The 64,224-nt window shown below is 46.0% G+C and overlaps 3 protein-coding genes across 3 annotated transcripts; 2 read left to right on the top strand and 1 right to left on the bottom strand.

The window, feature by feature from the left end:
* The first annotated feature begins 19,885 nt into the window (after positions 1 to 19,885).
* LOC135914920 (uncharacterized) lies at positions 19,886 to 63,390 on the top strand. The gene is made up of 6 exons (XM_065447863.1): positions 19,886 to 19,967; positions 25,114 to 25,217; positions 33,358 to 33,420; positions 48,235 to 48,294; positions 59,907 to 59,963; positions 63,256 to 63,390. Exons 1-6 carry the CDS (start codon positions 19,886 to 19,888, stop codon positions 63,352 to 63,354), a joined length of 465 nt encoding a protein of 154 aa, XP_065303935.1. The 3' UTR covers positions 63,355 to 63,390.
* LOC135914907 (putative nuclease HARBI1) lies at positions 36,518 to 38,401 on the top strand. The gene is made up of 3 exons (XM_065447840.2): positions 36,518 to 37,244; positions 37,318 to 37,459; positions 37,911 to 38,401. Exons 1-3 carry the CDS (start codon positions 36,702 to 36,704, stop codon positions 38,399 to 38,401), a joined length of 1,176 nt encoding a protein of 391 aa, XP_065303912.1. The 5' UTR covers positions 36,518 to 36,701.
* On the bottom strand, positions 40,490 to 42,599 carry LOC135914908 (uncharacterized). Its single transcript, XM_065447841.2, has 5 exons — positions 42,381 to 42,599; positions 42,210 to 42,318; positions 41,761 to 41,866; positions 41,214 to 41,368; positions 40,490 to 40,749 (listed from the first exon to the last, which is right to left on the bottom strand). The coding sequence occupies exons 1-5, from the start codon at positions 42,587 to 42,589 to the stop codon at positions 40,600 to 40,602; spliced, it is 729 nt and encodes a 242-aa protein (XP_065303913.2). The 5' UTR covers positions 42,590 to 42,599; the 3' UTR covers positions 40,490 to 40,599.
* Positions 63,391 to 64,224: the final 834 nt, after the last annotated feature.

Here is a 64,224-nt window from a genome sequence, read left to right as displayed (position 1 = left end):
TGGCTGCGGTCATGACGACGACGAAGATTGCGCGGAATGTCTGCTACAGGGGTTGGCTCAGACTTGAAAACTATATATATATAACATTTATAATAGTTAAATTTATTTTCTTTTGTAGGTTAGCGTTAACATGGTGTGGGATACTGCGTCGTGCAAAGCCTGCAAAATAAACAGCTCTCGTTCTCTTTCCAATGTAGGAGAATTTCATTAGGAACACATGACTAATATACGAGCCCGTAGTTGTTTCAAGAGTTGATTTACAATGCGACCAATGATAAATTCTTAATAAAGGGCATGTACTACCGGGTTCAGCCTATCAGTTGCTTTAGTTCTTGCCTCCATGTATTACAAGAGAGAACAATAAACTTCATTAAATCCATCAACAAATGTTATGCAGCTCACACCGTGACGCCGAACGTTGACTCTCGCCGTCGTGTCAGACGGCGAGAGCCGACGACACGACGACTCTCGCCGAGTGCGAGAGTCGTCACCAGGTAAGCAGACCTTACCTGGTGGTCTCGCACACACATTAACACCAGACGTAGGGGGTGCCGCTGATAACGCCATCACTACGAGCAAGCACGGCACGTACTTCATGACAATGTGCCTTAACGAACCCGTTAAGAGAATGTTGCCGATCAGCGCCACTGCGAGACCAGCAGCCCATTCCAGCGCGGATTGCTACGAGTGTTTATTCATCTGCCAACAAGTTCTGAGCGAAATCGAGGAGCGCCTTCTCGCGTGCAACAATGACAAATGCACGAGGCTTCCCTGCGCAGCGTGGCTTTCGGTACATTTATCTTGATTTTCCCCCTACTATTTTTCTTTCAAGTAAATAATCAACGGCTGACTGCTTTTTCACAGCGGGCTTGCCAGTGCAGTATTGCCAGTGCAGCATGGTGCCGGACGGGGCAACGTTGTACTGTCGCGGTCTTGAAAAGCCTATGCTCGTGAGCTAGCAGTCGTCACTTTAGGCAGAAGCAACGAAGGAGAGGGTTCTGCCTTAGTTATCCGTATCCTCTGCGAACTATCATCTACCAACTTGACATACTTCCTACGCAGTGGCCTTGCGGTCGTCGGCTTGCTGGAAGTGGAGAACCGCTCAAGAAATCATAACTTGAGGGAACGCTGGAGAAGCCGGTTCTTGCCTGCTCCATTACCGGGATACGTACAGTATTCATTATCTTCTTTTGTGTATAACACGTTAGTACCTCAGTGAATCCAGATACTGATTCTGATAAAGATGTGTGAAAGGCGACACTGCAACACTTGTTGAACCTAGGTCCGCAACACATGAAACTACCAAAGTGAAGCTGTGAAGCACATATTCAACTGCATTCACAGGGTCTACTTGAGCACTCCTGATCCAAAGAAGAGCAGAAGCGTCTTCATCACTCAAAATGCACACGCGCATGGGGTCGGACATATCATGCAGGTGAAATTTCAAACCACGACACCGATTTATGGTAGCCTTCCGGAACAGTCTGGGATGTGTGTACCAAGTTTCGGCACTACAGAAAATGATGCAAGTCCTGCGGTCTCCATGTTCTCAGAGCATACACAACACTAAATGCAGAACTTTGTCGGTGTTGTTCAGCACCGCAGGCACTCCAGTACCACGAAGGAAATGTTCGTTCTTGTGAGTGCGTTAGTGTGCTAATCGAATCTTTAAAGACCTTAATAACGCAGTACGTTTAGCCAGCATTGCATTTTGTCTCTACCAAAAGCATTGAATTCTGACTACCAAATTTCAGATTCGAGTATCTCAACATGCATAAATTTATTTTTAAGCAAGATCAGAATTTGTCTCAACACAATTTTAATTGACCTAATCGCTCTGTGTGGTCCTGGCCCTCATGCGCATGATTTTAGGGGTGCTATGCTTACTACGATAATTTATTTTTGTTGTTAGAGGAACTGGATCACTCTAACAGAATATGCACACTGGAATAAAAATAGATGTCTTTAAAAAGTTTATACCATGACAGGTGTATGCGATGCTAAAAAATTTTCTGTGGTCAAAAAGATCAGAAAGAAGCCGGCAAGCGTTGGCAAAGCCTCCATTAGCAGTCATCGATTTTGGACGAAGTAAGCTATGGACGTCATGAGAGAAAAAAAATAGCATTGCTTCAAAAGAATTTATTCCTCAAACCCCATCCCCCATGGCCGACTAGAATAGGCTTCTATGGATGTCAACCTCTGTTCAGCTGCAGTTGGGTAAACAGTTGTGGCGGTCCAGGCTCGAGCACAAGTACCAACCTTAGAGCGCAGGCGACAGACAGCTCTGTTATCACGAGTCTGTCAGAAAATCGCCATGAATTACTGCTCACGTTGGTTTTTTACATTACGTCTACTCCGAATGTCTGCATGAAGCATCAAGGTAAATAAAGTTTTTCGACAACATTGCCACTGCGAGATTAGCATAATAGTAAGAGAATGTTCAGACGGTGCCGTCGTTAGAGAACGAGCATAGCGGGGATACGGTATTTGGTGCAAAGCGTCTTTGAAGAAGTTATATGAAAACTTATGTATAAACGAATGCAAACTAAACAAACACGCGTCGATATGTGTATTTCGCGTTCAGATTTATCTACTTTACCTTTATGAAATAATAATCCATCTGTTGCGGCCAAGTGTTTCTATATTCCGTGTGATCTGTTGAGCTGTATACACTTGTCTTAATACCCATAGGTGCCTAGTTAGAGGGCAAAAGAGGATGAGAGGCCTTGTCACATGAAATTACTTTCCATGCGTATATTATGTCTGGAGTATAAATTACAAAGTAAAAAGAGTATTGCGTCACCTAGCTCTGGCAAAACATTTCTCGCGTCTTATGGCCACTCTCTCGTCCTGATGGCCACTCGAAAACGCATTTACCAGGTCAGACTACATTTTGAGCGGATGCTCTGGTGTGCCTTGCGGAAGCGGTCTCGAACCCACTACTGTTGGAAATATTACATGGGTGAACACGTTGCAGAGCACAGATATCTCGCAAAAATATACCGCTATATCTCTCAGACAAGGGCGACGTTCTGGCAAGGGTGCTTACGAAAATTGAACGAAATAACAATGGACTAGCATGAGCAACGTACATCGTAGCCTCATTGTAACCTACATTATTGTTGTCATTCGGAGTCAGCTTCAGATGGTGGATGCTTTGTAGTGCTGCGAAGTGTATTATTGTACGAGCATTTTACGAGTAAAATACGAGCATTTTACATTACACAAGCAACCAATGTTGCGTGGACGCTATGAGAGCTGTTCAAAACTTATTTCGTTTACAGAGACTTAGACGCCTACGGTGACTGTGATGTGCCGTCGCGACGATTCAATGATTAATTTTCTTCTTCTAAATTTTTGGACACTTCAATATTATTTCTCATGTTGCGCCGCACTGTATGCATATCGGTCTTCTCAGTGTGCGATTTCCCGCTGCTGCCTTTTTTGCAATCCAGTATATTAATTCACAACACAAACATGACCATGTTCCACGCCTTTTTTAAATGTGCCTCCTACTGCTCCCTTTCCATTCCAGTGAACTTGCCATAATCTAGCATACAAGTTCATATACCAAATGAAGCATCATGACATTAGCCGGGCAGCGGGCGCGGGCGAGCGTCACAGTGCGCGTTTTCTGTTACTCACCGAACATTGCAGCCCCGACGCCAAAGCAGAAATCTTCCTTGCGTCTGTGCTTGCTGCATAGCCGAGTAGTAGCCAATGGCTGTTTGCTGGTTCTAAGTTTCGCGAGCCAAGCTTCACGCAGCTTCTTCTCCTGCGGCTGCGTGTAAATAAGGCTGACGCAAGGCTCCGTTGCGTACGTCCGGCACTGCCGGACCAAGTAGTAGCCAACCATGCAGCATGCCTCCAAAAGCAGCTACCACCTATTATAGTGCTTTCAAGTGCTGTCACGCAGACACCCAAGGTGGGAAAACCTCACCACTTAATAAGAACCGCAGCGCAGATGGGACTTAAACTTTCGTTTTCGCTTCGGCGTTTCCGAAGGAGCTGACGCGGCCGCTGTGTCCAGGTAATCCCTCAAGTCACGTCACGCCGGCATTGGCGCCAGCTTTTCCAGTGCTGGAGCTTGCCCCCAATATTCTGCTTTCACTCTCTCTCAGGTCTCTCTCCCCCATTTCGGCGAAGCTGCGGACGCAATGAGAAACCCAGCGTATTTTTAACAGATCCACTGTAAAAAAGCATCGCATGTCACAAGCCAGTCGGGGTACGGGATTGTGAGCGAACGGTGGTGATAGTAGGGAGACTCATCTCGGTTGTTAACAACGATTTAGCTATTGCAAATGGCGCAGCCATGGCTGGTCGCCTCGTTTCTTGCAAGTATGTTGGCTGTTTGTTTTTCTTTTGCACATTTGAGTCATGCTTCATTTGAAAAGAAGTCTCCGGGACAAGTACACTATGTAGTACATGGATGCCATGTGTCGAAGCAGGAATGTTGTTTATACGGCGCTGTGTATATTTAAGTGTGGTGCAGTGCAAATGCAGAGCGCTAACGACGTCTTGCCCTACGTATAGCGGATCGTCGAGGCCTGCAGCACAGTCATACAAGCTCTGTAGCTGTGAGCGGCATCAACATGGTCTTTTTGGCCAGCATACCGTCATTGTAGCTACAGAGGCTACATCGCAAGTGTTTGCAATGCTAAAGTGACACGGAGCCATCCAAGACGAGAGTGCGACTCGTAGTTCTTTAAAGCGAAGCTTCCTTTGTCTCTTCCTTCGACTTTCCCACTGCTGCTGCTGCTGTGGGCTTCTGTGGGCTGCTGTGGCTGCTGCTGTCGCGCACGCCGCGTCGGGGGGTGGTTCAGAGCGTGTATATATACGACAGGCACGAGTAAGAGAGGAAAGGCGACGGGAGAAACTCGTTTTCCCACCGCCGCGTCGAATGTGCGAAAGGTCCTCTGGAGCTCCCTCGCCGTTGCCACATTAGCCGCTTGACAGTTGTAATTATTCGGGACTCCCCTCAAAAGCGTTGCAGAAACTGTAGCGTTTCCCTTTCTACTAACGTGCGACGGCAGAGGGAATGCAGGTAGAACTGTAGAGATAATAAGAGGAGAATAAGGAGAGGCAGAAGAAGAGGCAGTTCCCACATAAGAGAGGCGGGGAGGTGACGTAAGAAGGCAAGCAAAGCCCATTAATATACGACAGCGGTTGCATGGAAACAGTATAAGCTTAAGTTCAAGGTACGGTACAGTACGTTGCTGCTATTTCTGAAAAATGAACGTCATGCAAATATGTGAAGCGGACAACTTACGCACGGTGTGCAGAAGTAAACCCGCATTAATTAAAGCTTACCGCAGGGTTCAGGAGACACTGCAGAAGCGGTCGACTATCAAATCAACACTTCTCTGATCACTGCGTTAGCTTTGCGGCTATGGCATTGGTAGAGGTCATAGATTTCATCCCAATCGCGGCAGCAGCATTTCGACGAGGGCGAAATGGAAAACGCACGTGCAGTTAGATTTTGGCACACGATAAAGGACATCACCATGTGAAAATTAATCCGGAGTCCTCCACAACAGCTTGCTTCGTTATCCGATTGTGGTTTTGGCACGTACAGCCCCATAATCCAATTCAAGTTTAATGCTTCTGCGACAACGCGATCTGCCATGTGAGGAAATGAGAACGCTCAACCCTCTCAGAGGTTATAAAATATGGCGCAAAACAATGCCTCAACCAAACACCTTTCCCTGTGTGTTCTGTGTACTACACAGACAAACAGCAGTGGTGCACGCAAGGTAACGTTTAACATCAACTCACCCCTCTGGTGTTAGACTAAACGCAGAAGAAATTAAGCTTTATCCGTCAACATCACCGCTAACTGTTGTCACTCGAAGCATCCAGGACGGAAAGCTTCGCTTACATCGATTGCTACAATGCCTGGGGTCTGCATAATTTTTTATGGGAGCTTGTTACCCTACGTACGTACGTAGGGTAACACGTAGGGTACATACCCTACGTGTTACGTAGGGTACGTACCCCTACGTATGTTGCACGTACTATAGTTCGTGTCTGTGATTGTTGTCCGTGATGCGTTTTTTTCTTTTTTTCTTTTTACAGCGACGCTATTATGGCTAGTGTTCCGTGCATGCTTGTTCTGCGTGTGCAAAAGCCGTGGGCCGATCCCGGAGATCGTGCATAGCGGCCCGCCTGTGGCGGAAATGAAGTAAGCTTCAAGCACTCCGCCAACTTGCAAAAATAAGTTTAATATAGAACGTGGCGAAGAGGGGTAGATGAAGAGGGGTAGAAGAAGAGGAGGACGACGAGCCGAGTAGCAGACAAGGCAACATTTCAGTGGTGACATCGTGGCGACCTCCCATCTATCCCGGTGTTCACCTGTAAATAAACATCGATCATCCGTAACAGTTACTGGTGGAGGTGCGGGGTACTCCCGACCTACACGCAACACGGACGACACGGTTCTCCAATCTCCTGATGTACGTCGAAGCTGCCGGGTTGCTGGATTGCCCCGATTACTTCCGGTGTTTGAGATGTCCTACACCGAAGGCAACACTCGTACCGCACCAGCGGCATCTTCGACCCAAACGATAGTTAGGCCGTGGCAGCCCCAGCACTTGGTAGAGCCTCGTACATTCGGAGGGAAGTCCGGTGAGGACGTCAAAGAATAGCTTTGCCACTACGAACGGATGAGCAAGCACTATCCTTAGGACAGCGTAAGGCGACTCTCAAACGTAGTCTTCCCTTTGATGGACACGGCGTTCATGGCGTTCGATAACGACGAGGAAACTCGGACAACATGGGATCGTTTCACGTCCGAAATCAAGGAGCGTTTCGGCGATTCTGTCGCAAAGACGAAGCACGCAGAGCAAACGCTCCTTCAAAGAGCTTAAATTCCGGGCCAGAAATACACGACCTACATCAAAAAGGCACTCATGCTATGCAGAACGGCTAGTCCTCGTATGTCAGAGGAGTACAAAGTCGGTCATTTCTTGAAGGGAATTGCAGAGGACGTTTAAAACTTCCTAATTGGTAAAGAACACCTTAGCTCGGTCACCTACGCAGTACGTCATTGCCGTACCTTTGCGGCTCTCAAACTGCGCAGCATGACGCTGAAGTTTGGCTGGCTAGCAAAGGTAACAACTGTTGCAAGCATTGAAGATGACATCCCGTCAGTCGATCTCGCGACGACCATAAGACATATTGTTAGAGAGAAGCTATGTCGTTGCACGGAATTGAACACCAAGTTCTGCGTTGGTCAACATCCGCACAATATTCCACCCGCTCCCCTTTCCATCACTGCACGACTGTCGAGGTGTACCGGTCGAGAAGTCCAATGAGAGCGCAACAGAACTACCACCGGGAAACCGGCAACGAGCTTGGTGAGGAATATGCCCGCTGTTCAGCAACGGCGTACTCGGAGCCACGGACATACCCATCCTACCCTAACGTTATCCGTCAGCCTCCCGTGTATTATAGCTGTGGTGTCACCGCACATATGTCACAGCTGGGCTGTCAGAGCACACAGCCAAAGTCCTATGGCACCGAACGTGGTGACTTCGACCATTCCTGGCCTCCACGCTCATTTCCTTCATCGATGACCTTCCCCATCAACAGTCCACGACGGAATCACCGCAGCGGCTTACCGGTTTCAGACCGCAATCTCACTCCACCCTCTTCTCATCAACGTCGTTCTCCTTCACCAAGGTGACGTCAATTCTCACCACCACCTTCGGGAAACTAGACTGCGCGGCCGATGGAGGTGAAGTAGCCAGACTCGACACGACACAGATTACGACCGGTTACAATGCTGAGAAGCAAAGTGGAAGTGATAATTGATGGTATATGCACAATGGCCTGGTTAACGCCGGGGCTTTGAGAACAGTTATGAGCCTTTCTTTCAAGAACAGTCTTCGACGCAAAGTGATGTTTTTTCTAGACACGCATGCTAAATTCCGTGAAGTAAGCAGTGAAATACTGCGTCCCCTTGGAGTTTGTGTTGTGAATGTGTTATTGGCGGACAAATGTGATTTAACCGAGTTTGTGATTTTAGAAGTCTACACTCACGATGGTATATTAGGAATAGACTTTCTGCATAACTTAGGGTTTCAGTCAATTGTGGTGCCGGCGAGCTTTAGATAAATAGGCGAAAACCTGGTGTCGATGCCTGTCTGGATTTCTTATCAGAACTCGTCGATCAACGGCCCGCTGTACAAACGTCATTTGCTGTTGCTGAGGGAGTGACACGGCCTCCATTGTCTTTAGCACCGGTATCCGTCATCGCATCTTGTACAGATGCTTCATTTGACGCCGTGGTGCAACCCTTTGGCGATACTTGTGGGAAGAAAAACCTACTGGTACCTAATAGTATCGTATCTGTTAACTATGCTAGCACGTTGTTGTGGGCGTTAAATTGTTGTGCCATCCCGGTACATGTTCCCGAACACATGAATATTGCTGTATTCGAAGACGTCACGTTCCGTTCATCGATGGTCGTCAGGGACGAGGATTCCACTGAAGGACGAGCCGACTGCCCTTACGAGCAGAAACCTCTACACATGGTCAGCAAGTCTTTATCTTCACGTGAACGGGACACCTTAGTGCAACTGCTATCCCAACATGCTTCTATGTTCGACTACTTTCTAGATGAGCACCGTACAACTATTGTATCCTCGCGTGCTCACCATCGCATTGACACAGGATCGGCACATCCTCTTCGGCAGAACCCTTACTGAGGGTCTTCATCACAGCGCAAGATTATTGCGAACCAGGTGCAAGAGATGCTGAGGAAATACGTCATTCAAAAATTATCAAGCCCGTGGGCCGCCCCTATCATCCTGGTGAAAAAAAAATGGCTGTGGCTTAGCTAAGGTTAAGCCCAGGATGCGAAGCATACTAGCCTTTATTTTAGTTGTTGAACCACTGTTTAGCCTGGTGAACTGCTGTTGCTTGGCTATATTTGGTTCGGCTAGACGAAGAAACAACTCATGCGTTACTCTGCTTCGCCTTCAAGAGTGGAATGCGACAGCGTTCCCGTCGAACCGCCATGGGGTGTAAGACAATGGGCTATGGCACAGCGACTACGCGCCCCGCATTGCACGCGGTGAGCGTCGAGCCACGCAGCGTTCGGCGCGGCAACGAAATGTGCGCCTGAGCAAGCGACGCACGCCTGAGCCTTAGAAACAGCTCGTTTCTAAGGCAACCGCATTCACTAGAGGCGCTTTTGTACCGCTTTGAAGCATCCTACTCGTGGCTCAGTTCTTTTTTTTTTTCATTGGTAGCGTCTCCGTCTCACACTCCGGAGACCCTGGTTCGATTCCCACCCAGCCCATCTTGCAAGAGTTGAGCCAAAGCCACCTAGAAACAAGCGCAGCTGCTTATATACCGCCGCGACTCCGCGAGCGACGGCGCGAGTTGGAGCCCCGTTTCTCCTCTGTCGTGACGTCACGGTGTCACGTGGTCAGTCTTGAAGGCGACGCCGCGAGCGACGGCGCGAGTTGGAGCCCCGTTTCTCCTCTGTCGTGACGTCACGGTGTCACATGGTATGGCATGGGACAAAGGTCATTGAAGGCGACACCGCCGCGCCTGAGGAGCTCGGTTGAGCTCTAGTAATATGCTTCGCATAAAAACTGGAGGACGCTTAAGCTTCGCCTTCAAGAGTGGAACGCGATAGCGTTCCCGTCGACCCGCCAAGGGATGTAAGACAATGGGCTTCGGCGCAGCGACTACGCGCCCCGCATTGGATGCGAGCAACGCAGCGTTCGGCGCGGCAACGAAATGTGCGCCTGAGCAAGCGACGCACGCCTGAGCCTTAGAAGAGCTCGTTTCTAAGGCAACACCGCATTCACTAGAGGCGCGTTTGTACCGCTTTGAAGCATGGAACTCGTGGCTTAGTGGTAGCGCCTCCGTCTCACACTCAGAAGACCCTGGTTCGATTCCCACCCAGCCCATCTTACAAGTTGTTTTTTATTCATGAAGGGCCTGCTGGGATTTATCGCTCACGGCCAACGCCGCCGACGCCGACGACACCGGCTTTTCTGCGACACGAGCTCCTTAACGCTGTCGCGTTAAAAAGTGATGGCTCGTGGAGATATTGTATGGATTATACGTGATTACCAAGGAGGGTGTGTGCCTGCTCCCGCGAATTGACGACGTAATAGACGCGCTCCACAACGCTTCGAAACGCTTTGCAACTCTTCCGCAACTGGGGAAGGTAGCTGTTTTTTTCCATATTTATTTCATTTTTTGTTCGCTGGGTGTTTCCGCTTAGACCTTTCTCTGAGCCCTACTTGGCGAGACATCTCTACGGCAGACAACGTGGAATAAGCGGCAAAGTTTTGCTGTAAAGCCGGAAATGTCGAGCTATAATCATAGCCTTGTGTCATGCTACTGACATCGCGAACCTGATCGTCAACTTTCGCCATCGTGTTAGCTGAATATTACCTGGTGCCGTCACAGGCACATTCACGGCAAACGTAAGGGGCGCAGCTGGCGATGCGATGACTAAGGGTACACGTGATGGCGCGTCCTCATAAACTCGTTAAACATGCTTGACCGATCAGCCTCGCAGTGACGCTGGCAGCACGCTCAAGGCCCGAGTGGCACGAATGTTGACTCAACTGTCGACGAGTACTGGCAAACATCGAAAAAATTCTTTGATCCATAGAGATATGACAGATGCGAAGTTCCCTGCCGAGCTTGCCTGTCGCAGTGTTTGTGCCCATTTCTTTTCATGTCTTCCTTTTTTCTCCTTTTCAGTGAAATATTCATCGGCTGTCAGCGTTATCGCAGCCAGTTGCTGGCTTCCTATTGAGCACTCTACAGTAAAATGGATTCAGAAAAGGCGCAATTCCGCAACAAAGGCGAAGCATCGATTGCGACAGGAGATTAGGGGACAGCTATATGAAGTAAGGCTAGTAGTTTTATCGGCCGTGTAAACTTATCGACATAGGTATACCAAATGAATTGACAAACATTGTCACGCGCGCACAAGAACACATGAACACTTCTCACTCTATGGCCGCGGAACCTCGCTGTAAAAATGCAGGAGTGAGGAAACGCGGCAGCAGCAGCGAGTGAACTTCGTGCTGCGTCTTGCATCAACGCTAACTAAGCCGCGAAAATAAAGCGTGCGGTGGACTGTGTCTCCGTCGCAGATAGCTTTCAAGATACAGTGGCCCTGGCGAGCGCGGCCACCCGCGCCGCCCACAGTAGAACGCACCCCCCTACCTGCCCTCGGAGCCTTGCGTGCAGCGGAAGACGGTGCGCTGCCTCCCGCTTTCCTCCCTTTCATGCGCAAGATTGAGCCGCGATCGCCTGCGCACTCTCGCAAGCTTTCACTCGCATATACAGCATACGACACACAGCGACTGCTTTAATGCCCTTAGATTTTATACGAACATCATGGCAACGCCGACATTGACACTGACGACAGAAATGCACTTTAAGTGTCCATATAATTGCCATCTCAACAAAAAATTCGTAGTTTGCAGGCGAAGCACCGATTGCGATAGCAAATTAATACATAGCTGTACGAAGTGAGGATAGCAGTTTTATCGGCCGTATAAACTTCTAAACATGCGTTGACTAACTAAATTAAAAATTATAGACTGTGTATGGGAGGCTCAACGGAACGTATAAAGAAACAGGCACAGAGACAGCGCTGCCTTTGTGTGTCTGTTTCCTCCTACGTCCTTTCTCAGTCGCGCATACATTCTATCATGGATTAAAACAAGTTATTCCGTCAACGCGTTTAAATTAAATTAACCAGCACGGTGTAACGCGCGTACAGGTAAACGTGAACACATCTCGCTCGATGACAGCGGGAACAATATGTGAAAACGCTGGAGATAAGAATCGCGGAAGCAGACGCGAGCCAATGACTTCCGTTCATCTCTCGCTTGAACGCGAACGAAATGTCGAAAGCACAGCGCATACGAAGCTACCGGCACTGCGCGTACTTTGCAAAGTTCGCAGATCGCTCACTTTGCAGATCGCGCACTTTGGCCGCGTCGCAAATCGCTTTCAAGACACACGAGCACCGGCAACGCTACCCGCGTCCGCCAAAGGCGTCTGCTACGGCGTCCGCGATTCGCACTTTTTTTTTTCTTTCTCTATATTCGCACGGCCAACGCCGTTAGACGGGGCGGTTGTCTCCACTCAGTACAGACGAGGGCGAGGAGGGCATCGAGACACTCTAGCAACCACCGGCAAAGAATGCCCCTCGTTCCTCGCCTGACCCCCTGCCTCGCGCGCCGCAGGAGAGGGCACGCATCTGCGCGGCGTTCCTCGCTCGCATATGCGAGATAGAACCGCGTTTGCCGGCTCACCCAGCATGCTTTTACACTCATACGGAACCTCACGGCGGCGGTGACGTCAGAAATGCGCCGGAAGTGTCCATATAATTGCTATCGCAATAAAAGAAACATCATCTGTTGCCCTCTAACATGGTAGACTTATGGTATCAGTCAGCACGTGTTTGTCACTTAAGAGTCATCGCCTGGTTTAAAACCAAGGAACGGGGTGTTTGTGCCTTAGTTATCTGCCGGCTCCCCGGATCGTCATCTACAAATCTGGCAACTTTGCTGCGCAGCAGCGTGATGGTTGCCCTGTTTGGCGCAGTGGAAGATTCCGAAGGCGATCGTGGCTCAAATAAAGACTGGAGACATCAAATCTGACCGCACTCTCGAGGATTTGCTTCCGATGGCAAATCTCTGAAAGGTAGAAGGGCGCAAAGTTCTTGAACACCCGCCCGCAACTGCTGAAACTTCTGAAAAGCGCAAAACACATGCCCCTCAATGTTAAACCCAAATTCTCCCTGAGACGTTCAGATCTGGAAGACTCCAGCAATGTCTTCATCGAGCGAAATACGCACGCACATAGCGGTGAACACGTTCTGTACCCTTGGTGCGAATCACGATGTGACTATATTCCACTCTGCAAGAGCGGTCTGGCACGCATGTGCATCATGTGCGAACCCAAAAACATGGCGTATGTCTTGCGCAGCTCAGCCTTCTGGGAACATAGGCGGAAATCGAATTAAAATGTTTTGCAATGTTGGTGTACAACGCATTAAGTCTAACAGAGCGATGACAATATTTGTCAATTTTGTCGATACTGGGGTTACAACTTTGGAGTAGATACATGCTCGGGGACTAAGCAGTCGCCTTACACGCGTGTTTGTGGGTGATATATCAGAATATACGTTTAAAGATAACGATGACCCTATATTCTAACCCGATATTCCATACTCAATTTAGCCAGTGGCTAATGTCCGTATTCGTTCGAATGTATGCAGAAATATGAGAATCGTTTACATATTTATGGTTCAAGGCTGTAAACGTCCATAAAGCAATTTTCATGTGTGTCTGATTTATGCACTATTTTATCTACTTTTTCCTAAATCAATCTTGTTGTCTCTGTGGGATCCCGGCCTTCACGTGCATAATTGTGGGGGCAGTAACCTAAATATAGGCTCCACTCTCTATTTGCCATTCCAAAAACAGCATATTTCTAGTCAAAAGTGCATAGCAGAGTGCATAGCAAAGTGAACAGACATCACGGATAAATCAGTACTACGACACGTGTATGTAATTCCAAGAAATTTTCTGCGATGTAAGAGTTCAAAAGGAAGCCTGCGAAAAATGGCGAAGCCACAATTAAAGGCAATCAATTTTGAAGGAACTTAGGCCCGGACGTATTGACAGAGACAACCAACACTGTTTCAAGCAAAACCCATGCCTCAGTCCCCATCTTTGCGCTGCACAGCCGACAAGAAGGATGTCATTCTACGGATGTCATTCTGAGTACTCGGTGCCAGTTGAGTCAATAGCCGTGGTGGTCTGCCCTCGAGCACGCTACCATACTCCGAGCGGAACAGACCGATAGCTGCGTTACAATTGTTTCTCAGTGCACTATGATGAAGTTAATGCTATGTTTGCCTGCAATCTTCGTGGTACAGACTTTTCCAGTTACGTCTTCTGGGAACGTGTGCTCGAAGCCGCCAGGTAAAGTTTTCGTTTTTCAGCACCATCATTGCAGAGATCTTGAAGGCAAAGGAACCTGCAGACGCTGCCACTCCTTCTGAACGAGCAGGGCAAAGATGAATTCAGCTAAGACCCTCTTTGAAGCATTGAACATACAATCTGAGAAACGTTGTGCACATGTTTATTTGTGCTCCAAATTTATGGACTTTGATGAAAATCGCAGGGCGCTTAAGCTTCGCCTTGAATAGTAGACCGCGATGGAATTTAGTGATCCCTGACTGCTTCTCACGGTTCCCGGCAACTGCAGTTTATGTAACCGCAATGGTTACCGCGAAACGATGGCGGTGAACAATGTGAACGAAGGTTGCCTTTCTGGTAGAAAAGAGTCCCCTTTCGTGGGCTGATTGCGGAAATAATGCACAGCCGCGCCAAAACAATTGCACCATTTTCAGGTTTCCGTTGTTGTTTCGCAATTATTTATGTCTGAATGATTCCCTATTAAAAGCATGCGCTGTCGGTGTTTTATTTCATGTCATTCGTTTTTTTATCAGAATTTATTGTTAGAAGTTGGGTCAAATTACAAGTATTTAGTATGCAGGAGGAGGTCCCATAGTCAAAGACCGTATCGGGACCTCCTGTACAAACACAGTTATGCTAATTGACATGTCAAAGCAACAGTCGCCTATAATAAGGTACTATACAAGCAACAGGAAATTAACGTTAACAGAGCAAAATACAGAATTCATTACAAATAATAACAAGGTTTAGCTTGTCGCACGGTAACATAAAGAATTGTATGTGAAGAAAATACCAGCAGTTTATTTACACGAACAAAAACACAGAAAAAGCGAAAAAGCAAAGAAAAGAACGGACAAAAAAACGGTTACAGTCAATTTTCTCATTAGTTTGTCAATAATAAATGTATTTTGAGTTCCCTTTTGAATTGGTGTAACGACCTTGTATTTTTCATAATGAGAGGAAGAGTGTTCCATACTGATATGGAAGTGAATTCCACGGTTTGTTTACCGTAGTTAGTGCAGATTCGGGGTAAAAAGAAATCGCTATTCAACGCGAATCTGGTGGTACTATTAGTTGTCAGGTTAGAGGGTGAAAATGTCGTCGATGGCAGCTGATTATGTAGAAATCTGTAGAAAAAAAATACCTAGGTTGTATTTAGTGAGCCAAGAAATAGTAAGGATGTTATTCTCGTGTAGTAACAAAGTGGCAGTAGAGAAGCGTGAACTATGGGTAATTAGTCTGATGGCTCGGTTCTGAATTGTTTGTAAAGACGCAATATGAGTATTATAGGTGTTTCCCCAACATATGATACCATAAGTAATGTGAGAGTGGACGAAAGAGTGGTAAAGTGAGAGCAATGTGGTACGTGTGTAGTAAGGGCGTGCTTTAATTGAGATGAATTTACCATAAGCTATTTTCTTTTTTATGTGAGCAATATGATTGCGATATTTCAGATTACAGTCAAGTAGAACGCCAAGAAAAGATGAACATGAACTTGGGTGAAGGCAGGGGGGGACCAAGACTGATAGGTGGAATGGAAGCTATGTTTCGCTGATGTGAAGAGAATACAACAAATTTAGTTTTAGTTGCATTAATAGATAACATGTTAACATTACACCACCTTAGAATGTTTTCTAAGTCAGCATTTAGTTTACTAACGAGAGATGAGATATCTTTATGAAGAGTGAATATTGTGGTATCATCAGCGTGCAGAATGCATTTTGTCGAAGAAAGACAATTAGGTAAATCATAAATATAAACTAAAAACACGGGTGGCCCCAGGATGGAGCCCTGAGGCACACCGATGTTAGTAGTTCGCTGTTGAGAATAAGCACTGCAAACAGAAACAACTTGAACCCGGTTATTTAAGTAGCTTTTTAGTAGCGAAAGGGCAGGACCGCAAATGCCAATTGCTTCGAGCTTAGAAAATAGGATATTATGATTAATGCTATCATATGCTTTCGTTAGATCAATGAAAGCTGAGGCGGCCAGAAAAACTCGTCAATAAATTTTTTTTAGTTGGTCCATACCCTGATATATTAAAGATAGCAAGAGTTTGTCCTATATATGAAAATGCTGACGTCAATGACCCTGGAAGCTATCGGCCTATCTCTGTGCTTAGCATAATAAATACTGTATTTGAAAAGGTAATCGCGGCTCAACTGAAGCACTACCTAAACGAAAACAAGCTTCTAACAGATTGCCAACATGGATTTAGAGCCAATCGATCAACGTCTTCAGCAGTGTTAGAATTAACCCAGAGTATAAACACAGCCCTACACAATAACGAGATTGCCGTAGGATTATTTTTAGATTTAAAGAAAGCATTTGACACGGTCTGTCATTCCATACTTCTAAAAAAATTACGAACTTATGGTTTTAGCGAAATGACAATGGACCTCTTTTCAAGCTACCTAAATGGTCGAAAACAATATGTAAAATTTGGCTCCTTTGTTTCCCAGTATACTACTATAGTCACAGGAGTTCCGCAAGGATCAGTTTTGGGGCCCATACTGTTCTCGCTGTATGTAAACGACCTCCCAACAATACTAAAGTCATCAAAATGTATCATGTACGCTGACGATACCACGCTATTATTTTCAGGTAAATCTCCTGGAATATTGCAGAACACTATAAACAGCGAGTTATCCAACATATCAACTTGGTTTGCTTGTAATAAATTAACACTTAACAGAGATAAGACAACATACATAGTTTTCAACTCCCGTTATTCCAGGGGTGACACAATTGGCATGCAAATTCACCTTCTAGGTGCAACAATAGAACAGCTCGATCACATAAAATATTTAGGGGTATTATTGGACTGCAACTTGAACTGCAGACCACATATATCTAGCATATGCGCGAAATTAGCTTCGGCTTGCTATTTATTAATAAAATGCAGGGAATATCTTGACCTTAGCGTACTTAAAGTTGTTTACTTTTCCATATTTCACTGTCACATCACATACTGTTCTGAATCATGGTCAAGCACATATAAAACATACATAGATCCCGTTTTTCGGTTACAGAAAAGGGCCTTGCGCATTATGACATACACAAGCCCACATGATAATACTGACATGCTGTTCTGTCGTCTCGGTATATTACCTTTATCTCTGGCATGCGAAATGAAAGTTTCCATTTTGATTAACAATATCTTACATGGGAATCACTCATTATCACCAAGCCTGTTTGTTACACCTAATCGCAATACAAGGGGTGCAACAAATATAAATTTTAACCTACCAATCGCTCCTAATACGTATGGCCAACGACTACTTGAGTTTCATGGTGCTAAAATTTGGAATACAGTACCTCTTGAGGTAAAAATGGCCAACAATTTCGTGTCTGCTGTTAAAAAGCTATACCTATCAAAAAGTACGTGATTTTTTGTCAGTCTGGTTCTCTACCTGTTTCATACTGTGCTGGATCTATTCAGAAAGCCTAAACACTTCAACACAGACCCTTGCAAATGTGCCACTTCTACGTATAATATGCTATCTCGGTTTTTTCATTGTGTATATGCATGTATTCTCCTGACAGTTCTGTTTTATTACCATTGATTGATATGCACTGTTTTTCTTTTGTAATGTTTTTGATTGTATGTATCCACCTAACTGTATTAGGTTGTATCATTAAAAAACTAGATAAGCGCATGACATTGTAGCTGCTACTACAAATATGACTATGGGCCTACACTAGCCTTTGGCTACAGGCCCAACAGTTCCTTTGTACAAATTATTATCAATGAAAAATAAATTTTAAAAAAATAAAAAATAAAATAAAAAAGATGAATAAGTGCCAGGTCTGTGGAATACCCATGGCGAAAACCGAACTGGCATGCTGAGGGGATATTAAATTTAGAAAGATATTTTGTTAGCCGTATTTCAATTAGTTTTTCAATAACTTTTCCAAAGAACGGCAGAATGGAAATAGGTCTGTAATTGTGCAGTAGTGAGTTGTCGCCTTTCTTAAAAACTGGGATAACTTTGCGACGCTTCAGTTCAGAGGGAAATGAACCAGTCCTGAATAATAAATTAGCAATAAATGAAAGTATGTCTGAAATTAGGTGCGAAATAAGTTTAATGTTAGCAGGGTGGACCTCGTCAATTCCAGCGCTTGTCACGTTTAGGTTATTTATAACAGCAGTTATTTCTTCTCGCGGTGTTAGAAATAAAAAGAATGAATGAGGTAGACGGTTCATGTTGATGTTTTCTGCAACAGAAAGAAAAAACTACTAAAAGCGTCAGCTATTTCAGCAGGCGAATCGAGCTCTACTCCATGCTTTAAAATTCTGGATACCTGGTTTAGTCGTGTGTGTCCATTTAAAACGTAGTTGACAATCTCGCATTTTTTGTGTTATTAGCTGCCTGCAAATTTTTTTGCTCGAAATACAAACGTTTAGCTGTATTTATTTCAAAGTTAACAGTGTTACAGAAGCGTTTATATCTGGCACGTAAGTTAGTGTTAAATGGTTGCCTTTTAGTTTTCCTCTATAAGTTATCCCGTTTGCGCATTTGTGCTAATAACTGCTGTGAGAGCCGTGGATTGTGAACAAATCACACATTTCTTTCTTTTTTGAGGTGAACTTTCGGAAGTATGATGTAATTAGAGAAACAAAATGGAAAAAGCTTTCTTTGGGTCGCTATGTTATCATTTTCAAAATTCTGAACAATAACGTGCTCAAGGATGTAAAACAAGGCACGCACAGCTTTAGGGATATAATAGAGTGGCAATATACCCCGCATATATCGCATGTCATATAAGAATGTCTGGCATATACATATAGGTAAATATATAGGGTAATTTTCGCTCACGATACAGGCACCATAAAGCTAATGCATTAAAATGTTCCCACATCTGCAGAAGCATGTGGATTGCTTTGTGTTGAGCCACAACTGTCACAAGATTGGTAGAGGACTTGCCCGAGGAGGAATAGTGATAGAATACAATGGCTGGGTCCTTGGTTCATGACGTCCGGAGCACTATTTACAATGACAGCACTTCGTCCTACAGCGCTCCCAAATGTTTCTTTGCCTCGTCTTAGGAGACATCTTGAAGAAAAACTGAAAACGCGTTCGCCATGACAGGATTGATGTTAAGAGGATGTTTTGCTTTGGATGCGGAAAGCTTACGGAACACCGTGCTAGTGGTAATATCCCACGCGTAGAAGTGCAGATCACGAATATTTTGCAATAAGCCAGCGGGATATCCATTTGATAGAGACGATATTCTTTCCAACGACCAAAGGGGAATCAAAATAAGTTACAACAACCAAGCGTGTCTGATTCCAAGTGCAGCTGCATCATCAGCAGGTTTTTCACTGACGATCTGTTCGGAGCAGGCATCTGATATGGTGCGAAATGCCTTCAAATCTGGCGTCGTAATTCTACGATACTTATACTGCACAACAATTTCTTTTTAATGTGTTCGTGCACTGTTTCCCTAGTTGTAGTTGGTAATTAGTTAACTAAATGCGTCTGGTAGTTGGAAATTATTGTGAGGCACACAGGCAATGTTTTCTAATAAAGTGAACAGAGACATCCACCCAAGCGTAGCAAAATGCTACAAATTGCTACGTTTGGGTGCATGTCTAATTTTCCCTTTATTACTTTCTACATCTTGTGGGTTTCCGCAGAAGTATTACGTCAAAGCCAGTGTGTGCACATGCTGAAACATTCAAGAGCTTACCAAGTAGAAGCCTGCTAGATGCGTGCCTGCAACACAGGTTTGGTTCATTGGCATTCAGTAAGAAGTCGGATACCTTTATTCACTATTTTATAACAAGATACCGTTTTTTTTTTCGATGTTCAGAGGCATGCATTAGTATATGAGAGGAAAAGAATACTCAGGCGGAGTAATTGTCGGCTTATAACTACCAGGCAAGATCTCCTTGGCAAGACATCATGGACAACATTGCGGCCACCATTCATTCCATTCACAACACAAATTCCACAGCATCGCCGCAGCCACCACCACACTGGAACAGTAAAGATGACCTTACGCTCATTTTCAAATATATAGAAAGTGCCTCTTTCGTGTTGGTCACATCGCTAAATCTTGTAAACTCCTCACGATATTGATTAATCTCATTTGCTTTCAATTTCGTAAGTGCATTCAACATTGGTGCTTTGGTCTTGCGCTGCGTAGTGTATATATTATTTAACTTTCCACTGTGAGTGTGAGTGAGTGAAACAACTTTATTCGGTCCACAATGAATGAACAATGTGAGGCGTGCTCTTTTGCAGCGATGTCGATGATGCTGAAGGTGCTGAGGCCGACGTCCAAAGTTCTGGTAGAGTGCGCCACAGATATCATCATATCTTACAGGCTAAACGCCAGCTTTCTCACAAAGGTGAGTGACCATCTCTAACCCATGATTACCCACACCCGCTTTCCTAATAGGCACAGCGCCTTTCTTTTTGATAGCAACGCACATTCCACTGCACTAAACGACCCGTACGCACCGATGTCCAAGGGCAGATAAGGGGCCTAGCTTATGGACGTTCTTCCAAAGGAATAAAACAGAAAGAAACAATACCCTGGCACATGCATACAAGGTTCAAAAACTGGACGTCGTGCAGCATCGGTTTCAGAGTCATTGGGGAAAGCATAAGAATGTCAGCTTTATCGGTAAATCTGTTATAATCGCCTCACTATGTGTGCCTTACTGATGCGTCAGATCATTGGGGAAAGCATAAGAATGTCAGCTTTATCGGTAAATCTGTTATAATCACCTCACTATGTGTGCCTTACTGATGCGTCAGATAAACTTCGTATTATTTAGTATATGCTTGCATAGGCATTTCCTTCGTTCATGTGTACACCCTGGTGATTACATTGCTTGACTGCGAGTTTGACTTGTTGTTGAATTGACAGCACGACATTACTAGTGTCTTTAGTAAAGATGAAAATTCCCGCCTTCATTGAGCCTAAATTAAAACCTGGATATGTCACTGTATTTCCAGATGAATTCGCAATTCTCTACAATCGCGTTACAGTATCTGCTAGTAGCATAATGTCATCCACATGCATTAGCGTATGGTCCCTCTGTTGCAGCTTTTCCCATTACAGAAGGAAGATAAATCATGATCTCTTTCACTGTTTTCCACTCGTCTTTCTATATCCTTCCCATAAATATTGAATAACACGGGAGACAGAGGGAATCCGCTTCTTTCCTCAGTAAATTTCCACTAGCTCTGGGCAGTTCCGGCCTTCCCATGCAAGTTTCATTCAGTTGTCCCTATTGACCCGTTTCATGGCAATGCCGTTGTTGCTGCCACGTTTAATGACGTGGTGACACGTACATTCCTTGCCTTAACCGCCTCCGTTGGCCTCCGCTTTAACAATGGTGTGTATGACGCCAATGCGACTTAGCAAACCTCTCTTTCGAGAAATATCGTAGAAGGTGACGGGGTGGACGACACGAACCTTTGGCCACAGCCTCAGACAACATTCAAAACAGCTTTGGAAACTGAAAAAGTTATGTCCAAACGGCTTGAGCAGCGTATAGGGTGCTTGTTTTAGAAGCGAAGCTAAAGATGTATTTCCAAACTTTCTGCTCATGAATTTAATCAGGTTTTGTGTGCTTTGCTTTTTCTTCCTTATTTGGCAAATATTTTGACACAGCGGCTTGTCACTAACTTTTCTGACCCAGTAAATATCCTTGGTGTGGTCACTGTCTCATTATTTCTGCTTAATCCATCGCGGGTGTGCACATTTCCGATAGATTTGTTCTTCTTGCGCGCAAGGCTTGAAAAGTAGCCGTTTTGCACATTGTATTACCTTGTAGCAAAGCTGTATTAGCACTAGCAACTCACTTACTCTTGTGGACCGTCACGAAACATTCAGCTTTAATCATTCGTGTGCTATCGGTGTAGTCCATTATTTATTGTACGTTTATGGTGCGCATACATTCAAGTGTACGCCCATTCCCTTAATGACACATTGGCGATATAGCGGGCGCAAGATTCCGTGCCAGTTGGAGTAGATGTGTGAGATACTGTGCGCAAAACTTACTATGACACGAAGCGGCGTTACTCCTTTTGTCGTTGTTTAACGAGCGACACTCACTCTTGCCGACGTTCCGGGGCTGACGCACTTTCTTCGAAGGTTAGCGAAACAACGCTGGCTGATGAGCAAATTTTTATATATTCGAAAAAAACCGTACATGTCTAAGTACCGGTAACACGTAGGCACCATTGCAGCAGCGGTCGCGAAGTTGGCTGTGCAGATTCATTCCATTCCTTAATATACCAATCACTATTTTTGCAGCCAACTACTGCATACGTCTTCAATCCACATGATTTAATCCGGCATGAATTGAGCACAGTGCATTAACGCGAACTCGGTTGCACTGACGACAGCTGATCACACAGAGCAATGTGGAAGCGCTAATGGTTTCGTATTGGTGCGCTGTCGCTGAGGCGACGTGCGGCGCGCCGCCGAAAGCACCATCTTGTTTCTTTAGAAGCAACTGCTCCGCGAAAAGGGTCAAAAAGGTATTTTTATTGCGATAACAGTTATGTGGACACTTCAGGCGCATTTCTGCCGTCGGCGTATTGTTCCGTACAAAGATCAAAGACAATAAAATCATCGCTACGCGCCGTTTACTGCATGTGCGAGTGAAAGCGTGCGAGAGTGAGCTGGCAATCGTGGCTCAATCTCGTGCACGGTTCGTTGGCAGGGTAGTGAGGTAGAGCACATTCCGGCCGGGAAGTTGAACCTTAAAAGCCATCTCCAACGCTGCAGCGGCAGCACGAAGGTCAATGCCTTCGCTGCTGCTGCTGCTGCCGCGTTTCCTCCCTGCATCTAGTGAAATATTTCATGTTTGCTTGTGCGCGCATGACACCGCTCTTGTAAATTTGCCTGATGTGCCTATGTTTAATAGTTTATACGGCCGATAAAACTGCTAGCCTTGCTTCATGTATCTGCCTATAATTTCCTATCGTAATCGATGCTTCGCCTTTGGGGCGAAACTGACTTTTTAATATGCAATACAGATATTCGATATAGCAGTGAACATGGCGTTTTTGCAGACGAGATCCTAGGTGAGGTGGGCATATTTTGCAGCTAATAACGTGAGCTTCAAACGAATAGCTAGCACGAATTAATTAATTAACCATTTTATTAGTGTCTTAGGGGCAATCGTTTAAATGGTGAAATTGAAGGCTGTCCCATTGTATAATGCACCCTCATTTTGAGAAGTACTGAATGGCATGGCTGTTTTGAGATGCTTGTAATCGAATTTCAACGGTAAATCCCGGCAATATTGAAACCGAGTGCCTCATGAGCATGTGAAAGGCGGCCCCCCTATGATGTCATACCGAAACGCCCCGTGACGGCAAGGGCGAGGATACCGAATGTCTTGGCCAGTAGTGGACGTTACCCGTACGTAAAGCTTCGCCTCGCAAGCATAGACTGCTGTGTGTCGCTTCAGGATTGGCCATGGCATGCTGTCATTCAAAGTTCGCCCGAAACAGTTTTACGGGGCGTTGCCATCTGACGCGCAACTCACTCGTTCTCGGTCTTGCTCACTCTGGTTATTGCCTTGCTTGAGCTTTGGTAATGAATTACGAAAATCTCGAATTATGTCAAATTAGAGTTTTTAAGACATGTGTGTCATGAGAAATTCGCGGCCGCCAAACTTGCCATTCAGGAAACTGCCCCAAGGCATTAATAAATAAAAATAAATAATTTCATTATTATAATTAGTTTTCTGAATTACGTTATTAGCGGCAAAGCGGCCTCACCTGGAAGCTGGGTTTGCAAAAATGCCACATTCATTGCGCTCACTACTTTTTATAAAATATCTGCATGGAATAAAAAGCACCTTGTTCTGCACTTCCACAAAATTCTAATCTGTGCCCTCGTGCTTGAGAATATCCCGTAACATTTTGCTTTCCACGTGGCGGTAAACTCCCTCCTTATCTATAAAATCTGTTTGTAAAGGTATATTCTTAGCTATGCAAATCTATAAGCACTGAGTTACCCCAAAGATATTATACTGTAAGCATCAGTGTGGAATGAAACCATTGTGTAGTTCCTACGATATATTATATTTCTTTCTCCGTCTTCGCCAGCGATAATTTTATGGTTCGCAACGCCATTTCATATATCACCTACATCACTGTAACTAGCCTTTATGAGCTCGTCTTATTCTTATCCCGTCTATCCTTGTAGATAAAGTTCATTCTGTTTTCATATCATCCAATGGAAACTTTCTTTTAATCATTTGCTCTATGGCACAAGTGAGCCGTGCCTTGCTCTTTGAGCCCAGCTGTTAGATTACCCGCTGATGACAATGCCATCTAATGCATATCTTTTGGACATCCACTGCCAGGATATGAATGCACCACGGATGTGTCAAATACCACCGGTGGACGCCCGTCACGTGGTCATTTCACCGCACTTTCTGTATTGTGCAGATATCCCTAAAATGTCCGCGAGGGACGCCATGGGGACATGAGGCGGACATATGCCACGTCCTCTTGCAAAGTGTTTGCTATAATGTATATAACGATGGCCGCACTTGCTGCGTGACAGATGCAAGGAGCCAAGCGCCCACGCATCTAGAACAAATATAGAGTGTGTACACACGTTACGTTCGCGCACGTGCACTGGAGTGCGGTGTGCTCCTAATTCTTCTAGTCGTTCCGAAACCCACAAGAGGATTATTGGACTAATTAACGTTTTAAATGTAATCACGTCAAAAATTCCTCCCGTGCAACGTACATACGAACTGAAGACAGTGATAGCTTCGGATTATAATTCGAAGATGCGAACTAGAGTGTATCATTTTCTAATTACGAGAAAACTGACAGACAAAGCCTTATTTGGATGTAAACTATTTACATGCACGCCGGAAAAGGTCTATGTGGGATAACCCTGGTACGTCCGTGCTGGGATATTTCAAAGAGGTATATGTGCGCTATCTTTAGGATATCCGTGGTAAAATATCCAAAACGGAATTCCCTGCGGATGTCCTCTAGGAAGTCGGGAAGGCGGCCCACGAGCCGTGCCGTTGTTCCTACATTTATTTCCGCCAAAGGTGGCTGGTGGAGCGGTGGCTGCGGCGAGCAATGTAGCAGGCTTCGAGCACGCGCCGTCCAACTTAATTTTCCTCTTCTTTTAGGAGCCCGCATCAAGGCGCCGGCTGACAGCACCGACCATAGCGTTCCCGCGTTGCGGCGTCGGTGGACTCTAGAGGGCCGGCTGCCCAGTCAAAACGGCGACGAGGTGAGCCAGTGAAACCACGTTTCAAATAGGTTCGTGGTCAGTCCGAGCAGTTAGCGTGAAGAGCATGAAGGGAGTCAATGCCGCAGAGCTGAAGGGAGTCAATGTGAAGGGAGTCAATGCCGCAGAGCTGAGACGGGTGGCACTGGGTGCTACGTTACGGGCGATAGACCAGATGAACGGACGCTGGTGGGATGAACGCGGAAACTTGACGAGAACAGCAAAACCCACGAGGGGAAGGGCACGTCGACGGTGCCCCTGCGAGCGCTGCCGGCGACGCATCATAGACCACACCGTTGCATGGCGTGTAAAGTGCGCGCACGAACAATTCAGCCGAAACGTTGGACATGCCACGGCGCGTGCATTGCATGTGGACATGGCCCACCCTCACTGGAGGCGAAAACGATCTGGCGAAGCAGGCGACGCGACGCATCGTAAGCAAGCCACGGGCAGCCAGGCAAAATGGGGTCAATGCCCGCACGAGTGTAGGGTGGTTCGGTGAGTATGCCAGACGCGGGATGCAGCGCAGCCGGCATTTCAACATTTTAAAAGACCGGAGCGTACGAGGCCGTGAGCCTAGCGGCAACCAGGTGCGAACGTCCATGGGGCCAGCAGTGGTGAAGACGTGGAAGGACTGGGTAGGTGGAGTGACCTGTGGCGAAAGCGCCGGGGACTGTACTGACCACTGGAGATATGGCACATTCTATCCCGGGGGTTGCAGAGGCGAAGTCGGCAAGTTGCAGAGCTCGCGTGCCGGCTCGGAGGGCGGCTCAGAAAGCGGCTCGGAGGGCGGCTCGGAGGGCGGCTCATCGGCAAGCGTGGACTGATCGGATAGAGGGTCGATTGGGAGTCCAGGAGCGATGTTATTTGAGAAAGACCCCGTGGCCTGCGACGCGGCAGGCGGCGTTGGGTCGGCGATGTCACCACTTCCGTGTGCCATCTTTTGTGGACATATAGGTGATGAGGCTGCAATCTGGATCTGCAGACGAGACGGTATCGTGGCAGGTCGAGGGAAGAAAGCTGGCCTGGTGGCGATGGCTTGCTGCGGGCACAGGAAGAGAGGCGCTGGGTGTTTGCAGAGCTGTGTCGCGTATCGTGCCATCAGCGTCAGGAAGAGGCCAGTATCTAGCGTCGTAGAAGTGCAGCACAGCCTGTCGTAGCTGGTTCTATGGGCGCGGGTCAGGCGATGTAACGCGCAGACCCAGTTAGGCAGGGTGGAGGGGAGTACTTCGTACTTGAACTCCTTCATTGTGATGTAATTGAGCTCCATAACCACCTCAAACTGCGAGAACCATGCGTGAGCGTAGCAGGATCGGAACGGCGGTAGCGGTGGGCTGAACTGGGGCTGCGACCAGTCAGCTATGGCAGCATGCCTCGCTGCCATCCAGTTCGTTCATGGATGGGAGTGAGACCGGACTGTCCTCTCTGAGTGTTGCGTGGGAGTGGGGGAGGCTTTGAACCGTCGTCGCCAAGCGGCGTCTTACCACCCCACGGCTATCGCTCGGCGAACTCCTTGTACGGAATGGAACAGGCGTCGCATCGTGGAGATCAATGCAGCGACTGCGTTCGCGCCCTCTCCGTTTGTGCTTCGACGCTACGCATGTTCGCGGCGTCTCATTGCGCGTCCTGCGCTTGCGCTTTCCCTGTGGCACAACAGCCGTCGCGCCGTCGAACGATGCATGCCTACCCAAGCCTAATCACAGTCATGTCTAGCCACCGACTTAGGCACAGCTGTCATGCCTGGCTTAACGATGATTATATACCTAATTATAATAATTACAGCTAAATTAAAGGTGAACCAAGTGAAACCAAGAATTAACCAAGCTCATTCATACTTTCGCTTTGTATATTCAGGGTTAGCTGATCTAAGCCGCAGCTAATTGTTTTCTCTCCTTTTAGCCAGCGGCACCCAGGCGCCGGCTGAGGGCACCGACCATAGCGTTGGCGGGCGCTATCTACAGTCCTATAAACGCGAGAGCGTTAAGAGCCCCATGCCGCTGAAAGTCTGGCATCGACGTTCCGCGTACAGGGTCAACCGTCGCTTCGGCAAAACTTACATCGAACAACGCATACCCAACCACGCAGCCCCTCCATGCAGCGCAAAGAAGTTACCGAACTCATTTAATTAAGCAAAATTAATTAAGTAACATACGTCAGGAAATTCGTAAATTACCACTTAAGGTTGCTTCACATGCTTCGACTGGAACGACGAAAATCGGTGCAGTCGCACGCAGCGCAACCCGATTTTTAGAGTACCCATTTCACATGATTTTGATTTCAACTATGCGACTGGTGAGATGCCCAGGGTTGCTTGCTGCGAGATATTGTGGCACAAGCCGCATACTTTCTTTAATATAACGAAGAAAACATATAGTTTATAATACCATTGACCAGTCTTTATTAAGAGCTAATAACACGCGTCTTTTGAAATTTAATAACTCCAAGCCCCTTTCTTAAAGAAAGATGGTTTAGCGCATAGCTTTCCCCCAATGCAAACAGAATCAAACTCAAAGTCCAAAGCCAACGACCATGCAGCGAACGCAAGCGACTCGATGTCACAACTCTCCAGGTGGCTTCAGGCGGATCGGCCTTACGGGCACGATCGCTCTGGCGCTGACTTACGAGTACGGCAGCCTCTTCTGCTGCCGTACGCTGCACCCGCGGCCTACCCAAGGTGACGGCCGGGAATGCATTGCGTGACGCGCGTAATGCAATGCAGATATATACAGTTCGTCTGCGTAGCGTGGTGTTTTCTCATTGGTCGAGAGCATGACATTGTTCTTAGTTTTCTTATCGGTACAACAACGAATGTAAACTGTAGTGTTCTACGTAGATGTGTAAGTTGGCTTTTCTGCAGTCCGTCTTCGGCGCTCACGGACAAATCGGTGAGACATAGAAAGCTTCGCTTTAAAACGCATTGACGTTTGCATGGCGGTTTCTGAATTTCGGTGCGATGCGACACGGCGCACTTAAACAAGACCAGTTCGCAGCTGCTTTTTCAGCACTGTGTGTTGTTTCGTCTGCCTACTATGTCCGCGTCGTTCTGCCTGCGCTACAACAACCTACAAAATGACCTATCAACAAGTTCATACAGCCACCCTGACCACACATGCAGTATTCGGAATTCGGCGACAACGAAGTCGTCGTGTCAGCCCAACGAGGTTCTAGCGCTACCTGTGCTCAGGGTCAGCTTCTGGCGAAATGATGTGTATATGTTGCTGGTGACTGCGCACAAACAAATGATGATAAGGTTAAGCAGTGTCCATGGTATGGGAAGGACTGCGACCGTAGAGAAGAAAGTAAGTGAAAACCTTTAGTACTTCGTGTAGCCGTATTATATGAGTATGTGAAAAACGCCAGAATGATGTCCTAGTTTGTATGTTCCAATGAAACGTACATGGCGGCCATGCCATCAGGTGTTCGATTGAAACGGTCCGCAAACCCATTAATTTGAGGGTGGAAAGCCGTGGTGATTCGGTGAACAACGCAGAATTGAGCAAGCTGGACCTCAACCGCCTGCGACAAAAACATACGGCTTCTATCACTAAGCAGTTTCTGAGGTGAACCACGAAGAAGAATGAAACGATGGAGAAGAAAAGATGCAACGTCACCATCGGTGGCTACAGATAGAGCGGCCGTTTCACCATACCGAGTGCGACAATTATCCATCATTTGCAATCAGGCGGTAGTGGTGGTGCCGGACCCGTACAGGTAAATTACAATACTGTCGAAGGCACGAGCAGGTCACAGAAGCGGCTTTAACAAACCGCGGGCCGGATGAGGCAGGGATTTGTGGAGTTTGTATTGCTGTATTGTGTTTGTATTGCTGTATTGTGCTGTATTGTTTGTATTGTATTTTGGACAAATCTAAACATTCCTCGCAAGCAGTAACAGCACCGCAGGCATTCATGCGTAAGGCGCCTGCGTGCGTACATTGTCGGTCGATGGGGAAAGTCGTGTAGATACAAGAACGCAAAGTCCTCGGGATAACAACCAGCCACATGCGACCATCGGGCTGGTAGTTGCGTCGATAAAAGAGGTTATCCGGGACGGCGAAATTGGCAGCTTGGCGACTTAGGGAACGGAAAAAGGGGGATGCAGCCAACCAGGAAGGGTGATCCAAAAGAGAAGCGCCCCAAGGATCCCAGCGCTGTTCTGACGCGAAGGTGTCGATGTCTACCGAGGAGACAACCTCAAAAGTGGAGGGGAGACAGTGTCGGCTGGCAGTGGAGGGCGTTACACAGCATCTGCGTCAGCGTGCTTACAGCCTGAGTGTTGCAGCCTGAGACTACGCGTGTGTCGCAGTCTTGAATGCGAAAAACCCAGCGGGCAAGGCGTCCAGATGGGTCTTTTGTATAGGATGACCAATATAGTATGTGATTGTCAGTTACCCCGTTGAAAGGTCGGCTGCATAAATGAGTGCGAAGCATTCCGAGTGGCCAAATGGTGGCGAAGCATTCTTTTTCTGTAACGGTATAGTTGTGCTCGGCTTTGGCCGGTCCACGACTGACGTAAGCAACTGTGTATTCGGAGTAGCCAGGTTTGCGCTGCGCAAGTACGGCGCCAAGGCCAATACCACTGGAATCGGTATGCACTTCAGATGGGAGTATGGGGTCGTAGTGTCGCAGTACAGGCGGAGAAGTGAGAAGATGGCGTAAGATCACGAATGTGGTGTCGCATTCAGAACCCCATGAGGATAAGTCGTTGCCGCCATTTAAGAGTAGTGTCAGAGGTAACATAATCAAGGAAAAATTGCGAACGAAGCGTCTGAAGTAAGTGAAAAGGACGATCAATGCGCGGAGTTCTTTGAGTGTCGCAGGTTTAAGAAACTCTGCCACAGCGCGAAGTTTCACTGGGTCTGAAAAGATTCCATCATGGGACGCGACTTGACCTAGAATGATGAGCTTGCGTGTGGCGAACTCGCACTTTTTTCAGGCTCAGTTGACGTTCTGCGTTGCTCAAGCACATCAACACTTGCCAAATGCGGCGAACATGCCTAATAAAATTGGGGGCTAACATCGCGATGTCGTCGAGGTAACATAAACAAGTGCTCCCTTTTAGGGTCTGCCGGTCTTGAGCCAATGTTTTTGCCCGTGTTTACCGAGGTATGCTTTTGCTGGGGCTATCCTGGTTGTACTGCCTGGAGCTCTTCAATAACTCGCCAGAGTGCCGTGGCAAGCTGTGTAGGAGTCGGTCGGGTCAACCCAGCGTAGGATGGTAGAGGAAGCTGACGTGCTACTTCCTCCCACACGAATGTTTGAATTTGTGCGAGCAGGGGAAAGTAAGCAGTGAGGACAGTTATGGTAGAGAGGGCCTCGTCAGGCACTGAGAAGCGCCTGGTAAAATATCCCTCCTTCTGAACTCGTTGTAGCTTTGGCACAAGCTCATGAGCTCCGCAATGGTGCGCGGGCTCTTGACGATCAACCTGTGAAACTGACATCGGCGATGTCCTTCAATATGTGTTTCACTTGGTTAAACACACGTTTTCACAGGTCTAGCACCTCTGCAATATAAGGCGCAGCTTGCGGATGACGGGGCAACTGAAAACTTCAGCGAAACTGGCCTTGAACGATGACCAGGACTGAAAGGCGGCTGCGTGATTTCTATACCACAGGTGAGCCACGTCCGCAATGTAGAAGATGACGTCATTTAACCTGTAGTTATCGTGCCATCAATCGTGCAAAGGCAGACGTTGACGTCATGCTCATCCGTCTGTGGAGAAGAGTGACAGAGCCGGCTACGGACGATGTCGGCGACATCTCCTGGATAGAATCAGGCATGACTGGTGGCAGAATCAGAGACTGAAGTTCCAGGGTGAAGATGCTCTTGACATCCGAGCCCTTCCACCAATTGTAAAGGGGTGTATTTCAAGAGTAAGCTGGCAGTCAAGCGACACAGAACAGGAATAGCTGGGAGCCCAAGCGGCTCACATTCCCGCCAAGCACTGGCCATCCAGCTGGCTCAGTGGCTGCACTGCTGGCACCGAACCGACAATTTGTGTTCGTGCGCTGCTGCCACTCGTCGCACCCGTCGTTATTCTGCTTCTCACTTCCGCAATATGGGTATCCCCCTGTCTTCGGCATCGTGCTCGTGCAGACGCAGCAGCACGCACTTCTGCCGCAGTGGCGTACTTGCGCTGCCTTCCTCGCGAGCCACAAGAGCGTGCACGCTCCTCCATTGCTGGCCGCCGCCGCTTCGGCTGAGGCGTAAATTGGCAGAGTGCGCGCGCCCACTTTTCTGCTCAACAACACCCTGCACGATAGCAGTTACTAAACTTAAAATTCGGCCGACACCTAAGGCTGGTTATGTTTGTCAATTCGAAAGCATTAGATCATTGTAGAACTCGTAACGTCATTAACGCGCTCATTTTATACACTCATGACGTGGTGCCACCACCACCGCACCGTCACGTGCGCCACCCAGTGACGCACGCACTAGTCAACAAGATGGCTGCGATATGACGTGTGCAATCATGCACGCACTAGACACACCTTTAGACACACCTTTAGTGAGCCGTGCAGCAGCTGTGGCTTCAAGGAAGCGTGCCCATCTCGCACCACGGACCCGATTTTGATTCCCACCGAGACGGAAATGTACTAGAGTTTCTTTTCAAAGGCACTAATTTACTTTGTTTACAGGAAGCTCCTTGAGAAATGTGACGTGAATCCGAGCATTTTTTTACCTGTTTTGCTCCTAGAGGCCGCGTCGGGCATTTTTCGCCACGGCGCAGTTTCGCTAATGCCAACCGGCTACATAGACACCAAAGGCTTTCGCCTTAAAATATGTTTCTCTCTATTTTTCTCTCTCTTCCTCTCTCTCTTGTTTCTCCTTTTCATTTAGCACTGAGCAACTCGGTTGCACAGGAATACTCTTGACCTCACCCAACGCGGTCGTTCCAAACAGACATCATTAAAATAAAAGACGTTTGCTATTCTGTACGAATTTTCTGGCAGATGTCACAAAATTTGCACGCGATGATGTCACGTTGATGGCAAAATGCCAGCAGATGTCATGAGTAATTTACTTGATGGCCAACTGCAGCGGAATTTCACTAGGTTAAATTGGATACAGATACATAGCATATTCAATCGAAGTAAGCTTCGCAAAGCCGTAGTGCTGTTACATGTATCATTTTTACATAAGCAGACTTGAAATAGTGCCCAAGCAGACGACGCGAACAGCTGGCCGTGAGCGGTAGTGAAGCGGATATGGCGAAAGTCACCGAACCGTACGCGTCTACTGGTGCAGATCTCTTACTCACGTATGCTTATGGTTACTGGACTGCTATTGGTAGTGTCCGTAGGAAACCAGCGCCCGTGTTGGTCTGCCTCTCTTGTTCGTACCATTCCCGTGTATGAGCGAACGGGTGCCACTCCGTCTTTTAATGCGAAGCATTCTGCTCCGAGTCAAGCCGATTTTTCTGTAGCTAGCTGTCTGCGTTCAACGAGCGGAGCCCACGGGTTCCGTCTCCGCTCAGAGACGAGAAGCGCATTGAGTTGACCAAGCATAGGTGTTCTTTCAGCAAGCTAAGAGACCCTCAGCCACCAAACACCTATGTAAACTTCCTCAACTACCTTAGACCGAGCGGACAACTACCGCCATCTGTAGTAAAAGATAGAAAATAGCTGGAACTCGGCCCGAACTGCGCTTACAGTTTCGCCTCCACTCGTGTTTCAAACGTAAATATTGCTCAAAGATTGCCGTATCTATTAATTGTCCGATACCACGCTTTCTACGCGGTCAAAAATTTCTATCGTTTTAGTAGGCATTTAACACATGCAGTACTTTTCATTCACGCGAAACCATATTGCTATGGTAGAATTCTGAAAAGCATCATAAAATAGAGCCCTAAATACCACCAGTAAGTACCCAAGATGCAATAGCGAATACTGATTTGTGAAAGTTTTGTTAGATGCCAAAATACTAAGGAAAGTATTGAAAATATAGTATTTTAGTAGGAGATCTCATATACGTACAAGTCCGAAAGAAAGCTTGCGTGAAGACTCAGGCTGTCTAAAATAATGCATCTTGTTTCTTTCACGGGATGTTTTAAGCAGTGTACCTTTTATAGAGCCTTGATTTCGTTTAATAGCTTTAGATTAAACAAAGTAATTATTACCGCTTGCTTTTCTCTCCTGAACAGATAGTACAAGCCATTTGCGAGTTTCACGATGAGTGCTACGATGGAATACCGGACAAAAAAGATGTAAGAGCATGAACCATTTCACAAATTACTCTGTGGCCGGCGCACTGCTCACTACAGGGTTTCTATAAGAAGATGCGCTACTAAACTTTACTAAACTTTACGCTACTAAACTTTACTACTGTGCAAATATCTCTAGACCATTGACAAATTTCATCTGAGGAAGCACTATAGATTAAGGGAAGACGCTCTTCGAAAGAATGTTTTCTGAATATTTTTACTAGAGATTTGGAAATCCTCCCACTTATAGAGCATTAAAGGCAGATTTAAAATATCTGAGTAGTTTCTGTGTAGCCACTATATTCATGGACTATGTCCTATACGATGACAAAATAGAGTGATTTTGTGGGAATTTTATTGCGTAATAAATTTTCGTAAGAAGCTTTGTTCGGTAGCTTAGTTAGCTCTTTGTAGACAGCTAAGTGCCGATGTCTGTTCAAACAGCATCTACAACTACTACAACTATGAAAAAAATCATTAGGACAATTCAAAAATTAGTTTCGCAGTCACATGAAAATAACCTTGTACATTTGGAATTGTCTTATACTAACGAAATTCGGCATACATACTCTTGAATACATGTACAGTGCTGATACCTAATTCAAATTGCAATATCTCCCTGTAGTATTTGCGAAAGTGCAAGATTATATTTCAGAGAATCGAGGAAAGAAATTAGTTCAAATGCTCTAATCTTTTTGCACAGTTCCAGTAAGTACATGCTGTTTCGCTAGATGTCGTCACTTTCTGACCTACAAAGAGCTAACCAAGCTACAGCAGAATGTCTTTTGTGAAAATTCAGTACATAAAAAATGCCCACAAAGGTTACTATAGTTTGGCAATGTGCCCATCACATAACTTAAACACTATAACAGCTACACAGAAAGTAATGGAATATTTGAAACCTGCACAGAAATCCTATCATTTGCTGAATTTTGAAACCAGTACTGCAAGTAATAAAAAAATGTTGTTTCTAGGAGCGCATCCATTTAAACGCCAAATTTTTTACTGCAAATATTACTTTATGTCGTTATTCTCAACAGCAGAAGGCAAAGCCGTTACAATGCAGTTAAGAGCCAGCGAAAATCGCACAAAACGTTTGAGACAGTGGTGACTGAGAAGATACGAAAAAAAAATCTTGCCAACGTATATACAATATATACAATATCTAAACACACAATTGCTTAATTGAAGTCGCGAGTCTTGTCCAGAGCTCTTCAAATAGTCCAGAACAGTCCTTGTAGCTGCTTTTCTTGCAGCGTGGTCCTAATTGGGGACAATGTTGCCCTGCCAATGTCTAGTAGCATAGAAGCCAGCGTCTTCTGCTGTGACGTTAGAAAGGGCAGTCGCGAAACAGTTGCAGGTCGTCGGACAATTGGCAGTGTTTACAGGTGGGGCTGTCCGCATGGTAGATATGATTGGCATAGCGTCGAGCAAAGACGACGCTGAAGTGGATCCAGTAAAGTATACCTCCTTGGCTTATCTTAGTTTTAGCCGGGAGGAGAAAACTCCTGCCAGAATTCATTACTCATCGGCGCCTTTACCGATGATATGGTTGACCCCAATAATCTGCTGTGCAATCTCGCAAGAATGAAGCCGACAAAAAGTCCACTTCGCGTGTATGGTATCTTCAGGTCGGCGGCTTTAGAAACGGCGGTTCTTGCTTCCGCTTAAGCTAGCGCCTTGTTAGCCAAGACAGTGTTAAGGTGCACATTTGAAGGTAACTGAATGACCGCGCCTCTGCGCAAGTTCGAATACCTGGATGAAGTCTAATGCTGAGATATAATTTTAGCCTCTTCTCGAAAAGGAATCACTTTTTTGAAGGGCTGATTTTGCACCAGAAAGTATTGTTCATTTACGCGATGTCAGGCAGGAAACAAAGCAAAAAGCTTTTCGTATCGTAATAAGTTCTGCAGTTGTTAAAGACGACTTTCAATACAGTTTGTGTTGGTGGCAGGTTGCCGGCTAAGTGACCACAATGGTTGCGGCCGAAGCTCATGAAGCCACGGATCCGTCTTTGTCTATCTGCACAGAGCAGTCGCATAGTGGAGGCCAAATGTACCAAAGTGAGTTGCTTGAGGCCATCTGAAGGGGCACACAACTTTGTAGAAATAACAGGTATTTTAAGGTGTGATATTGGTCAGTACAGTGCGCACGGTGGCACTTTATGCATTAGGGTAGGTGCGAAGCCTGGAGAAATCATGTGGTCTTAAGTGAAACATCTTGAGTAAGTGAATCCTGGGCGGTTTGCTTGAACTGAAGACAAGGAGTGATGTGCGTATCGAATCAGCAGCTGAAGGTGAAATCGCGGATGCTGACAACACACGTAAATTACAATTATATACTCCTGTGATTCATCTTTGTTGCACTTCGAATAAAACTAGGTTATCGCGGAAACTGAGGCCATGAGTGCCGCAAAACCAATTAAATTATTAACCAGCAGGTGTACAACTAGACAGCGATTGGCAGGCAGTCATATAGCTTGCTTGACTAGTGCGAACACAGCGTTCCATGCTCCCTTCCAAAGCCCTCCGGCTGACGCTTTCTCTGCCGGTGTTAACTCGGTATGTCGAACTAGTTACCTTTGATAGCCCTCCTGCCTTTCCTTGAGCTTCATGCATCGAGTTTCATATTAGTATAACTAGAGGTAAATCTGTCACTGCGTTCGTTCGACCATCGAATGATGGGCTTCGGATTGGCATTCTGTTGACTGGCGAACTAGTCTGCAACTATTTTTGGCAGTTTTGGTTTCACTCCAAACGCAATTGCTATAATTTGTAGTGGGACAGTGCAACGCAAAGCTCACTGCCTTTGTTCGATTGGTCGAAGTGGCCATAGCGCGCTAGGCGAGCGGCTGGGACGATGTTTGTGGCGCGGTGTGGTATCGAAGCCCTGATGAGAAAGCGACGCCATCGGAGGTGTTGAAAGAACGTTTTGATCAATTGGACCTTGGTTTGTAAAGTGTTAGGTTGGCGCTGTAGCGTTACGTGCGTTATGAAACTTCAGAATAGGAAAAAGAAGGCACTACTGATACAAGACATAGACCGGTATAACGTAAAACTATTCCGTTTTGTTTCTATTCCAACATGGCCGACACCGCTCGGTCATTGGTCGAATTTTTTGAGGCCGCGCCCATTTTTCCTGCCTGTCAAGCGACGTCAGGAATGCACAAAAACTGCCACGTCAAAGTGACGTTTACGCACACATTATGCTAAATTATGCCGAACAAACCCGGCAAATTCGTGGAATAGCCGGTGAGTGCCCCGGTCCGTTTGGAATAGAAAAAAATGGCGGCCTTCGTGGTTTGTTTGGCGGCGGCGGCGGCGGCTCGTCTGTGCGGGCGCGGGAGGAGAGAGCCCGAGGATGCGTTTGACATGCCAGACGATCAGTTTCGGCGGCACTTTCGCCTGAAGAAAGAAACTGTGCGGTGGCTGTGCGACGAAGTGGCGGAGGAACTCGGAGGCGTGAGAACTTCAGCGCTGTCGGTGGAGCGGCAAGTGTTGTGCGCGTTGCGATTCTTCGCAACGGGCAGCTTTCAGGCCTCGGTAGGGAGCGAGGAGACGATCGGCGTGACCCAGCCTGCGGTCAGCAAGTGTGTGCGACGCGTGGCGGAGGCAATCGTCCACGCCGGGGCCCGCAACAAGTGGGTCCATTTCCCGAGGACGTCGGAGGAGAAGGCGGCCGTGAAGGAAGGGTTCCTTCGACGCGGCTCCATTCCCGGCGTCATCGGATGCGCGGACGGCAGCCTGATAGCCATCATCGCACCGAAGGGCGAGCAGAAGGCGGCATTCATGTGCCGCAAAGGGTACTACGCCCTCAACACAATGTTCGTAAGTATCTTAATTTTTGTCTAATTGGCCCGTGATCGCAACGCGTGGCTTATGCTGTGCGCGCTCTCGTCAGATCTGCGACGCAGGCATGCGGATCCTCGCCATCGACCCTCTGCGACCGGGGTCAGACCACGACGCCCACGTCTGGAGAACTACGTGGTTGCGTCGTCGGTTCCTGGAGGGGCATATTGCCAAGGCCGGCGAACACCTCCTCGGTGAGCAGCGGGAAAATTTTGTACAGTTGCAATTCTGGCAGCAAAGCGTGCTCGCGGCGTAAGAGAATATTGAAGCCCGAACCCCTTATGTTACAGTCAGGTTATTAAGTATAGGCGAGATGTAGAAATTTTCCAATGGTATCCGCACGAAATAAAGTGACAAGAAACCTTACTTTAAACTAATTTTTAATGTGAGTGTACAGTGCACACGTTGTCACATTCTTTTTTTACACCGACAGTCATTTGTGAATGAAGACTACACAAAAAGCTGCCTTGCTGCAAATAGGGATGCTGTGTCCCAGCTATTGTTATCTGTGATCACAGCTGGGTCAGGTGCTCAGCCTGTATATTTCTTTATTGCAGCCTTTCTGTAGTAGGTGCATTTTACATGACCCATGCTTCGCCTACTAAACTTTGTGCAGATTTCATACCATTTTTTATGATCCTGCAGGTGACAGCGGCTACCCCCTGGAACCATGGCTCCTGACCCCAGTCACAGGCCACCCTCCCGTACACACTGCAGAAGGCAGGTACAACACTGCACATGCTGCCATGCGGTCCGTAGTGGAGCGGTGCATTGGGCTTTTGAAGAGCCGCTTTCGCTGCCTTCAGCGGTACCGCGCCCTCCACTACCAACCAGAGCGCGCTGCCAACATCGTTGCAGCATGTGCAGTGTTGCACAACTTGTGTCTTGATGAAGGTGACGTGTTGTCGGATGATGTTAGTGATGACAGCAGCAACAGCAGCAGTGACGATGAAAGTGGCAACCCCTCCCCACAGAGAGTTCCCCAAGTGAGGGCAGCACGCATGATGTACATGAGAGGCTGTGCTGCCCGGGATAATGTTATTAGCTCATTTGGCACGACACGGCAGCAGCACCAGCGATACCTGCAAAGGGTGCGAAGGCGGCTGCGACGACAGCAGCACCGACAGCAGCAATAAACATGTGCCTGACACTGCAGGCAGATGTTTATTACCGCTGTCTACACATCTAATAGAGAGCAGGAACCAATGTGAAGAAATATGTGCAATTAGTGGATAGCGTGCTGCTTTTTTTATAGAATGTGCTCAATCATAACCAGCGTTTTCACGTGTCCTCTGCCAGTGAGCTGTCACTACCGGAGATGATTGCATCATTCCACTGTGACACTACATGAGAGCCTTTCATTTAGTACCTGTGGATAGAACACTTTGTGTTCATCAGCAGAATGTTGTAGCTACTTCTCTGGGCAGCTGGGGTTCGCCAAATGATTTGCTGCTGCTGCTGTTGCTTCTGTCATCACCGACACTGTCACCGCCATCTGCACTGCGCATGGGAGGATGTTGGTCTTCGCCTCCTCGCTTCCTATTTGGGCTGCTGCCAAGCACAACACTTCTCGCTCCACCATGTGTACTGTGCTCACGCACCTTGTAGGCCCTGCGCTGTTTTGCCACACAGCCACCGCACAGTTCCTTGACATAAGGCCAAGTTATGCCGAAAATGATCGCCTGGCATGTCAAGCGCGTTATTCTCCCTTGGGAGAGTGTACATATGTAAATAGTTCTGAAATTGAAGGAACACAAATTGTAAATATTCATTTCAAGTGCAACTTGCATTGTTTAAAATCGTTTATTTATATCTGCATTGTAAATAAAACCATGTGATCGATCTTCAATGCCGTCTTTCATCAAAGCAAATGACAGACAAGTACACAGAGCATGGCTTCATGGCGCCAAAATAGCCGTGTGATGTTCACTACATGGGACCCAGTGCACTACCACTGGGCCGTTGGCAGATGTTAAATCGCATAAATATGACACGAGCATAATGACATTTTTTTGAACTCGCAGACAACCATTTTTCTTCATCCAGCAACTTCACAGCAAGAAAGATCTCTTCTCTATTATGTAGTTGGCATGTTTGCAGCACAAAACAGTTTCTTTTCAATGACTAGTGCCGTAATAAGATCACAATATAAAGCAGCCATGACATGCTTCTAAGGAACGACAAGTGAGAAAATGCTTGGCACTAAAACGGTATTTCATATAACGGCTGCAAGACCAGCCTGGCAGCGAATGTCAAAATAGCGGCCACATCGATGGCTCTGCTACATACGTCACAAACTGTGCTCAACTACAATGGGGACTAGATTGTATTGCTATCATAGGTAAGGACACCTGAAATATCACAGCGACCACCACAGGTAACAGGTGCTTGGTGTGACCAGTGGCTTCATCATCAAGAATATCTTGATACGCATGTGCAAGCCTGGCCTGCCTGTGTATAAACACACATGCTTCTCGCAATAAAGCGCTCTTTCGTTTCCTGCTGCTCGGGTGTGTACACTTGGTGTTAACAAAAATACCAATTCGGCTACTTTGCGTAGGCACGAATGATTATACATTGCAAACATGACATACATATGGCATGAAAATTGATTTCCAGTTATCACAGTATTGTAGTTATTAAGCGCACCTGTATGTGTGCGAGACAATGTCATAGTTGGCGTAAAAGTGATTGCACAGTGTATCTTCCGTGGAAGAGCGGCGCACATTGAAACATATCAGTAACAGCAAAACAAAAGTGAAGAACACCTAACGAAAATACGGCAAAAAATGTACATATAAGTTATACCGTCTCACTTGGACAAAGAATAATACACATGAAATGAACTTGGAGAAAAAAATACGGTAAAAAACAGAAACGCAAAAATATGACAGAAATTGTAAATATACCTTATGCCGTCGCACTTGGACATAGATAATTACACAAAATGACTAAATGACACACTAAAAAAAACACGGTAATGAACAGAAATGCGAAACTTGCACTAGATATTAAAATAAACATGACAGATAATTACACATAGATAGATAGATAGAACATAGATAATCAAATAAACATAGATAATTAAACAAAATGACTAAACGACACACTAAAAGAACACGGTAATGAACAGTAACGCGAAACTTGCACTAGATATTAAAATAAACATGACAGAAATTACCTTGAAAAAAAAATTTTTGATTAGGGACAGAAATTACGGAAAACAGCCATATCATCCTTTAGTGCTGCATAAAAAAAACATGCATAGATTGGTGACACTTGTACCTAACAAAGCACTAAAGGATGATATGGCAAAAAAAAAAAAAGCTGCCCCTTAATGCTGAGGCGGCGCGCGCAGGTCGGCCAGGGCAGCCAGCAGCTGGCGCAGCGTGGTCGCAATGAGAGTGTTCGCCTCTCGCGAACCACGCATCTCGGCCACCAGCTGCTCGAGGACTTGCCGTGTCGCTCGCTGCTCTTCCACCAGCTGCGAAACAAATTCACTTAGTTAGCTACAGGTTATGCACTGTAAATTCTCGACTTGCACTGTTTGCAAGTCTTGCAGTTTCAGCAAGGTTACTCTTGAGGGCAGCGAGATCATTCACATATGACATGACAATGGCCGTGCAAACGTACATGGTCTGTTATGTTAAAAACGTGTGAAACGTAACAAATCACACCAAGCTGCCTCTGCCTGTCAGAAGGCAGTATTGGTGACTAGTTGAATTGTTAAAGAAATTATGATCATGCTGTCGCGATACATGCAACCATGGAAATGTTTTGTAAGTTGCTATGTGTTAAAGAACACCTCAAAGGAGATGTATAAACGTGCATGAGCCAATGAGCCAAATGACTACACATGCCTCGCATGTGTAACATGGTTGTAATGTACATTATTACCATGTGCCCTAATCACCTCTTCAACAAATGACCCGGCCAAGTTGTACGCACCTGCCGATGTTGCTGCAGCAACTGCTGGTGGAAGCTTGCGGCCTCCGCGTTTGCCGCCTCAGCTAACCGGCTCTGCCGGGCATAGTCCGCGGCCGTGCTCGATGCGGCGTCCGTGAGGACCTGAAGTCGGGGTGGCCTGCGGGGCTGCTGCCGAGCTGATGGTCCGTAAAAATAAAATCAGTAAACAGTGGTTAAGAAAACTAATTTCGCTCCATCCTGCATAGACATTTTACTGGTTCATTATCATGTGGAAGCCCAGAAAAATAATTCCGGCAACACACCGTTCACAAAATGAACAGTCAATTTGCATAAACAAAAAGGCACTACACCATCATAAAAGACTACACTGATAGTACTTTCAGCTTGTACGCTGCATTACAAATGGTGTTAACAGTCACATTATTGTTCAATTTTGCAGCGACCCTTAGGCAAGCACTTCTTCTTTGCCGTGTAAATAATATAAATACACAATTTCTGTTTCTAGGGTCTTAATAGATAATGCTTGGAGTGATGTGTTCGTATTGCATTAGCTGCTGAAGTGCCTTACGTGCAGTGCCACTGGTCCCCGGCTCCGTGCCCACCGAGACGCGCGCAGCTGCTGGTGGGGCAGGGGGCACTTCAGCGGACTCCTCACTGCTACAGGCTGCGTCCTCCTAGAACAATAAAGTACAGGACATAATGTGATTAACCATCAACTGGTTGGAATGTCTATTTCACTTATCACGCAATTCCTAATCCATCATACGACATACTAGTGCCTTGGAGCTTTGACAACTCGTCGCTAATGCTTTTCGGATTAACGAGTCATGAAATCCACCACAAGGTGTTTCTAACAGCAGTGGGGCAGCATTTCCGTTCTTGCAAAGTACGGATATCATGTGCTGGCATGTGTGTTGAATTGTAAGAATACACACACAAGCACATACAAGGGAAAAATATTCACCACGGTGTAACTGCCCGACATCGGTACACATAGCAACGAACATTGCTACTCACCTCAGCATTGCCGTGAAAAAAATCCGCAGGGGCGGAGGCTGGGCCGGTATGGGCGAGCACGGCGATCACTCGACCCTCTAGGCCGCCCAACTTTCCACCTCCCGTCTTCCTGCAAGTGCATGAACACCGTCAGCTTATACGTTCCGAAGACGTTGCTAGTCGCGGGCTCACCTCTTTTCGGCGCCAACCTGCGCCGCGAGTTTCTTACATTCGTACGCCATGCGCGCCCAATACAGGCGCCAGCGCCGGGCTATCTTAACTGCCGGCCCGACGGCGTTCAAGGCAGCGGCAATTTCTGCCCATAGTCCCCTTTTTTGGGCAGCACTCATACTTGGCGAGAGGCTGGTGGAGCCTCTCGCCAAGTACGGATGCTGCTCCATAAACTCCACTAGCATAGCGGCCTGCGCGGCCGAAACGCGCGCGCTGTTGCTGCTCTCCGCCATTTCTTTTTCGCGCTCAATTTTCGCCGGACCGCAGCGAATTAATACCAACAAATCGTACCGTTTCAGATATCAATTCGTCGTTAAAACATAACGGTTACATTCATTTAATGTGTCGTTATTTTATCACGCCATAAATGCCACGTTAAATTTAACACAAGTGAATAACAACAACAAAAAAACTTTTCTCGTGCGAATATCCAGCAGAAGCATCTGTACCGCCCGCACGGGGGAATGGATCACTGCGCAGCAGTGTGTGGCAAAGAAACAAAAATGAGCCTCTCTTACAGACCACCCTCGATTTAAATCATGACTACATTCGGAGACAGTTGCGATCGTTTATAGAAAACGTTTACTTACCAGCTATCTGTTGAGATGCCTTCCAACCTTCATCGATTCTTCCGTATCCTATGCGAATAAAAGCAAAAGTGAACACCATGCGATCACCCAGCTCAGATGGTACTGCTCAGTCACTAAGCACAAGAAAGAATGATGCGTTTACTCACCGAGCACTACGCTTTCGCAGTCTTCATGATGTTCACAGCTTCCAGAATTCTTCTCGGGCGAAAGTACCACGTACGGCAAGATTTCAACTAATCACGTTACGGACAAATATACACCAAGTGCGGGCCACAGGACCGATCAGCTGTTTTCACGTAGCCGCCATCTTAAGTGTGCGTAGCGAAATGGATTGGATGCGGAATTGGCACGTGTGTGGCTATGACTCAAAAAATTAAAATATTTGTGCTTACTTTCAAGTGCGCTTCAACTTCTCTTGCGTTAAAAGATTACAAAACACTTTTACTCTCAGCGACATACAATTGTTCTTTTATCAGACGTTTATGTCTTTATGTCACTTGCTATACGGTCCCTTTGCAAATAAAAAACAAGCAAAACATACTTGCGGCAACGATGGAGGCTGCTGATTGGACAGATTGAAAAACGTCGCTGGTTCCCGCCCCCACACGCAGAAACTGTCGCGTCATTTTGACGTCCGGATTTTGGAACACTTTTTGTTTGGAATAGAGTTACGTTATCGCGCCCATAGATTTGTGCTTCCAGCTGCTTGACAATCAAATTTCAAATTTTATTGAGGGCGTTATTACGCATTGCTTGTTTATGTGCTCTTTGAAGTGTGTGTTTTAGGAGTTTGAGAACACAAACTTACTTGTGGTAGGAAAGATTGCTGCTTCCTGGCTGTAGTCTGCTGTCGCAAAATGGGCAAGTGCAAAGCCACGCCATAACGCTTCAGAAGCGGTACGTCAATATAATATATAATGAAGCACGCTTGTAGAAGACAACAAGCGTCCTAGAGTGATTGTAGCACTGCAGCACATTTGCTTGAGACGTTCAGCAATCGTGACAGCCGACGCAGCCTTTCGAAAGAGCGAGAGAGGTCGCAAGTGCCTGTCCTCTGGGCGAAAAATATTGCGCTCGCTGCGAGCAGGCGTCATATCAGACGACACTTGTAGCATTCCTCTCAAAGGCGCAACACTTTCTCACAGTACATTTTTTTTTTATTTCTATAAACACTTGATGAGTATTTTTATAAGTACATGCACGGTTGTTATTGCTGTTGCAAAAATAATTAAATAATTTTTCTCTGGCGTTATATCGGGTACAGAATCGCACAAGAATGCATACCCTGGTGAGCCCTGGTGATAAACCATACCAAACTATGCTTCCATCTCAGAGTAATAGAAAGTTTATGTAACGTGTTGTAGATTATATAACTTACTGCAGAAATAAAATCAGATTTTACGCGATAATATTTCAGTATAGCTTCGTTTACTGCACCGCAAGCAAACGCCACAAGTTTAAAGATCGACGTCAATCCGAAGCCTGTACTTCCCATCATTCCCATGTAGGTTGAGGCAACGCTCATGACAGCCACGTAGACACTAGGGCCACATTTCTCTCTGGGGTATTCATTTATGAACTCTATGGTTTCATGTCCCTTTTGTATCATTTTTTTTACTTTGATGCAGCGCCTTCTCATGGTGGACCGTTGGCGTATTGTCGTGAAACACCACTAAATCAGGTGCCTCCATGTGGCTTAGAAATCCGAAATCGGAACTGGCACTGCAAGGCTTCTCTAGCCCCCAGGTGATCACCGTCGATTGCAAGAGGCAGGTAGCGTTTAGCAGTCAAGAAAGTTGTACAAAAGCGTATTGACACATTCGTGCGTTTGTGAACAGAGTTCGCCTTTCACAATTCATATAATTTAACAGCTCGCGTCTCGAGTGACCTTGAAACACAAGCTTCGGCGAGCAGGAGGGAGATAGAGAAAAACTTATTTAATATTGTGGTTGGGTTTTCAACGGCCCTAAGTACAGAGCCTCACTGGCGCATATTGTGAAAGCCGACTCAAATTAATTCCTGCAGGTGCCCTTCAGCTTCCAGTGTCGTGGCTTGAGTAAGCCACCAGTAAATTGGGGGCAAGGCGTCTTGGTAGCTTGGTGGGAGGAGTGCAGGTGACGTGCTGCACTCTCAAAGTGTATGTGGCATGTTGAGGTATTCTCAGCACAATGTGCATTGTGCTTTGGGTTCACAAGTAAAGCCCCATGTCACATGAAGTCGAGCCGGTGTTCGTAAACAGTTTGCCTACTCTTGCCGAATTAGTGAATCCTGTCTTCGGCTTAGTTTTCCGATGATATTAGGAAAAGTATTTCTATCCTCTTGGTAAGTGCGTAAGAAGTTCCGCATCACCTGTAATATTGTCTGGCTTGGGTCACGCACGTCAGGTACCCGGTACGGTGTAGCGCAGGGGGGGGGGGAGGGGGTTATCTCTTTACTTATCTTGCATTCCCCCACGCACAGGCGTTCAGATGATGCCTGTTTGTGTCTGGAGGTATTGGGCTGAACGCCTGGAAAGTTTCTTCGGAATTTGTCCTGCTTACGGAATCTTGCACGCGTGTTTGAAGTCCGTAAATATAACTGCGTGGGTGACTCATTTAGGCTTCTGTTCAATGGCTATAATACTTTTTGTTTGTTTGGCCCAGTGGGCTTTCATTGGTGGCACGTCACTTTGTACAAATACTGATGTTGTTGCTGTCTACAACCACTATTGTCGAAGCCCTATCACTGGCGCTGGCATCGATGTATAAGTGGTTTTAAATGGGTTTCGTTCAATGTTTTTCTGGTAGCTCTGCACCCTTTGCCTAGACACGCGGCATGTTTCGTGGGGTCCACACGATTGGGAATCAGCGCAGTGTTTAGCAGTGTTGTTATTTTTCGTGGTATGGATCAGTGTTCCGGCGGCGGTGTTGCCGTGGATACAAAGCCCAGTGAGTAAAGAATTTCTCTGCGCAGTTGCGCTCATAAGAGTCTGATCTTTTGTTTCCTTGGGAGCACACTGATCAGCTGCTGTAATGCCGACTGGGTGTCGTCTTCTTTTGTGGAGACAATTATGTACTTCCCTTAATACGTGCCCCCGGGTTAACTTGGTGGGCTTGGGCATGAGTGTGCGCTGCTGATTTCTGGTATCTTTTTAGGTTGATATAGGGAACGTGATATCTAAGCCTAAACACCAGTACCGTGTTCTGTAGAAGCCCTTATATGCATTGGGTAAGCGTTTCATCGTGAAGCGCTTGTTCAGTTTGTTTCAGAAAGTGCTGAATGGCACCTGCTTCACTGTCAGGTTGATTACGAAGACCAAGCTTCTATCTCACATGGTTGGGAGGTGTGCCTTCCTTCATTATGAATGAGGATATGGGTGGCTTCCACCACCTGTTGTTTACCAGGAATTCAGACTTTGCGAAGAGGACGTGATGCTCATGGAATTCGCTGCTGCGTGGATTGCGTTTAGGTCCTGTTGTAGCGTATTCTGAATGTGCCCTGGAGAGCTTCTTTTCGGAATTCAGGTGGTAAACGTCATCTTCGTATATTCTATGCTTGGCATTGGGGATTGACTGCAGGGGTCTGAGCATGAGTCGCATCGCTAAGTCGAATAATATCGGAGAAAGCATTGAGCTCTGTGGTGTGTCCTTTTCTGGGTGCTGATTATTCTAGGACGTTCGCTCTCTAACTCCGACTTTCAGGAGACGCCCAAGAAGGTGGTCGCGCACACATCGGTAGATTTGTTCCCACAAGTGTTGCAAGAATAGTTTCTCCAGCTTGGAATAATTAGGAACGTAGTCAAAAGCTTTCTTGAAGATCAATGGTCAGGTTGGCGTTTACTTGTGGTCTGCTCTGATGTTGTGTCCTCGTCCATACGGAGCAGCACATCCGGAGTGGATTATCGCTTCGATAACCTAACCAACTGTGTGGTAGATAGTGGATTTCTTCCACGCACAGTACGAGCCTGTTGAGGATGATACATTCCATACTTTTACGCAAACACGAGGTCAGGGATGAGGGTCTCCGTTCAGCTATCACAAGCACTTCGTCTGGCTTGGGTATGAAAATGACGGAGACTCCCTTCCATTCCTATCGTAGAGATCTATTTTCCAATATTCTATTTATCATCCCATATATTACCATTTACCCGATAGTAGCCCCAAGGTGCTACTATCGGGTAGATGCCAGTTCTTCGTTCATATCTTAAAAAGCCAACAAACAGACACCAAGGACAACATGGGGGAAATTACTTGTACTTGCTATTTGACTTAAAGCATAAATAAATTAATAGAAATGGAAGTGGATGAAGAAAAAACTGGCCGCAGGTGAAATACGAATCCACGTCTTTGCATTGATGCTCTTACCAACTGAGCTACCGCATTGAAGTTTTCCCTCCACTTTCTTGGGTATTTATGTTTTTCTACTGGAACTATCCTTATGATGATGAAAGCCCGCTCCCTGTATGGGTCTGCAGAAGACCTACAGTATTGATAAATAAATAAAAAAAATAAGCTATCTCTGGGAGAGTTAGCCAGTGCCACCACTCACAAATCTTGGCTGCGGATGTGGAACATCCTTTATGCCGCAGGCGTCATGAGTACATGACCTATTGGGGTGACGGCAACCAGTAAATAAACCCACACCGCTGCCCTGAAAGCAGCAATGTTGCCAGATTCGAGAACCTTGTAATGTAATGAAAGAGAAGAAAGGGAACTGAGGGGTCCAAGTTTTATTAATCTTATCATAAGAAGACATAGGTACTTATCGAAAAACCTTGGTGGCGGATGTAAAAAGCTCAAAATGTGGATGACAAAACAAAGCCGCAGTAGCTCAGTTGCTTAGAGCATCGCGTTCACAATGCGAAGACGTGGGTTGGTATCCCACTTGCGGCCAGTTCTTTTTTCATCTGCTTTCATTACCATTATTTTTTTTTTTCACTTCTTGAATGCAATTCGTAAGTGCAAGTAACTTTACCTACGTCGTCCTCAGTGCCTGTTTATTCGCTTCTTATGATATGATCAATCAAAAACGGGCCCCTCGGTTCCCTATCATTTCGTACATTTTTTTTTTCATGAAACTTTTTCTACCTTACGGAGTTATGCCGAAATCATTTACAACCTTTTGTCACTCAGTTCAAGAGATTTTTGCTCTTAATTTGCTTATAACGACGATCTTTTTAGAATACGCTGCTAACAGTACCAGTCTTTGAATCATAACCGTGACTTCTTTTTTTTTTCAAAATGCAGAGAAAGACGAGAATAGGTTTTGCTGGTGATTGCATGCTCGAGAACTTCCTGCATCTCTATGTAAGTGTACTTTCTTTTTCTTCTTTTGTATTGGTTAGTAGAAAACCTTCTATGTCATTTACCACCCTGGCCTGTTTGTTTCAAAGTACGAGTGCTTCATATTTACATCCTCCATTCTATGCCAGCACTCCTTGGTTATTGAAATAAAGCTAGGGAGGAATACCTCCACCACGAGTGATGTATGAGATGTGGATTAAAAAATGAAGGTATACAGTCTAAGTGTTCAGATTAGTCCCACCAATAACACGAGAAACTCGGATGATGGTGGTCAACAGAAGTGTGTAGCCTGCAGTTGCAACATGAAAACTTTTTGCTGCGCCTACAATGACCATGTTTCCGACCTAGTAGTGGTGCGCGATTGCCTGGTGGAATTGAAGCCTTATGAAGTTTGTAGTGGATCATGCTGTAACAATAACTAGGTCGCATTGTTTAGCGGCTAACCTAGTGCACGTTGATATTAGTGCGCAAGCTGTTATGGACTCATTCAACAGCCGTTTCCACCGCCGCCACTGCCACCAGTGTCTGTAGCAGCTATCACCGGGAATGAGGGAAAAAAACTCTTCCCGCTGCGCTCTAACCTGGGTCCGCAGGGTTGGAATCAGCTACGCTATCGCTCAGCCACGCCAGCCTTCCTTTTTCTTTCTTTATTGCCAACTTTGACATTATACACAAACAATACACAAAAGATAAAACATGTCCGCAATGATTTTGCTGGAACGACATATTAAGGGGAGGAGGATAAAAAAGGAAGGAAGGAAAGGTAGGGAGGTCAACCAGACGCACGTCCGGTTTGCTACGCTACATAGGGGAAGGGGTTTAAGGGAACAAAAGAAAGGAGAGGGAGGGAAGAAGGTACTATCGGTGTGAGTACATGCGGATGTCCATAATTTCACGCCCATAATCAGTGGCTGAGGCCAGTCGCTTTCATGAAAGTAGCAATACCCGCGTCGCTTTGTAAGGCTGTGACGCATGGGGCCATGGTCCGAGAATCTTAGTCTCTGAAGATGGTCTGTTATTTAATGGGTTTAACACCCTCTGCAGAACGTCGTGTTTATATTGAAGTATTCAATGCTGCCACTTTATCTAGCATGTCAGTCCACTGTGGCTGCTCAGGGAGTGCCCAATCGACATCCCTGAACCGTACTACACCTTCAATGAAGTGATCGCGTGTAGGCCGCAAATTGACATCAGCATTGTTGAACTGCGCTCTAGCTTTCCACAAACTGTGGAGGCCCAGGAGCATTATAGCGTTGCGTGGAAAACCCACTGTTTCTACCGGTAAGAATCTGATTCCATGTGGACCTAAAGGTAACTCTTTCTTAGTCGTCTTTTGTAGCACATGCCAGAAAAAGATGGGATCCCAGCAGTCTAGAAACGCTTGTTCTTCGTTTCGGGTGTCTTGCGTAAAAAGCAGTTAATTGACCACGGGACTAAAATACCTGTGCTATGCATCCATGTTTTAAGTGATAAGGCATTAGTGTGTAGTTTTTTTTTAATTTAAACTGAGCCACGATAGCGCGTGCTAGCATGGAGCGGGAAAATTCCCTATAAGCGCGTCTTAGCGCGCGAGAAGGCACGCAATGTTACTGACACGCGCGCTGCGTAGCCTCGATACGTTTACGCTTCACATTGCACTTGTATATTCTTAAACCAGGTAGAACGCCATGGAGCAAATGCACAGGTCGCTATACATGGCAGTTAAATAAAGTTTGAGGACGAAAAAGGAGATTATAGAGATGTATAAATCCTAATGTAATGAAAAACGTGCATGGGTATAGGTGACTGTTTTTCACCGTCCCGATACAAAGGGAATGTCACTAAATCATCAGCATAAGCATCATCAGCATCATTACCATCGTATCGTGCCATTTGACATTCGCGCTGCGTAGCGTGAATGGATACAAACTTTGAATTGCAGTTCCGTTATATTTCATCAAGTGTCCCGACATGTAGCAGTTGCAGGCACGTACCGAGGATTTTTTGGGGGGAGGGCCCAACCCAAGGTAACTATTTCTATGCAAATGGGGGAGGGTGAGGTAGCTTTGCTAGTACAAATGTGAATAATGCCTCATTCACCATAAAGACGCGTAAACCCGCAAAAGAGAATTGAAATAAGGTGTACCCCACAGGTACGCCTGTGGGATACACCTCTCCTTTACTTGGCAAACAAGTAACCACATCAAATGGACTCGCGCATGACAGAACTGCGGGAAGAACGCTGTCAATAAAAAGTCAGCAAGTGAAAGCAAAAATGAAGGTTTCTAGTAGCGCTTTTTTTTATTTAGCCCTGGAAGAATTATTCAGAAATATATAAGTTTGGGGAACAATCACATTTCTTTTGGATCCCTCGTTTACTGCTCTACCAATTTAAGTGCCAAAACCGACCCGTGTTGCTATTTGGGAAGTTCCGTAATGATGCGTGGTCGCCAGCCCCGTACAACCGCGTAGAGTGCAAGACGCTGCTGTTCTATAGCTATAGACGTACTGCGACCACCACGGAAGGTTAGAAAAGTACTCACATTAGTACAGCAGAGAAGTGGCTACGTCAGGTGGCTCCACTGATAACTGTAGAAGCGTGATTGAAAACACACGGAATTATTCTCCACTTCCGGGGGCGTTTTCTCAACTTCCTTTTTAAAATAAAGAGATATTGATCCCTAAATATTTTCACAAACAACAGTTAAATTTATTAATTTTTGCTTTTCCTTCCTGTTTGGCTGTTGCCTTGGCTCTCTCCCTTAGTAGATCGCTTGATTTCTCAACTCTTTCGACACTTCTTTCCAGTTGCCAATTTTGCACTAAATATGCTGTACAATTAGGGAAAACCAGACGAGGCAACGGGTGACAAGTATATTGTTTATGATTTTGGCGGTTATTGCAGGGTCTGATAATGGACGCTGTTTCGCGTTATCTTATTTTCAACCTTATTTAACCAATATCGCGGGTATATGCTTCAGAGGATCTGCCAGCGTCGCGACGAGCCATCACTCGAGGAAATAATGAAGCAAAACGACAAGCGTAACCCAACTGGTGTTTTCTCCGGCCGCAACTCGTTTGACGAGCATACAGACCAGCTGGCTACGAACCGAATCCCTTTCCTGGTCCCTGGATCAGCCTGAACAAAGAAGGTTGAACTGACAAAGCAACAGCGATGCGCATGATTGTTGAATAGATGGTGACAAATGAACGCATCTAGAGTTCATTGCGTGCGCACCGGATCGATGAGAAAACTGGCCTTCACACCCCAGGGGACGCCGATAACTACCGCCATCCAAAAGGAGTGAAAAAATTGACAACCGTTCCACTCTGTGAAGATGGAATGACAGCGACAACTGACGACAATCAAAGCTCTCAAACAAAAACCAAAGTGCTTCACCTCCACCGTGGGTCGGCCCGACAGCAGTGAATGCCGGGCCGACCCGCGGCCCGGGATAAATGAAGCAGGCATTAAGCCATCCCCATATGTGGGCCGATCCCGAAAATAGTGCAATACCGGGCTCACCCGCGGCGGAGGTGAAGCAGGCGTTGAGCGCTCTGCATACGTGGGTCCATCCAAAGGTAGTGCAATGCCGGGCCGACCCGCGGGGGAGGTGAAGCAGGCGTTAAGAACTTGCCATATGAGGCCCGTCCCAAAAATTTCGAAGGGTGCGTTACAGGTTCCCGAGCCCACAGGGGTATGTGCCATTGAGCTGGGACCCTTTTTGCACTACCGCCAGGATCGGACCACGTGATTTTTTTCTGGTGACGGATGAAGAAACAAACTATGTGTGAGTAATATACAGCCCTCTCTGTGAAAGGCAGCAAAATGTTCACTGCCGAATAGATTGATTTGTCAGCGCTTTAGGAATGTGTGTAAGGTGTGGTGGTGTGGGCGGGGAGGGGGGGATTATGCCGCTTAAATTCGAGGGGGGGGGTCAGCACCCGCCGGGCCCCCCCTGGCTACATGCCTGAGCAGTTGCATATAGCACTTGCATGCTGCATGTAGCTGAACCTGGTAAACTCAAGCAGACTAGGTAACCGTCACCATCCCGTTTCGAAGCGGATGCCAACAAACCATCATTTTCATCATCATCAACAACAGCAACGTACTGTGCCACGGGTCAAGATATGTGACACGTGCGCCACGTAGTCCGGATATCTGTGTTTACTGTTCGGCACACGTTATGGTGCCTCCTCGCAAAGTACGAACCTCTGCTGAAGAAACGAATCGTAGACCTACGCGAGCGGCTGCAACCAGGCAACATCAGGCTCAGCAGACCGCTGTGCAGAGAGCAGGACGAGCCGCAGCTCGCCGTCGACGCTGAACAGACAGTTGAGATCGTTCTCGTGAAATCGACGTGAAGAGACTTCGCCGCGTAGACCCTGCGGTGCATGCTGCCGAAAATGGAGCTCCTGTGGAGCCGCTCCTCCAGCTAACATTCGGAAAAATTCGCAAGCGGCGAGAGTGGCAACCAATGGCGGAACGCCGTGTGTAGTAACGTTAATATGACGTTACAGGTGTGTAGCCGAAACGCGGGTGGCGCGGGTATTCCCCCGCACGGTGTTCTCCCCCACTCGAGCGGACGATTCTAGCAGGCGACATTTGTAACAGACAATCTCCGCTCTCATCATCATCAGCGGCAGCAGCCTAGTTATGCCCACTGCAGGGCAAAGGCCTCTCCCATACTTCTCCAACTACCCCGGTCATGTACTAATTGTGGCCATGTTGTCCCTGCAAACGTCTTAATGTCATCCGCCCACCTAACTTTCTGCCGCCCCCTGCTACGCTTCCCTTCCCTTGGAATCCAGTCCGTAACCCTTAATGACCATCGGTTATCTCCCCTCCTCATTACATGTCCGGCCCATGTCCATTTCTTTTTCTTTATTTCAGCTAAGATGTCATTTACCCGCGTTCGTTGCCTCACCCAATCTGCTCTTTTCTTATCTCTTAACGTTACACCGATCATTCTTCTTTCCATAGCTCGTTGCATCGTCCTCAATTTCAGCAGAACCCTTTTCGTAAGCCTCCAGGTTTCTGCCCCATATGTGAGTACTGGTAACACACAGCTGTTATACACTTTCCTTTTGAGGGATAGTGGCAACCTGCTGTTCATGATTTGAGAATGCCTGCCAAACGCACCCCAGCCCATTCTTATTCTTCTGGTTATTTCAGTCTCATGATCCGGATCCGTGGTCACTACCTGCCCTAAGTAGATGTATTGCCTTACCACTTCCAGTGCCTCGCTACCTATCATAAACTGCTGTTCTCTTCCGAGACTGTTAAACATTACTTTAGTTTTCTGCAGATTAATTTTCAGACCCACCCTTCTGCTTTGCCTCTCCAGGTCAGTGAGCATGCATTGCAATTGGTCTCCTGAGTTACTAAGCAAGGCAATATCATCAGCGAATCGCAAGTTGCTAAGGTATTCTCCATCAACTTTTATCCCCCATTCTTCCCACTCCAGGTCTCTGAATACCTCCTGTAAACATGCGGTGAATAGCATTGGAGAGATCGTATCTCCCTGTCTGACGCCTTTCTTTATTGGGATTTTGTTGCTTTCTTTGTGGAGGACTACGGTGGCTGTCGAGCCGCTATAGATATCTTCCAGTATTTTTACATATGGCTCATCTACACCCTGATTCCGTAATGCCTCCATGACTGCTGAGGTTTCGACTGAATCAAACGCTTTCTCGTAATCAATGAAAGCTATATATAAGGGTTGGTTATATTCTGCACATTTTTCTATCACCTGATTGATAGTGTGAATATGGTCTATTGTTGAGTAGCCTTTATGGAATCCTGCCTGGTCCTTTGGCTGACAGAAGTCTAAGGTGTTCCTGATTCCATTTGCGATTACCTTAGTAAATACTTTGTAGGCGACGGACAGTAAGCTGATCGGTCTATAATTTTTCAAGTCTTTGGCGTCCCCTTTCTTATGGATTAGGATTATGTTAGCGTTCTTCCAAGATTCCGGTACGCTCGAGGTTATGAGGCATTGCGTATACAGGGTGGCCAGTTTCTTTAGAACAATCTGACCACCATCCTTCAACAAATCTGCTGTTATCTGATCCTCCCCAGCTGCCTTCCCGCTTTGCATAGCTCCTAAGGCTTTCTTTACTTCTTCTGGCGTTACCTGCAAGATTTCGAATTCCTCTAGGCTATTTTCGCTTCCACGATAGTCGTGGGTGCCACTGGTACTATATAAATCTCTGTAGAACTCCTCAGCCACTTGAACTATCTCATCCATATTAGTAACGATATTGCCGGCTTTGTCTCTCAACGCACACATCTGATTCTTGCCTATTCCTAGTTTCTTCTTCACTGTTTTTAGGCTTCCTCCGTTCCTGAGAGCCTGTTCAATTCTATCCATATTATAGTTCCTGATGTCCGCTGTCTTACGCTTGTTGATTAACTTAGAAAGTTCTGCCAGTTCTATTCCAGCTGTAGGGTTAGAGGCTTTCATACATTGGCGTTTCTTGATCGGATCTTTTGTCTCCTGCGATAGCTTACTGGTTTCCTGTCTAACGGCGTTACCACCGACTTCTATTGCGCACTCCTTAATGATGCCCATGAGATTGTCGTTCATTGCTTCAACACTAAGGTCCTCTTCCTAAGTTAAAGCCGAATACCTGTTCTGTAGCTTGATGCGGAATTCCTCTAGTTTTCCTCTTACCGCTAACTCATTCATTGGCTTCTTGTGTACCAGTTTCTTCCGTTGCCTCCTGAAGTCTAGGCTAATTCGAGTTGTTACCATCCTATGGTCACTGCAGAGTACCTTGCCGAGCACGTCTACATCTTGTATGATGCCAGGGTTCGCGCAGAGTATGAAGTCCATTTCATTTCTAGTCTCACCATTCGGGCTCCTCCACATCCACTTTCGACTAACCCGCTTTCGGAAAAAGGTATTCATTATCCGCATATTATTCTGTTCTGCAAACTCTACTAATAACTCTCCTCTGCTATTCCTAGAGCCTATGCCATATTCCCCCACTGACTTGTCTCCAGCCTGCTTCTTGCCTACCCTGGCATTGAAGTCGCCCATCAGTATAGTGTATTTTGTTTTGACTTTACCCATCGCCAATTCCACGTCTTCATAAAAGCTTTCGACTTCCTGGTCATCATGACTGCATGTAGGGGCATACACTTGTACCACCTTCAATTTGTACCTCTTATTAAGTTTCACAACAAGACCTGCTACCCTCTCGTTAATGCTATAGAATTCCTGTATGTTAGCAGCTATTTCCTTATTAATCAGGAATCCGACTCCTAGTTCTCGTCTCTCAGCTAAGCCCCGGTAGCATAGTACGTGCCCGCTTTTTAGCACTGTATATGCTTCGTTTATCCTCCTAACCTCACTGAGCCCTATTATATCCCATTTACTACCCTCTAATTCCTCCAATAACACTGCTAGACTCGCCTCACTGGATAACGTTCTAACGTTAAACGTTGCCAGGTTCAGATTCCAATGGCGGCCTGTCCGGAGCAAGGTATTCTTAGCACCCTCTGCAGCGTCACAGATCTCACCGCCGCCGTGGTCAGTTGCTTCGCGGCTGCTGGGGACTGAGGGCCGGGGTTTGATTGTTGCATTCATATGGGAGGTTGTGGCCAAGTACTGCACCAGGGTGGCCAATCCTGCTCTGGTGAGAGAGTGCGTTACCGGTTCTGGTCGCCGGGATCAGGCCGCACTCCAGGCCTGTTTGTGCAATTTTCTCAACACACGTTTTTTTTTTTCCGGTGGAGAATAGCGCGGCACCTGGATTTGAACCACGGTCCTCTTGCACGGGAGACAGATACTCTACCGTCCCCGCAGTAGTTAAATTAAAAAATTAAATTATGGGGTTTTACGTGACAAAACCACTTTCTAATTATACGGCACGCCGTAGTGGGGGACTCCGGAAATTTCGACCACCTGGGGTTCTTTAACGTGCACCTAATTCTAAGTACACGGGTGTTTTCGCATTTCGCCCCCATCGAAATGCGGCCGCCGTGGCCGGGATCCGATCCCGCGCCTTCGTGCTCAGCAGTCTAACACCATAGCCACTGAGCAACCACGGCGGGTCCCGCAGGAGTTGTACACCTCATTTAACCTACAGTGGTGCCCTATTTGATCAGTCAAGGTTGACCAATCTGAGATCGGTTATACCGCACGGATGGCACTCGACTAGAGAACCTGGTATTTATGACTAAGTTATGCTAAATCGAACGTCGTCTTCGCACGCAAATATTGAGATTTTTAAAGATGGCATTAGCATCCCGGATGAAGTGCTTCCTGATTGTTTTAATAATTTTTGGTTAAGGTAGCTGGGTTACGTGTAAATAGAAATGCCGTCCGCTATATTCAAGTCAGGTGCTCCGATAGCATTTTCTTATAGAGATTACACCTGTGAAGCACGTCTTAGATATTATGTCGCCTGTTATAGCATACATTTACAACCTCTACCTGACATCTTGGGTACTTCCTGCCAAAATGCAGACAGGTAAAGTATTTGCACTGTATAAAAAAGACAATAAAACTGTGATATCTAATTACAGACCCATTTCCATACTACCAGTATTTTCAAAAGGACCTGAAAAAATAATATTTCGGCGTGTTTCACATTTCCTTGAAAAACATAACCTGTTTCACTGACTGTCAATATGCTTTCCGAAATGGACGGTAAACCCAGCTCGCGTTACTAACACAAAACGAACTAATACAGTGAACTCTCACTTGAGTGAACTTCAAGAGACCGAAGGAAATAGTTCACTCAACTGAAAGTTCACTAAACTGAATATTGACTAGAACAACATAAGACATGGCATACAGAGTCAAAAGTTTGAAAGTGCAATTCATGGAGCAAAAGAAATGGCATCCATAGTGTTAGAAATGTGCGAAATGAAATTTGTACATATCAACAAGTACAAAGTTCATACCAGTTATAATGCTGCCTTTCTCACTTAGAAAAAAATCTGTAATCTTCTTCTGCACTTGTACTTTTAAAGCACAGGAAGTAACAAAGCTGTCCAAAGAGTCAATTTTTTGTACACTTCTGGCACAGCTTGCTGTTGAGACACAGTCTCTCAACTTTCCAATGTACCCTACAACCTCAGCTAGAGTTATAGGGCATGAAACTGGCTCGGCAGTTGCCTCTTCTTCGTCACACGCTTCTTCTTCTTCAGGACGAAGACTGGAAACAATCTCCAGATCCGTCTGTCCAGCACAGGTAATCAGTGCACCGTCACACTGTGCATAGTCTTCAAACGAAGTATCTGATCGTAACTGATAAGTTTCGATCTAATGAGTGAGTAAGTAACTGATCGTAAAAATAAGCCTTGGTCCTCTGAGCGAGTTAATTAAACTGAAGTATTGACTGGTCCGAAATTCGTTTAAGTGAAACATTTTGTATAGAATCTATAAGAAAACTGCCGGGGATTTTTAAGAAGTTCGTTATTCTGAAATATTCGATAAACCAACGTTCGTACAGCTGAGAGTTCACTGTATTGCGAAATTTTGAAAACAAGCTGCTCACGTTTGAGGTTTTTATCGACTTCAGTAAGGTGCTTGACTCTATGAACCATGAATTTTCGTTAGAGAAGCTATAGTACTACATTATTCCTGGTATTGCTTTGGACGTAGTGAAATCTTATTTAAATCAGCGGGACCACCTCGTTGAAATTAATGGCATCTGCTCCCACTTCAAGCAAGTAACAGTTGATGTTCCCCAAGGGAGCATGTTGGGCCCCTTCTTTTCAATATACACGTAAATGACCTTGTTCTTGTCGATAGTGAACCTAAATACATAATGCAGGTAACATTACAGTGTTTTTTGCAACGAACAACATTGCAAGCCTGGTTTCAACTGCAAACTCTGTTCTTGCAACAATACAGAGATGGTCACAAGATAATAGCTTAAAAATTAACACTGACAAAACAAAAGCTATTTTATTTCAACCAAAAAATAAAGGTGTGAACTTAGAGGCCGACATTAAAATAAGTTCAAGAATTGAGCTTGTTCAGTCTGCGAAGACGCTAGGTGTCTTTTTTGACAGCCATATGTTATGGACTGATCACCTGGACTTCCTTGGAAGAAAACTTACGCAAGTCGCTGGTGTGCTCTTCAGTTTAAGACCGCTGCCATGTAAGGTCAAACTTATTTTGTACAACGCTCTCTTCCTGAGTCACGTACATTATCGCTGCCACGTGTGAAGTACGACGTCTCCTACAAACATAATCCGGTTATTCTTGCTTCAAAAAAGGTAATGCCTAGCATCTGTAATGCTCCAGTAGACGCGCACACTGCACCTCCATTCAAAAAGCTGAAATTACACTGCGCTCTCTGTTAGAGTTCAGGCTGTTACTAGCCTATCGTAAACGAGTAAAACAAAGCCAGTCATACATCACGTCTATGGCGCAATTAATTAAAAACATAACAGAATACAGTACATGGCCATCTGAACGCTGGTATGTGCCGCATCCTCGCACTAACTATGCTCTGCAAATTTTACACCATCGCTTCCCACGCCTGTTAAACACGCTTAAACGTAATAACATAGATGTCACTTCTTGTCCTATATCGCGTTTATATGAGTATTTCAGTGATTTTCGAACACGACTTAATTCGTTGTTTGTGACTGTCTCTGAAGTAGACTGTCGTTACACATCTCCGCTTGATATTAGCCTTCGTCAACGGCTGAATCATCTCTTATTCTTCCCTTACAATGTTTACTTGGTTAATGGTTCTATCACTGCTCTTGTTGCTGTAGTGTACACTGTGGATTGCGTAGTTCTTTTTTTATGGTTTGTAATGTTTTATACATTGCATTTCTCTTTACTGGCATAATTTCTAAGCCAACTTGTCTTTTTTTTGCTTATCAGTTGTTTTTGTCAGTCCTGAATCAGTGCTTGTGCCTGCGGCTACTGCCCTCAGACCGCGTTTGAGGCCAGTCAAGTTGCTGCGAGCAACTTTTTCCTTAAATCCCCCATAAATTTATGTTTATGGAAATAAAAGCAACTGAAAAGCCGAATTATGGTGATCCTAAAATGTGCAGTGCTCGTGGCGAACCTAGAGACCTAGTGAACCTAGTTGTTTTCAACTACCACCGAGTTTGTGAATATTAAAGCGCTGCTCAAACTTATTCGGCAGGTCAAAAGCAACCCGCAGTCGCACAATGAAACAAGAGCTGCACAAGCTTCTGCTTAGCACATTTTCGCACGTTCTAGCCAATAGAGCTACATTTCTGGTATACGTCGCCGTATCTCGATAGTATACAAGCCTTGATGACTTCGAAAAATTTTTGTCGACGGCTTAGAGAAACGTCGCACTGTTCTGCTGTAAGATCTCGGAAACCCAAGAAGCAGTTTTGCTCTGTAGAACAACTGAACCATCAACCTTTCTTGACAGTGCCACAGTAATGAAAGTCACCTCTGTCCAGTATCCCCCAGCAAGGCTTCTGGATTTCGATACAGCGCTGCAAGATTGGGACAGACAGACAGGCGGGCAGCAACGCGCATGTGTGCTCTCGTCTTGCTTAGCTGCCTCGCACTACAAAAGCCATGTAGCACTGACCAGTCCAACCATGCGCACAACCGCATCACCTTGAAAAAACATGTTACTTCAGTCAGTAAAGGACGAATTGCCTCCTTTTTTTTCAGCCTGGATTTTATTCAGTAGGGGGCACTGAGGGAATGCGGATCTTCACGCAAATGATGGTAAGAAAGCTAAGTTCTTTTTTTTAATATAGTCTGCTTCTATAGGTTGTCTTCTCTTTTTATTTCTTCATGCACGTAAACGATTGCACACGCCAAAAGAAACTAAAAGCACTACTAATCCAACTTAAGAGCAAATAACAGCTCAACATAGGATAACAATATTTCATGCCATCTTGTGCTTTTTGAATCAAGCCCACATGCTTCAGGAAGCCATTGTAGTCGAGTGGTTCAGGCTGGTTTCAAGTCATTGTCCAAGTGATTATTCGGCAATTCTATGAGTTACCGTCTGAAGTGCACTGAGATTCTCTCAAATACGTTGCTTTTCTGAAGCACAGCAGCACGCCAAAATAAATACACATAACAATGTTAATTGCTGCATTGCCCAATTATCCGCTAATATGATTCTTGTTAAATGTCTTCAGAGTGGGCTGGGAGAAACGCACAGGGGGAGAGCATTCTATTAATCTCAACTGCTGGAGGTCTTTTATTGCGGACGCCCATCAAAGTTCACAAACATTTATGCTCCTCCCCACCCCAATCGGAACATGTAGTCACTGCAGCGGCAAAGAACCAAACACCTATCGAGCCCTCGCAGTAGGTGTATAACTATTACGAGCTGTGAAAATACGCTATCGAGCTCATTATTTCAGTAAATCCCTCCCAAATTATGTGTTGTTCAGGCCCTGCGCTAGCGAAAGGCAACCTTCCTGCGGCACCCGTGTATTAAAAGGGAGCAGAAACACGGCCGGAATTTTTACAGAAATTAATGGCCTATAAAGGCCCCGCACATGTCCTGTACATGTGAACTTTGTATGGCAGCTGACGTCATGAGCATAGGTTGGTTGGACGGCCAGCAAAATGATTTCTCAGTTCACCGCACTTACACCTGGGTTTATGAGGCAAAAAAAACTTCTTTTTTAATACGTAGCTTTGGCACCTCTGCATTATATTAACTTTGTTTCAACGACTTTACCACGTCTCTTTCTTCCACTTCCCGCTCATGTTGTAAGCGAATATTATGAGTTATACAGTTCTGTTATAAAGCTCGCAATGGCATATTTAGGCGCTGAGCAAGCTCCACAGGCACGCAAGACATTCCAATGTCTTACAGACCGACATGAACAGCATAGCTACCTGTCAATTTCGTCTTTAATACAGGAAGACTAATTTCGGGCGATATGCTAAAATTGTGCGGCTTCCTAGAATGCAACATATATTTTTGATCATCATCAGGCGTAGGTCAGCGTCAGGACATTCTCTCGGCATCAGGCATAGTGATAGCCTTTACAGCTTAGATCTGTTTTATTACTTTTTGTTTCGGTTATTGGATACAGAACACTGCTCTGAAACTCGGACGTAATATGTACAGGGGTGCGCTAAATCCAAGTACAGTGGCCAGGTGCTTTAAGACAACACACCTTTAGTATGATTTGGCAATTTAAACGATCCACTGCTGATCTTGCTTCTCACCTCGTAATCGATTTAGACCATGATGGCATTTCACTGAGAAGGCAGTCCTACTCCAGCAGAATCTCAGGAATCCTTAAAATACAAAACGAAAGCGTGCTTATCCCACAGATTAGCATAAAAATATCCAGTGAGAGACAGATTAATTTTGTTGTACAGTCTGCTCTTCATACCAGCTGTTGTGGGGGGGGGGGGAAACGACCTAAAATATTGAGTCATTGTGGTATTCTCATATGCCAAAATACCCGGCTTAGGTCGCCCACGTGGCGCATAATAGCGCTAGCAGCACTTGCGCTGTGGAACCTCCACTTATCAGAAACTCTAGCTTCTCCAGTGTTAAAGCTTATGCAACCTTTAACTGAGCAGCAGTCAAAATAAGCACAAGACGTATGGAGATATGATGGAAAAAAAGCGGGGAACAGATTGGTACGGGATACTCGCAGGCACACACAACATGTCGAGATTGGCCAGAGAAAGGCAAATTTCTAGCTCACGATATGACAACGCATGAATAGCTAACACAGGGGCTCTATAATGTAAAGCTATTCAAAACTCTTCTATTCTGATTCTGCAATCAGCCCTCCGCGATTGCTCAAAAACGTTTTTGGACCATCCCTATTTCGCTTGTCTGTCACGCGACGTCACAAAAACCGCGATAGCTCTCCATCTGATATGACGTGTACATATGGATTATGCATGAATGGACCAAACAAAAGAAAGTTATTTCTAAGTCGGCGCCTTTTCACCATTGCTCTCGGCTATTGGTAAAAAGCTTTCGGGCCCCAACCAAACTCACCTGCATGTCACGCGACGTCACAAAACGTTGAAAACTCACCGCGTCAAAGTGACGTGTACGCATCAAAGACCCATTATTATGCCGAACAAAAGTGAGTTTTTTTCTGAATAGCCGCACTCTGCCTCGTTCCGAAAGGAATAAGAAATGGCTGCCGCCAATCACTCAGGCACTGGCTATTGGCACCTGCGGGAGAGCGTGGGCTTATTTGCGTATAACAAAACTTTTGTGTGGACCTGTAACGTTTTGAGCGCTTTCGACACGCTTACGACCTCGCCCTGCCATCTCTTCTCTTCTGAGAATCCGTTTTGGCGGCATTCTTAACCTTCCATTGCACGCTACCGCAATTTTCCAACAGCCATGGCAATCGGAGTAACAGAAAGCGGACCAACTGTACATGGCGGCACCACCCTCTTCATCCGGTTATCTATTTTGAGTGCGCTCGATCGGCCCCATCAAAACCATTTCCACTTGCTCGTGCTCGTCGCCTCATGGCAACCATTTACCAATGAGAAACCTCTCAATCTAGGCAATGTTATTCGTTTTGAAAGCAAAGCAAAGTGACCTCCTATAAAATAAGAGGGCGTTTGATGTTGCTGTTGAGGCAACGCTGCGGGTCACATCCCCATGCTTACATCGGTGGTTACGCAAACTTGATGTCAGGAGAGTGGAGCAAAAACACGTTGGAATAGATTTACGTTGTAGGACCCCAGGCAGGCAGGTTAAGTGGACTACATGTTCCCACACCTCGATTCAAAGAGGCAGTCAGTACAAATCATAATTATTTCAATAATCGTGTGTGAATGCGGCCATAAACGAGAGGAAGCCATCCTTCTGCCTTGAGCCTGTGGGCGCAAGCCCACTAGCCAATCACGAGGATTCACCTTTCTGGTCGAATGATCGAACAATGAAAGACGAAGGTTCCCGCAAGTCACACGTTCCTTTTAATGCTGATGAGATAGGTCAAGGGTATTATTATGCACACATTTTATTTTTATGTTTGGGCGTGAACACGCTTTTGGCTGTTCGCAGGCAAGCTTCCGCAATAGCAAGGAGCTGGAATTCGAAGACGCTGACGTGACCAACGCTGCCATGCATTGGATTTATGAGGTTTTGAGTAGCGACTCATGAAGATTGCTTAGGGCTTCCGCGGATAACAAGTTTCACAGGCCCTGGCGACTCCGTCTTCAAGTTAGTGTAATTACAGACAACGTGTTGGGTATGTCGAAATTAAGATCCGAAGCGGGAGAAGGTTTTGCCATGATTGGTAATAAACACATTTTTACAGGGTTTGCCCATTTTTGTCTCCTATGATATATCCTCTTCTGATAGCCAACTTAAATTGCCACTAGCTTTGCAATCTGCTACTATGCAAAAGTTGCATGCACTGAAAGAAGCTTTTGTTCCCTACTCAATATGCAGGCCATTTTTCTCTCAGCTGCGCCAAATTTTCAAAAGCTGCCTTTGGCAGTTAGCGGATTTCTAACCCTTGATCTGAATAACTCAATGAGGCAATCATTACTTCTACGAGAAAACGAACCGCTAAATGGAATATGTAGCATAATTACGCTAACCAACTTTTTAGTGCAAATACGTTGCGGCAAATATTCCAGTCTGATTATTGTGGCTGGTGAGTTCGAGTTCCGCCAGCAGCAATGTATAATACGCTAGGTTACTGCTACAATATATCTCCGTTTGTTTCGAGTGCGGTGCCAACAGGTGGCTGCACTCTGCAGGCCGCTCACGTTTGCGTGGCCGGCCATCTGACAAAAAGACCAGCACACCTGGGTTTATTCGGAGCACTAAAGTCTTCATTCCGTGCAGTTCCAGCGGACCATAAGGACAAGCCGGAAGGCCAGCAGGTGAACGCTCTACTTAAACAACTTTTACATTCCATGCGCACGCTGCTTTCATGCCTCAATACGCCAACAGCAAGGGTTGTTTAGTTTTTGGACGCCATTGAGCCGCTCTTGGCGGCACTGCAGTAATTCATTATGGCGC

The sequence above is a fragment of the Dermacentor albipictus genome, chromosome 2 (assembly GCF_038994185.2).
Source record: "Dermacentor albipictus isolate Rhodes 1998 colony chromosome 2, USDA_Dalb.pri_finalv2, whole genome shotgun sequence".
NCBI lineage: Eukaryota > Metazoa > Arthropoda > Arachnida > Ixodida > Ixodidae > Dermacentor > Dermacentor albipictus.
This window is presented reverse-complemented; position numbering and strand designations above follow the sequence as displayed.

Bases quoted from the DNA above. Each gene is read 5' to 3' on its own strand.
- LOC135914920 (XM_065447863.1), top strand. From the start codon at position 19,886: ATGGACAACATTGCGGCCACCATTCATTCCATTCACAACACAAATTCC. The intron at 33,421-48,234 runs GTAAGAGCATGA...TTCAAAATGCAG, and splicing joins GAATACCGGACAAAAAAGAT to AGAAAGACGAGAATAGGTTT. The intron at 48,295-59,906 runs GTAAGTGTACTT...CTTTTTTTTCAG, and splicing joins AGAACTTCCTGCATCTCTAT to CCTGGATTTTATTCAGTAGG.
- LOC135914907 (XM_065447840.2), top strand. From the start codon at position 36,702: ATGGCGGCCTTCGTGGTTTGTTTGGCGGCGGCGGCGGCGGCTCGTCTG. The intron at 37,245-37,317 runs GTAAGTATCTTA...CGCTCTCGTCAG, and splicing joins ACGCCCTCAACACAATGTTC to ATCTGCGACGCAGGCATGCG. The intron at 37,460-37,910 runs GTGAGCAGCGGG...ATGATCCTGCAG, and splicing joins GGCCGGCGAACACCTCCTCG to GTGACAGCGGCTACCCCCTG.
- LOC135914908 (XM_065447841.2), bottom strand. From the start codon at position 42,589: ATGGAGCAGCATCCGTACTTGGCGAGAGGCTCCACCAGCCTCTCGCCA. The intron at 41,867-42,209 runs GTGAGTAGCAAT...TTATTGTTCTAG, and splicing joins TTTTTCACGGCAATGCTGAG to GAGGACGCAGCCTGTAGCAG. The intron at 41,369-41,760 runs GTAAGGCACTTC...ACGGACCATCAG, and splicing joins GGGGACCAGTGGCACTGCAC to CTCGGCAGCAGCCCCGCAGG.